The sequence below is a fragment of the Rhipicephalus microplus genome, chromosome 3 (assembly GCF_043290135.1).
Source record: "Rhipicephalus microplus isolate Deutch F79 chromosome 3, USDA_Rmic, whole genome shotgun sequence".
NCBI lineage: Eukaryota > Metazoa > Arthropoda > Arachnida > Ixodida > Ixodidae > Rhipicephalus > Rhipicephalus microplus.
The window spans coordinates 54462954-54534399 of NC_134702.1; the positions used below are offsets into that span (position 1 = coordinate 54462954).

General features: G+C 46.7%; 3 protein-coding genes across 4 annotated transcripts in view; 2 read left to right on the forward strand and 1 right to left on the reverse strand.

The window, feature by feature from the left end:
* LOC119184782 (ATP synthase subunit C lysine N-methyltransferase) overlaps positions 1-872 on the forward strand; it is a 937-nt gene extending 65 nt beyond the window's left edge. The window contains exon 1 of the mRNA XM_037434064.2: positions 1-872. This exon is cut by the window's left edge and continues 65 nt beyond it. Coding sequence (XP_037289961.2) covers positions 82-672 — 591 coding nt within the window. The 5' untranslated portion in view covers positions 1-81 and the 3' untranslated portion in view covers positions 673-872.
* Positions 873-7046: 6174 nt separating this feature from the next.
* LOC119184758 (protein Mo25-like) lies at positions 7047-32417 on the reverse strand. 2 transcript variants are annotated; one of them, XM_037434056.2, is made up of 9 exons: positions 32289-32417; positions 26396-26534; positions 26304-26333; positions 22697-22864; positions 18484-18602; positions 11358-11526; positions 9400-9525; positions 7732-7875; positions 7047-7672 (listed from the first exon to the last, which is right to left on the reverse strand). In XM_037434056.2, the coding sequence occupies exons 2-9, from the start codon at positions 26495-26497 to the stop codon at positions 7463-7465; spliced, it is 1068 nt and encodes a 355-aa protein (XP_037289953.2). In that variant the 5' UTR covers positions 26498-26534; positions 32289-32417; the 3' UTR covers positions 7047-7462. The 2 variants fall into 2 exon arrangements, with proteins under 2 accessions (XP_037289953.2, XP_075745713.1); XM_075889598.1 differs by lacking the exon at positions 26304-26333.
* A 132-nt stretch (positions 32418-32549) lies between these two features.
* On the forward strand, positions 32550-47098 carry LOC142803740 (golgin-45-like). The gene is made up of 6 exons (XM_075889599.1): positions 32550-32704; positions 36959-37317; positions 41602-41801; positions 43576-43704; positions 44821-45034; positions 46824-47098. Exons 1-6 carry the CDS (start codon positions 32692-32694, stop codon positions 46962-46964), a joined length of 1056 nt encoding a protein of 351 aa, XP_075745714.1. The 5' UTR covers positions 32550-32691; the 3' UTR covers positions 46965-47098.
* Positions 47099-71446: the final 24348 nt, after the last annotated feature.

Below are 71446 nucleotides of genomic sequence, written 5' to 3' on the forward strand. Positions count from 1 at the left end.
TGATGCTGCCACAGAACATTTACAATCAACTAAAGCGGAAAGTACAGTTCCAGCTATCGGAAGTGATCTCTGAGCCTTGGAATGGAACCGCCGGCGAAGCGTGAGCTGCTCGGGAAGGTGGCAATCGCAGTTACTGGATGCAGCGCCGTGGGCATCCTCGCAGTCGCTGCGCCTTTTTTGTCGCCTGCGTTGCGCAAAATCTGCCTGCCGTACGTGCCGGCGACCGACACTCAGGTGCGCAACGTGGTGTCTCTGCTGCAGCGACGGCCCCGATGCTCGGCCGTGGTCGACCTGGGAAGCGGCGACGGCCGCATCGTCCTCGCCGCCGCCAGACTGGGCTTCGCACGTTGCGTTGGCGTGGAGCTCAACCCGTGGCTCGTCGCCTACTCGAGGCTGCGAGCGCTGCGAACGACGAGCGCGCGCTTTGTGCGAGCCGACCTGTGGCACTTGGACCTTACGCCGTTCGACAACGTGGTCGTCTTCGGCGTCCAGCAGATGATGGCCCCGCTAGAACGAAAGCTTGTGCATCAGCTCAAGCCTGGTAGTTGGGTGCTGGCATGCAGGTTTCCTTTGCCCACGCTCCCGCCGGATGAAACTTACGGCACTGGTGTCGACACGGTCTGGCTTTACAGCGTGAAGAGTGCAGCAGCACATCTCGTCGACAGATCGTAGTATTCGGCCGTTGCTTGTTTGTGGCTCTGGCACATACCCACTTGGGGAATTGGCCAAGAAAACTTGTAGCCTATGGATATTACTGAACTTGTTCTTTTCTTGTGGTTCACACCCACTGTGGGGGACTGACCAAGGATTGAGTGGTCTCATGAAATCTTATGAAATTTTATAGAGTAAACACATCACAAACTTCATATGAAGTTTTATGTGACAAACAAGAGATGACAGAGACAAGGTGCCCTACTCCACGTTGTCCTTTTCTTTTTGCATTTACCTGCATTTCTACTTTAACATCACTATTGCAGTTGTGAAGATAGGCTGAAAGACAAAGTAAATATTTGTGTTGCCACTCAGCTAAACCTTTGCAATGAGTTAATCATGGGCAACACTACTTAGGACTTCAATATAATCTTGGAATATTAAACCGGCTTATAGTTAACCACAATAATGTCAACTATAGTGCACAAATGTATCAGTGAAAAGCACTTTTCAAAATCCTTGTGAAATTGAGAGTTATAAGAATTTATTCAAGCCAGGTTCCCTGAACATGTTCTGCACACCCACATCAGGGGATTGATTCAATTAATGAGCTACTGTTTTCTTTTTTTTTCATAAGTTTATAGCACAATGATCTTGAGAAGACTGTGTGGTGACATAAGGAATTGTCACTTGGTCTGATGTCCAGTCATATAAAATTCTGCTAATAATAAAAAGCAAAAATTAGGTATTTTTTGCATAATAGCCTTGAAAAAATGACCAAGAAATGGATTGGGGTCGTTTTCAGGGCCACAAAAAGTCAGTTTCGATCAACTTGGCCAAAAGACCGGAGGTGCTCTTCCATGTTCGTGATTGGTCCAAGGGGTTGCTACGACTTCTCCGATTGGCTTAAAATTCAGTCAATACAGACTCTGATAGCGTCTAGTAATAAAGTTTGTGATTCACTTTTGCAACGAACACAGTAACCGAAGGGGCACTTATGAAACTAATCAGTGAACTGAACTGACAACTTATGAAAGTAGTCAGTTCAGCAATGGCCGTTTACATAGTTCAGCAAAACTATTTCTGGACCTTTTTAATGGGTTAAAGTTCTCAAGGATTGCACCTCATGTAAAAGCTTTTTATTAAAGCATCAGATAAGTCTGTGGCGAGCATTTCTCTAGAGTCTTTGCCTTGTGATCTAAATGAACTAAGCTTCTTTTCATCTATGGTGGTAAAACTTTATTGCCAAAAGAAAAGTCCTGAAAGAGACACTCAAGAGAAATGAATCGATTTAGACTAATAAATTGTGTGCTAAGAACTCCAATGTTGTTAATTCCACCATCATAGGTTTATTTATGGAGGAGAAAATCAACTTCAAGGTTTCAATTCGAAATTTCTGCGCCAAAATCATCACAAATTTCAAAGTATATTTGTCGTATTTTGGCATCATCGGCTCAACAGAATTTCTTCAATCTTGGTATGTTGAGCCCATGGCTCCCTTGGAGGACACCATACTTCATTTTTACTTATTCGGAGCTACGTAGCATAGAGTTAACTTAGTGGGCAAGTCAAAATATGCGACGTAACTGAAAATGGTGAGGAAGCTTCAATGTGGCATCACCATCCACGTTATCCTTTGGCGTGTTAATTTTTTTGCTTACTAAGCATCTCGCTGCAAGAGCAGCAATGGAATTGCTGCTCGAAATTGCTCCAAAAGCGAAATGCTGCTCCATGCTACTCCAAAGTGCAATATTTCCTAGTAATGCTCCAAACCTGCTCTGAAAAGATGTTGGCAAACGAAAAAGAATGAAGTTGAACCATGGGACGATCCCATGAGCCTAAGCGAAACCAAAAGCAAGCTACTCAGTGCTGCTCAGTGGCGTAAATCCAGAAAAATCTCAAGGGGTGATACATATCAGACCATGGTGTCCAATTCACATTTTTAATATGGGTTGTATTTTTATTTGTATGAGAATTAAATCATGCTGCCAAATAAAATAAAAAAAAGAGCATAGGGTTTCAGCTCGAGCAATTTCATTGTTTTATAAATCTTTTTTTTTTCACCTTTTTATTTCTATAGTTCACACAGCTGAGGGACGTTTAACAGAGAAAAGATAAAAAGCCTTTTAAACAGTTGATTACGCCATACATAACTCATAACTCAATTATATTACATGCTAAAGCTAAATCTCAAGTAGAACACTTGCAAGGGGTGTCCTCCCCAGCCTAACAACAGAAAAGCCCGAACTCTCTTGACCCCCCCCCCCCCCTCCCAACCCATGATTTACACCAATTATACTGCTTGTACACTAGCTGCTTACTAGTTTAGGGCGTGTTTAATAATAAATATAAATATTTTAAGGCTGCTCCAAAGCACCATTTTTTTTGCTCCAGAATCTGCTCCAAAAAGCAAGATTTCGCTTCCATCACTGCAAGAGTGGTGTTTTTGGTATCATGAAAAAGTAGTTCACTAATACGAGAAAAATCATTTTGCTCATTAGTATTCCTTGAAAGACACTTCAATGGCTACTTTCATAAGTGCCTCATCAATTACTGTGTTAACTGCAAAGGTGAATCATGCAAACTTTCTTAGTAGACGCTATCAGAGTCTGTATTGATGGCATTTTAAGCCAATCAGAGAAGTTGTAGCAGCCCTTTATATTGTTGGGCACCTTTATGCATTTGTCAGCGAGAGGAACAGGTAAAGGAAAGGCAGGTAGGTTAACAAGGTTGTACCTAGTTTGCTACCCTGAAACGAGGGAGAGGAAAAGGGGAGGAAAAGAGAGAAAGCAAGAAAGAAAGGAGTGATACGTGCTCATACATGTCAAGTGTTCTCCATGCATACATATTCACAACTGGGGAGTGTGCGACACCAGCAAGTTCGCAATGCAGTAGAAGCCTGCGCATTTCAATTAGTTTGCCAAATAATAAAAATCTCTATCAGCATAATATACCCGACAAGTTTTTAGTTGGTTAAGAATGCGTGCAACATGGGCACAAATGTGTGTAGTCTATCATGCAGTGGAAGGATCAGTACATAGTTTGTGTGGTACCACAGGAACAGTGAGCTAGCTCTCTGTAAACTGAAACATGGTAGGAATCAGACAGTGCACCAGATCAGTTACAACTGTGGATGTGCCATGAGAAATAAGCATGAAGTATGAAACAGATTTTGAGCAACCTTGATAATGCATTGAATTATGAGCTGATGCCGAATTGTGTGAAGCATTATTTCAGACCTGTTTACATGATTGGTGTTAGATCAAAAAGATACAGAATGTTCAGTTTATTCCAGGCAGATTTAGATCATTAACCACAAGAACTTCATTTTTCCTCATATATGGATATGAACCTTTAACATTAGCAAGTATTTGAGGGTTGATTTGATTGATATGTGGGGTTTAACATCTCAAAACCACTATACGACTATGAGACGCCATAGTGGAGGGCTCCGGAAATTTCAACCACCTGTGGTTCTTTAACGTGCACCCAAATCTGAGCACACGGGCCTACATCATCTCCACCTCCATCAGAGTATTTGAGAGTTGAGTCTGGCGGTCTGTACAATACTTATAAAGTGAGAAAGTTCAAAGTGACTTCGCAAAGTTACTTTAAAAGAATGGTGTTTTCAAGCTTCTGTGTGGCTTGTACGTTCTTTGTTGAAAACGCTTTTTATTGCTACAGGAGGCATTATATACACTCGAAGATGAATGTTATTTTCTCTAAACTTCATGTCACCTAATTTATGCAAACTAGTTTCCATATCTGGGCATGGAGTCGGGTGGCCCGACATCACTGTGAGAGAACATGCGGGTTCACAAAGCTGTGAGCGCGCAGTGCTGCAGTGTCTGTTATGACACACACAAGCAACATCGCAGGTGCCTTCAACACTCATGAAAATTCTCTAAGAGAAAATATTAGCAAGTACGTAATTGTGGTTCACACAGAGACATTTCTTAAGTACTGGGTTATTGGCCAACTGTATCGGCATGTTGTGATGCTTTGTGCAGCCGAACGTGGCTGAAAGATTGCCTTGAAGACAAGTTCACTTCTAGACTTGATGAAGAGTCTACTTGTTGAAACGTTGGTTTGCGCATACAAACACTGTAGACAGGTTTTCCTCATCACAATTATAAGTGTGTTTTTGTTTTCGTGGAGTGACTGTGGCGGAAAAATGTTTTAAAAAGCAACGCTTTCAAGCCTATGCTGCTGCTTAGAATTTACACCAACAGAAAAAAAGAGAATAAGTTTGGTTTCTGCAACAGCAATTCTCTGCTTCTCTTGTTCATTCAAGTGCCACCAGGTGGCCCCTCTTATATGCAGATTCTCACGTTTACGGCTATGGCAACCCGCTATGCCAATGCAAAGAAAGTGTGCAAATGAATTAAACGTCCCGTGTCTTTGCAGGTTTACATGAAGATAATTACATCATGCGAGTGTCGTCTTTAAAGACCAGGAACAGATCACACGTGAAGTTATAGAAGCAGGCTTGATTTATAAGCTTGGTGATTAACACGTTGACACCCCTCAATAAAAAGAATTTCCGCACATGACGTGAGTATCTGTCCCCAGTGATATGTCAGCGCGATAAATCCTGTGTTTCAGAATAAATAAACCAGTTTGAAGTTAGTGCTCATTCGTTTGATGTCCCACAAAAATGACACACCGCTGAGAAGCTGACTCCTTGATTTCAAAACCTAAAAGCTTTCTTTATTCTAGCGGTATTAAAAACAGCCTACGCATTCCCAGACACCAATATACTCTTTTTAGGGTTCTCAACGCAGTATTTCAATCTAAGAGTGCCGATCTAAAACTATTTAGTATTCACGACAGCAACCTGTTATGTTTCTTTTTTCATTGCTATGGGCCAGCCACACCAGCTGGGTGCATGCACGTTATTGCAGTTTCCTTTCCCTTGTTCATCCGGGATATTAACTCTATTTCCTTTGCCCAAACCCACTCAATCATGCATTATATAAAAGTACAAACTTCATTGTACCAAAGTTGCATCCTACAAGAAAATAAGTTCGTTATATCCGAAAATTCACTACAAAAGTTATTCCCACCACTGTATATATTGACTATTTTTCACTTCGTTATAACTGATATTTAATTATATCCATATTTGTTATACTGACGTATGAGTGTACTGCAGCGGTGCTATTAATAAACCTTGTTCCACTACCAGCTAGCGTGCCTTTGATGCTGCAGCCTGTCATAGCAGATTACTAAATTTTGAACATGACCAATGCTGCCACAAAAAGCACTTCCTTGCTTTCACCAAGCAGCTTTCATGAAGCGCGATGCTGGCTGGAACCATATCTGATGCAATGGGAAGAATTTGCATGTTGATGCAAATTGATGGGTGGAACTTTTGAGATGGAGGGCGGCTACCATACGTATGTCTTATAGTGTTGTCCTCATTCCTTAATGTGAAACATTGAATTCCAATGCATGGCTGCCTTATTGCAATGACTGAAAGTACGAGTACGTGACAGGGAAGTCGGTGACTGCAATGGCAAACTGCTTCTTACGCAAGAATATGAAGATACTGGTTGGACAGAAATGGGGAAAATTTATTTCTGGGGCTGCACGCTCCATCTGACTGACGAGAGCCTTACTGAATGAAAGTGGAGATCTTTCTACCAGAACATTCCCCAACACTGTGCGAGGACCGGACCTTTAGATGTTGCAGAAAATAAGCAATTGACTACAATTACAATTACTTCCATTAAAATTTAATCCATTACTGTCATCAATTACAGCCCTAGAAAAATAAATGAGCAGTTACAAAAATTTAATTACTTTTGCATTATGAACAACTACACAAGACACTTTCAACACAAATTGCAAGCAGCCAGAGAGAAGTACTGTCACTGAGTAGAAGTCAGTAAGACTTGAACCCCTCATTCAGGTTGCTCTGCACTCACTCATATTGCAAGACGATCAAAAACGCCAATGGGCAGCGTAGAGATGACTTTACGCAAGGCGACATTTTCAGTAATCACAGAATATGGTGCAATACAGTCGAACCCCTTTATAAGAGACACTGATATAAAAGACAAATGTGTATAAGAGACACTAGTGAGCCTACAATAAAGTACGGGTTAAGAAAATGCATATGAGATACACTGCTTACAAAAGACATCTCACATTAGAGACAAACTGCTGCTCAGAGCATGCCTCTTATAAAGGGGTTCAACTGTATTACTGGAGTAGTGAATTCAAGTTTCTCCCAAGCATGTTTGATTGATATTGGACATATACGAATTCCCTCGTGTATAAGAAAGGCATATGAGCTTATGTCCACTGTTATGTCAAGCGTGTGTGGTGATCGCAGCCGACTGCTATGCAGAGCTTGCAAAAGCGTCTGCACGACATAGAAATGAAGGGTCTCACATTTTTGGTCGTTTATTTTTATATGCACCTATGAATGATATAAATATTACTTGCAGGTTATTCAACACCTGCATTATCTCACTGTCTTCCTTCTGAAAAATGCTGCACGAAATGGTGGCCACAGTCGGCAACGAGAGGTTTTTCTTTTCTGCAGGCACCAAACATTTGTGCCAAGCATGCTGCGAGAGAAACCTTTATTTCTGCCCGCATACATCCTCCACCACGGCTTGCATAAAGGCACCACAAGTCCGAGCACAGCAGCGTCAACAAAAGATACAACACTATCAAGCGGGCCCAGTTGCTGCTGCTGTCAGGTGCACACGGGTGGCTCGACAACATCAACGGCAGCTAGTCTAGTTACAAGCAAATGTTAATTCCTTCCTGGAATGATAGTACGCCCACACAGCCAGCCTCAGTGGCCCCCCTGGGGACACGTGGTGGGGTCGCCTTCGAGGGGCTTCAGCTCTCGAATCTGCTTGATGAGGTAGGCCTTCTCGTCATTGAACTGCTCGTCGTCCGACCTGTCCGTGTGGAACTTGCTCAAGAAGTCCACCAGCTTGTCCTTATTGCGCAGCAGGATGTCCAGAATGGGCTTTGGCTTGTTTGGGTTGGCCACAAACACCTGCACCACCAGCGGCATGCTCTACTAACAGCCTTTCATCTATCCACCACTCCACTCACCTTGAACACGTGGAAAGCTTCAAACTGAATGTTGCGGCTCTTTTCCTTGAGCATGTTCATCATCAGCTTAAGGTTTTCTGGATTGCTGATGTAGCGTGTCATAATGCTGAAGTTGTGCCTATCCAGAAGGAGCTCGCCTAGAAGCTGTAACCAAGCAGAGCACTGGTTTCAGTTCTTATGGTACTTCCATGACAAGGCCCTCAAAGATGGTGCATAGACTTACAGTTAATCAAGCTTTTTCAACTTCGGCTTAGGTCAGAAAAAATATGAAGTTTAAATAGTCGGTTTGTGCGCAGAACTGCATTAAATAGCGATAGAATGGTCACAAAAAAAACCTACTCATTTTGCAAATTTATTATTGCAAAGACATGGCATGCATTTAACATCAGGCAAACGATGAGCAGTCACAGCGTTTACCAACATGTGCACAGGTTGTTGCTTTAGGATATCAACAGTGTTCTTGCGCAAAAAATGTGTAAAGAATATGAGAAAAGCAGAGCTCCATGGCATTTCTGCTACCCTATGGCAAACGAAATTTTTCCACTTGTTAGGATCTCCAGAAATTTAGTACAGTGTAGACAATTGAAAAGTGCACAAATGTTATGTTTCCATCCAATCCTTGCTGCACAGAGTTGTACACTTGCACAGCACTGATACAGGCCAGCAATTCGGAAAGGCTAGCTTTAATGTAACACTTTCATTAGTGAGAGTTGCTTCCATATCATTGAAAAGATTTGTGCTTGAGCTTGAGTGGTTCTATGTTTGCAATTCCAACAGTTAGTTAATTGGTTGCGTGTTCTGCAATAACAATAAACATGTTTCCAGTTACAGTGGTGCAACAGGTGAAATTGTATTTACAGAAATCTTTGAAGCAGCGAAATTTCAGAGCAAAAAAATGTAAGTTTGAAGTAGTATAAAAACAAGGCTGGCTTTTAGAAAAAAAAACATGTAATAACATGTACAAATAATGTTAATGTAGATATACTTTAAATGAATCTATGAACAAACCTGGGGACCTCTTTATTCCAGAGATTTGTAAAGCAGCAGAAAGTGGGGTTAGGAAAAAAAACCCCCCAAAACTGAGGCACGTCTTTGTTTATAGTTTCTCAAGGAAGCAGAAATGTCATACACAGCTCTGAATGACTGCCAATAATTTTTTTTTTTTAAAAACACAAGTCAGCTCTGCTGCAATGCAAAAATATTATGCAGTGAAGCATACCAAAAAAATCAAAGGGTTGTTGTCAGCCTGCCACAGGACATGGCGTGGCCACCTTGGTCCCATGATTCACACCGTTTGTTTGGCTACTATCTTGGATTGTGCTTTTACAAAGCATTGTTCTTGTGTTTGTTGGCAGCTACCAGAGCGACAGGTGGTTTGGGTGTCCAATATCCAGATTGAAATATCTGTAGCTTGCTTACTAGAGTTATAGATTTCACAAGCTGCGCTCATGATGTTCCATGTGTTTCCTTCTTTTGTAATCATCTTTTCATGCTACTTGGGAACACTTCAAAGTTATTGTTAGTGACATTACGAAGATTTTTTATCATGTATGATTAAATTAGCGCATGTAAAAGTACGTTTTATAGGATGGATGCAATAGGTTACTTATTAGAGTCAAGTTTAGGAGCATATGGAGAAAGACCGAAGTAGAAGACTGCTCCACCAACCTTGAGGGATTGTCGCCTTGTGACATAATTCTCAGAGTTGAGGAGGTTCTGGTAGTGAGAGAACACCTTGTCATAGTTCTGCTCCAGGAATTCCGCACAGACCATCTTGTGGCGCGTCAGCAGTTCCTGGGTCACACACAAACATGGAAGCACTTTTTGATAGCTGGGAGAGAAACTGGAAATCTAAACAACGGATCTTTCCAGCTATTGCTGCAATGCGCTCGGAGCTCATGAAGAAAACAGAGTGCCCGATACTCATGGTCTAGGCAATGCCCAGAAAGTGCTGTTCATTGCCAGTGTGATGTGATTGACGCACATTATTCTTTGCACAACATTACTGCAGCTTTGCGTGCATTTTATCCCGCAAAAGTTTCTCTGTCATGATAAAGAAGATTTGCTGCTATGCAACTTGGAGTGAGCTGATTGCAATCGCTCAGCCTTTAGTGCTTGTTTAGCATCTTCGGACTGATATCCTAAAGTGTGAGCTTTTAAAGAGACCTTGTTGATAAAGATGACACCTGCAATAGCAATAACTATCCACTGGAGTACACAGCACTCAATGAACACATCACACGAGATGAGAAAAAAAAAAACATGCGCTCACAGCCAACAGTTGTCTATTGCGCGTGAACACATTTAAGAGGGGACGCGCCCTTTGAAAACCCAAAATCACAAAAAGTCGATTTTTTGAAAACCACATATTCGGGCAGTATGTCTGCTTTGTAAATATCAATGTTTAATTCATCGTGAAAGTATGTAAAAAATATATGACATGCTGCGGCAGCCAGCAAGTAGCCAGCGAGCACTGAAAATACCCCTAATTCGGGCGTTTGTGATTTCCCAACCACGCGCCCAGCGCCGCCGTCTTGGTCTTGTTTTGCTCGTTAATTCTTGCTTTTTTTTTCTTTTTGCCACCCACGGCAGCAACAACAGCGTGGCTGAGGCAGGATTGCTCATGATTGGGGGGGCTCTCGAAGTTTTGAAGTCTCCCGCGGCTCGGATGCGAAGCTGCGATTAGAGGAAGCGCACGCCTGTCAAAAGAGTGGGTGATCACGAAGCTCCTATTGGCTGCTGCTTGCGATGACACGTCTGTTTCCCCGGCTCGCCGTCTGCTCTGGCGTTCACTGCGCGTGCTTTGTGTGTCCCATTTACCATCATTTCACTCGGTTTTCACACGTGCTCTTCAATCTTTCATTGTCTTTACAGGACGATCTTTCGCTGTGTTCACGGGATGCTGATTGTTGTTCTGTCAATAACTATGGGCAGGGCAAAAAGTTTAGAACTATGCATGCATTTTGTTCAAGAAAGCGCCCAATAAAGCTTGTACACATGGTGAGGCTCGTTCATGCACCGACGTGTGTGTGACAGTAACATCGATGCTTATCGCAACGTCGAGATTGCAACACTATCGGCGCAACGCTCTGTCGTCACAAATGAGGCTGGTGTTTGTGTTTCGTGCTCAAGTGCACGTAATGCATTGCGCTCACTAACTGCAGTGATTACGGCCCCAAACAGTGCGACCACGTCATCGACTGTGCATATGCCAACATGATGCTGTGCAACCAAAGCTCGGCTGCTCGGCACTACGCCGGCAACCAAAGCTCAGCACTATGCCGGCAACCAACAGGCCGGCGGAGAAAGACCCTTTGCGTGTGAAAAAGGCTTAAAAACGACTGCAACACAAGTAAAAAAAGCGGAAAAAAAAAAATCCTAGAGAAAATTTCTAGCTACAATTAGAGGATCAAAGCATGCCGGTTGCTATTGTGTTTTATTTGCTCTGTTTGGTTTGCCTGTAAGCAATCCATGAACATGTCAACATCAGGTCTTGGCTGTGAAAGAAGACATTTTCGGTGATTAGCACTGCCGAAAGCCAAAGTGGGTATAGATAAAAAAAAAAATAGGCAGTTATCTGTTGAAACCACTGGCCATGCATTGCAATGTAAGGCAACAAAACTGACCTTGAAGGTGGAGAATGCATCCGAGGCAATGTCGAATGTAGACACCTCGACGTACTTGAAGAAGTTGTAAAATTCATCCGAGTAAAGAATGATTTTCGCTAGGGCCTCGTATCGCGCACACTCCCTCAGCATGGTGCCGCAGTTGAGGGCGATGTCCTGCTTCTCGTATCTGGAAATTAGATGACGCTCACTATAATTATGACAACTTTTCTTACACTACACTGCACTAAACTTTACATGTACACCTGTTTGGAATAAGCTAGATTGTAACCTAACCTGCCTAAAAACGGTTTATGGCAGTATGCTTCAGAAACAAGGAGGATGGAAACAAGGAAAAGATAGATGCAAGTGCTTACATCAATGTCTATCTTTCTATGTCTGTTTCACCCTCCTTTTTGGGAAAATCTTGCAAGAACATTAGCCATGGAGTTAAAATTACAGGACTGTATCAAACCCGAGCAAACAAAATAATCCTTTACATTGAACTATTTTTTAACATGACAGAGCTTTAATGTTAACTCACACGAAGGTTTATGAATAAATAGACAAAAGTAGCCAAAATACCTGGTATTGTTATGTAGAAAACACTTCGCAGGATCATATACAGTTGAGCCCAGATATAACGGCCCCGCTTAAAATGAACTTTCGCTTAAAACGAACAATATCCGCATGACGGCGAAAATATACATTGGTTCAATGGCACAAAATTGCACTTACAACGAACATCTACGAGCGCAACCGATAGGTTACAGGGAACGGGGCCGGCGCTCAGCCGACTTCTCGGGAAACCACTTTCAACCACCCATCAGGCATCTGCAAGGTACCCATACATTCCTATTGTTAACCGCTGACCCTGCCTCCGCGCCCCTCTATAGTTGCCGCTCTCCCTGACCGCTTTTTGTTACGCAGCCCTCCGTTCTTTGTCCCCCCGCTACTCTGAGAGACCCGCATACCCAACGAGGCCCGTGTTTTCACACTGCCACTGATCTTTCAAAGACCGGTTGGCCATCTCTTCTGTTTTTGATCGGTGGTACTGTCGTTGGCTTCGCAGGCCTGGAGTGACCAGATTATTTGCCAACATCGTTGGCCATTCACTGTATCCAATCCTCTGCGTCTAGTGCACGCGCGTACGCTACCCCACCGACTCTGATGATTCGCGATTCACTTTGTGTTTAGGACCTGTTATTGCTCATTTCGCATTCGACTCAGCACGCCCTCCGCACGCATGCGAAAGCGGCTGTTAATTTGCGCGGAACGAATCGCGAAATATGAAAGTCGGTAAAACCACGCAAAACAGCCGGCGCAACAAAGCGATTTTTTGACCACGACCGCCGATTCTTTGAACACCGCCGCATTCCAGGCGTCTGTGCTTTGACTTCTGCACGCGGAGGCACTCTTTCAAGGTTTTTTCTACGCGCGAGTTGCGCGCTTCGCGGACCTTTCAAGCAAGCTACCCGACCTACCTCCTTCTGGAGTGTTTTGGTTTTCAAGGTCGCCCCCCCGCCGTGTCCTCCCCTTTCTTCACTCTATCACAACTCCTAGCCCTTCTCTCGCAAATCTGCTCTCCTCTTTTGATCACAACCCCTTCGCCCATCTTCACCGCTCCGCGGCGCCAGCCACGCTAGCTCGAGTTAGTTTCGTTTTTTGGCTAGAAACGCACCCAGAGCTGTTCTACGCGTTCTGGCATGTGTGACACGTGTGCGCATCTTGCTCGCTCTTGGTGTGCGTGTGATCCGGATGACAGACGAAAGAACTTGCACGTGTTTTCCTTCTGCTCAACAAGATGTAGAAAGTGTGACCGCGTGGCTTGAGCGTAATCCGCACGTTAGGTGCCGCGTTGCAGAGCGCTTGCTTATAGCTGTTGACCACCTGGCAGCCAACTTGCTGCTTTGGGCGTCCCGGTAGTAGGTTGTGGAGATGGTGAATATTTCGCGGGCGGCGGTGACGGCTACATGCGCGCGAAAATGTTTTTGCGAGGCCGAATTCGTCGATGTCGGGCCCAACGTCGAGCCTGAAGTTTCCGAACAGGATCACTTCGTCGGCGATTTGTGGCAGCACGCCGTCGACTCTGATGTGAGAGAGCAGGTGGAACATCTGTTGCGATAGTTTCATTACAACCGATGATGATGCCGACAACGCGGAACCGTGCACAGATCAGGACATTGTGAATAAAGTACGTGGCAAGAGTGATTTGGAGGAATCTAATTGCGAGAACGACGAAACTTTGGAGCCAGTCCCTCATGCAGCTTGTGCCACGAGCCTCCGTGAACAAGCACGCTGCTGTTTGAAATAAACTAGAGACCGCCCTTATCGCCTCTGCTCTTCGAAACACGTGCATCACTGACTTTTTTGGGCATAAGAAAGTTCGTGCTTTCACTCGCAACTTTTTTAAAAGCTGTGTTTCATTTACTACGATCTTCGGGATACAGCGAACGGATGCCGCGTCAGGCTGAGGTTCGTTATAAGCGGGCTCGACTGTACACATGTTCACTCCTATGAGTGAATTTCGCATGAGCAGGCACCATGAGTCGGTGAATATTAGTGCTCGAATTTCATGTTTCAAGATAAATGTTGCTTGCGGCAAGCAATGAAGGAAATAAAATTAAACAAACATGTCTAAACTCACGAGATAAGCTATTAAACACGGGTAGTGTGAAATTCCCCATCATGAGTTGGCATCCTTCGCCCTTTTATGACCGTGACAAAATCTTGTTTTTGGGCAACCAAGAAATTTTTTTTCCTGCCACAGAAATCAACTGATGTGCAAGTGTGGGGTATCAAATTATAGATACTTACGAACCCAACTAGTTCATGAATGCTATAACAAATGGTTCATAAATCCTATAACAAACTCAAAAGTGCTGCGATAAGTATATCAGCACATAGTTCATTGTAAGTGAACTCGCCCATAAACTCATTTACTTTGCAGCCAAACCATTTTCTTTTCAGTATTTTTACCGTATATACTCACATAATAATCGCACTTTCCAAAAAATTGACTCCAACTTCGGGATGCGATCATTACGCAGGGTTAACTTTCCGTGAAAAAATATGCTGAGCACCGCAAACGAAAAAAAGTCGCTAATCAGAATTCTTACGGTAGCTATCATGAACATAACCAAAAATAAAAGTAAATTAAGGCTTACCTTTATAATAAAATGCGCGCATTACACTACTGCCCATAAAAATATAAGCCCTACCCCTTGAGGTGCAGCATCCACTTATGTGGACGCAACTTGTTTTTGTCAGTTCCTCGGACTAATAATAAAAAAAAAAAAAGGTCAAGAAACAGTTCGCATAGGATCAATTGAGCCTTCTCTATAATTAACCCGTCTTGACTTGACCCGAATGTGCTTTTATGACTGCAGTCGTCACTTTGATCAAGGCACCGCTATCTTCGAAGGGTCACTCGACATGATACATTCCAGGACTAACTTCGTAAGTATTATTTTCCTTCGCTCAAAACTAACACAGTAAAAAACAAGCTGTGCATCCATTTTTAGCCCAAGATCTTTTTGTGCAAAAATAGGCTGCAGAACAAAATTTACTAAATAAGATTACTTAGCAAAGCTATCAAAAAGAATTCATTTCTTAATCTTCTTAAAATTAAATAACGAGTGTTTCAGAATTACGGTAGTGAAATGTAACATGTATGGACAGTGCACCATAATTCGCCCCTGAAGGGGATAATGCCACAGTGGGTAGTTTTTCACTGCTGTGAAACAGAGGCACATGACTGCCCTTTCCTCGTAGGAGCTATGTCTTTTTTTTTATATAAAAACCTGCCGATATTATGAGCCACCACACATCAATACATATGGTTCCTGTGCCTATACACAGAGTGTGCTTAGCCTTCAACATAGCAGAAATACACAAAGGTGGCCCCCCGATGGCTACAGATTTTGAATAAGGTCTACAGTCACCGACCGATTTTCTGGACTCCGAAAATTCGGACTTAATGCATATTTCGTACTTCAATAATGCTCTGTTAGGGTTCCCATAGGGCTGATGCATTTTTTCAACCGATTTTTCAGACGAATTCACCCCCGAAAGTTGAATTTTTTCGGACTAAATCGCTTGGTTTGAGCCGCGCCACGAACCTGTGGACGCCGCCATGTTGGATTTTTTGCCGGCTTGACTAAGCTTGGCGACTTATTTTTAAAATGACTTTCCTGCCTCCGAGATTGGAAAGTGAACATCATATTTCAGGTTTCGGAGGCCGAGTCGCACGGGACCATTTTTTCGTCTTCGGTCAGCACAGTGGTCAGCACTGTCGTCATCGCACCGTACAGGGAGGAGACGAAGTAAAGATTCTTTATTTTTCGCAGCAGTTGCTGCTTGCCAGCTTGTTCCTGTTGCCATTTAGTACGTGTTCTGTCGGGTCGTATCGAGACGTTGTGTGTGCTTTGCGGCGGCTACAGTCGCCGACCGATTTTTCGGACCTGGCGGGGACCGAAAAAAAGTACGAAAAATCGAACAGTCCGAAAAATTCGTTTTCGCCAAAAATCTGAAGTTTATTGCATCAGGCAGGTTTAAAAAAGTCCTTGATGCTACCTTGCCTCAAACTACGCTTAGAGGCAATTTGGTTTGCCCGTATTTGCGCCAAGGTGACATCGTCGCCGTAAACGCTCGACAAAATTGTCACCGCGTTGGCGATCTCCGACGGCTGCGGGCGGTCGTCGTTGTCATCCGACGACAACGACGACCGCCATCCGGCGTCGACCGTCATCCAGCGATATCTAGCTGCGAACGTCCACTCTCTATTAGCTTGATTATGGCAGCTTTCTTCTCCATCGTCAGGGTCGTATACTTCCCACGCTTCTTCACACCACCTGGCTCCCGCGATGGCACAGATAGCGGAGCCATGGCACCGAGAACACAAAATTCGATGCCGCAGGTAGCCGCTGCGAAGCACACAACGTCTCGACACTACGCGACACAACACGTGCAGAATGGCGACTGAAAAAAGCTGCAACGACAATAAAAGAATCCTTCTTTCGCCTCCTCCCCGTGCGATGTGATGACGATAGTGCTGACCGAAGACGAAAAAACGGCGTCCATTACCGCGCCTTTTAAAAAGCAAACACGGCCTCCGAAACTTAAAACATGGCGTGCGCATTCCAATCTCGGAGGCAGGAAAGGCATTTGAAGACCAAGCATAGCCAAGCCGACAGAAAATCCAACATGGCGGCGTTCACAATGGCTAGGAGCGTGGATCAAAATGAGCGATTTAGTCCGAAAAATCGAACTTTCAGGGGCAAATTCGCCCGAAAAATCGGTCGAAACAATGCATTAGCTCTATGGAATCCCTGACGGTGCATTTATGAAGTCCGGAATATCCAACAAGTCCGAATTTTTGGAGTCCGGAAAATCGGTCGGCGACTATCTGCGTCATCGAATTTTGTGTGCTCGAGCTCGAAGTCATAGTTCCGCCATCTGTACCATAGCGAGAGCCAGGTGGTGCAAAAAAAGCGTGGGAACCATACGACCATGACGTTGGAGAAGAAAGCTGCAATTATCAAGTTAATAGAGAGTGGATGGTCCCAGCTTGATGTTGCCAAAGAATACCATCTATCAAAGCAAACGGTATCCGGCTATATAAAAACTGAATGAAGATTTTGACAGCATTTCAGAATTCATATAACAAGAGCCAGAAAAACGACAGCAAATGTGTTCATCCAGCCCTTGAAGATGCTCTGCAGTTGTGGTTAAAAAAGTGTTGGCAAAGAACCTGCTCGTGTCAGGAGATTTGTTGGAGAAAAAGACACTCAAAATAGGCATTGAGGATTTTAAATTAACTGACGGATGGCTTCGCGGCTTCAAGATGAGGTATGGAATTCTATTCAAGAAAGTGAGCGGTGAAAGCAGAGCGGTTGACCAGACTTGTGTCCGATTACCGTGTCACGAAGTTGAGATCCTTGCTTAAAGAATACGATCCTTTGGACATTTTCAACTGTGGTGAGGCACGACTGTTCTTTAAGATGCTCCTGGACTGTACGCTAGCATTTCCGGGAGAATCATGCTCCGGCAGGAAGCTTAGCAAGAAGCACTTAACAGTGATGGTAGGTGCCAACGCCACCAGTACAGAAAAACTGTCTCTTTCTGTATTCGGAAAGGCGAGAAATACTAGGTGTTTTAAGGCACTGAAGACTCTCCCTGTGGACTACGACAGTAAGTCCAAGGCGTGGATCCCGCAATCTTTATTTGAAAAATACCTACGCAAACTTGACCGCAAGTTTGTGCAACAAGGCAGGAAAGTCACATTTTTTGTTGACAACTGTGGCGCGCACGGCATTCGGCTGGAATTTTTGCCGCCTAACACCACAAGCGTGCTACAGCCAATAGATCAAGGTGCGATCCGAAACATCAAGGCACACTACCGTGCCCGCCTGCTCAGCCTCACCGTCTTGTGCCTTGACAATGGGAAGGCCTACAAGGTTGACATTCTGGCCGCCAACCACATGTTGGCCGAAGCTTGGAAGCCGGTGAAAGCCGACACCAAAAGCATGCCGGGTTCGTTGCTGCCCAAGAGCCCGAGGCGGATGACCTGAACGTAAGTGATTTGTACGGCATCGATGGCGGGGAGGACCTAATGTGCGACCTGCGCAGTGGTGGAGTGGATGTGCCAGCTACGATGACATTTAAGGACTTCGCTCGTGCGGACGATACCATTGTTTTGTGCGTGGAGCCTACATGAAAAAATTGTTTGCTAGGTTGTGCCGCAGCCGGAGAGCGGCTCAGATGATGAAGATTATTGCCCGCAGCCGTCGGCGACGCAGATCGCCACCGAGATGTCGCTTTTGTCAAGCATTTACAGTGATGATGTCACCTTGGCGCAAATACGGGCGAACCAAATTGCTTCCAAGCATAGTATGAGGCAAGGCAGAATCATGGACTTTTTTTAAGCCTGCCTGATGCAATAAAGTTCATACTTTTGACAAAAACGAATTTTTCTGACTTTTTTTCGGTCCCCACCAGGTCCAAAAATCGGTTAGCGACTGTATAGCCCAATCTCACGGTGAAATATGAAAGCTGTACCTGAATGCTCACAAGTTTTTTTTTTTTGTGTGTGTGGAAATGTATACAATTGAGCTGCACCACCAAAATGCATAATTAATGTACTTACCCTTGAATTAGTGTAAACAGGATGTCAGGCTTGGTACAGATGTAGTCTACCGTAGGTGAACGTGTGCCTATTTGCCGTCGCAGGATGTTGTTGAAGATCTGAGCGACGTCTTTCTTGCCCTAAGAAGGCAAAAAATCAGAAGCAAGCATTAGCCTTCTTGCTGCACTACCAGCACAACCCCTAAGAAAGTCAAGATGTTATTTAAGATGCTGGATGATAATCCACACCATTTTACAAACTCACGTCCTCAAAAACATGTTGCACTGCATGCTCAATTAACGTGAAATACATTAGTGCACACGAGCAATCTGCACAGCGGAATACAGTTGAAGCCTGCTACAACAAACTCCGCTTCAACCAAAAATTCATGGTTATCCATCAGCAGTCCATAGGAGTCAATGCATGAATATTGTCGCCACAACGAAGACTTTTTCTCCTGCCGTACCACTTCAACAAAATTTCTCGATGCAATTCCAGGCTCAGATATTTATTGCTATACAGGAAACCCAATCTTTTAACACTTTGATGCATTTTGAGAACCTGGAAATACGTCGACGAAGTCTAAAACACGTGTTGGCACCACTAGAAACCGCCGCTGTTCAGCAAGCATAGGCGTCACCATTGCTCTATAGCGATGGCAATGAGACTGCCCTGCTTTTGCTTTGCCACTGGCTTGGTTTCAAGCAGCAGACGATCCAAAGCTGAAGCTCAGTCGCTCAGTTCATGGTTTCCTTCTCGCAGCTGCTGGGTGCAACCGCAGCACGATGCCTTTTCCTATTCCGATGCTTATTATTTTCGCGCTTGGCCGGTGTGGTAACTAATCAGAGCGACTGTTTGTCCAGATTATCAACAAAATCAGCTAGCCGCAAGTTATAGATAAGAATGGCATAGAATAATGCAAAAGTTGCCGCTCCACGATACCCCTCCTTTATCTCGGCGTTGTCAGATACTTTTGATGGCGGACAGCTGCTGGTGTTAACGTGTTAATGCAACTGTTTGGTTCGTTCACGAAAGCGGTTTTAGGCCTTGTTTCAATGTGCTTTTCAAAACGGGCTTGCTATGCATGGGTGAGAATCACGTCGTGACGCTGCTGAGAAAGAATAGAAAGCAGCGAACATTTTTTGAATTTTGAGAATAAACATTCCTTTCTTTTACTAGCTCATATCAGCGATATTTTTTTGCGATTTGACTACAATAAAATTTTGGCATCAACGAAATTTTTTCCGTGCACCGTCAGTTTCATTGTAGCGGGGTTCGACTGTACGAGCATCTGGGCGGAAGTGAAATGGGCAGAGCTAATGGGGGTCTTCCCCCATTCGCTGTCGGCACAGGGCCGCCAGGTCTGTGTCCGAGTGCTGGCTTAGCGGGGCTGGTTTTAAAGCCTTCCTCGTGGTGGCCATCCTCTCAGCGGCCGCCTTTGTTCTGCGCCACGTGCCGTGAGATCGTGCACTTTCAGTGCCACTATAAGGGTGCCATGCACGTGGTGCTGAAAAAGGCGGCCGCTGAGGGGATGGCCACCATGAGGAAGGCTTCAAAACCAGCCCTGCTAAACCAGCGCTCGGACACGGACCTGGCGGCCCTGTACCGACAGCGAATAGGGGAGGACCCCCATTTCGCGGCACTGCTGTCAGGGCTGCCACCGATGGACGGCGTCGCCACAATGGACGTGGAACGTCTTTTACAACTATAATACCCCTGTCACACGGCCACCACTAAACTCCGTTGAACACCGTCAACGTAAATCTCCCCTAGGTGGTTCGACGGAGAAGGAGTTGTGGCAGTGCCACACGGCAATGAAAAGGTTGTAACAGTTGGCGCGAGGGGGCTCAGCTGGCGCTGTTTGATTTTCGGAAAAGTATTCTAATTTCATCTCTATTGATTTTTTTTGTGAATCCTCGTTCAGGGGTTTTTACAAAAAAACACTATTAAAGAGGTAAGAGGCTAACAAACCATAAAAATATTTTCAAACAAAAACGAATTCGCTAAATGTAGCGATGCTGCTCGTGACGCTGGCCACATTGTGCTTTTAGTTGTTTTGTTGCCTGTGTTTATGTTTGTGTACGAAAGTTCTTGTGCTTCCTTGCCTCGTGAGCGCACATTTTGTGTTCTTCAGCCATGATTGACACAGCAACGACCACAACCACACGCATGGACGAAATATTTTTCAATGGCGTCGGCCGGCCCGACTTATGGTGGCTAGATGGCTCTAGCCACCATACCCGACTTGCGACTCGCGAGGCACCACGTGTGACTCGGTGTGAGGCACGGAGTGTAGAGCATCGGTGTTGAGAGTAAGTGAACTCTTGCGGGCGTAAATATATGTAAACAAACACGCGTTTTGAATGAATACTACAACGAAAGAACGTTTAAGATTGCCAAATTGTATTATTCTTTTACTGCGGCCACTTAGTGATCAAAATTTTTCTCTGACCTCTAGACTGCTGGGGACGAGAGTACCTCGTTTCGCTGCGAAGGGAGATCGTTGAACGTCCTTTGCGAAACGCTCCGTTTACCTTCGTTTGGGTAAGGGTGGCCGTGTGAAACGGACCGCATCTTCGTTGTCGTAAGGACGAGGGAGTTAAACGGTTTTCGCGGGTGCCCGTGTGACAGGGGTATAAGGCCACGCGGAGCCTACCCGCTTGTGTGTTGTTTCATTTTTTTTCTTCAGCAGCAGTTGCAGAGTGAGGCTGAGGCTAGCTGTTGCCCATTGCATGACGTCTTTGTATGCATGGGCGACGGCCGGCTGCCTTTGCAGACCGGTATATAGGGTGAATTAAGGAGACAAGGATGTAGGGATCTGAAGCGCGCCCGCGACCATTTCGCGGGCATCCCGCCGCACGGACACACCCTTTTGCTTTTTCTGCTCTGATAACGGCACGTGGCAATAGATGGCAACACGTGCGGGCGCAACACCCGGTATGCGCGCGCCGAGTGAGCGGTCTCTCCTCCGTGGTCGGCGCCGGGTAAGCACGTGTTTTCCTTTGTCCGCGTCCCCTTTGGGAATCGCCGGACTGTAGCCTGCCTGGGGTGGCCTCTGACACCTCGGCAGGCGTGTTTACTCGAGTGCAGCTTCGGTACCGTACACTAAGCCCACAGCGGTGCCTACTGCTTGAAGTGGTCGTACCACACTGAGCCGCACTTGCCGTAAGCCTACGCGTACGAGGTTTGCCCTAACACTCGCGACCAGGCCCAGTGGCCATCGTGAGAGTGCGCAGCCTAGCCACGAGGGACCTTTTCCCGACCGGCGTGTCAAAGCTCGCCATTGCCTGCTGCAACGTGCTCACCCTTTCCCCTTACTGTGAACGTCCGCGTGCGGGCGCCTTGGCTCCCCGCGTCCCGGGAGCGGACGTTGTACTGTTGTTCGGGGTGCCCGCAAGGGCAATAATGTGTTGTGTATTTTTGTATTGAAACACTGTCTGTTTTGCCGCGCGGCCCTAAACGCCTTATTAGTTGAGCGCGCGCGGAGCGGTGCGCTACACGCGAGTAGATGGCGGAGTCGCGGCCCTGTCGCTCGCTAAGTGTGAACCCGCGGTGATCATTCGCAGCAGTTAGTAGCGGGGTCACCATAGTGGCAAGCCTTCAAAATACACAGAGGTTATGTTGCGCAGCTCTCCACATTCCACCAACTGATTTGCTACCTGTATCAGAATAGCATAGGGCACAATGAACAACTCCTGCCCCTACATTGCCATGTAAATGTAGAATGTCTTCCTCCAAGAAGTCCCGTTCTTTGGCCTCGTCTCTGTTGTTTCGCGATACACTGGCTCTGTTCACATCATGGTAGAGTTAGAGCGTGTGAAAAGGTTAGCTGCCCGATCAATAAACTCTGCTGCAACAACCTCATCTGTGGCCGTGGAGGAAGAATAACATGACAGGGGAAGCTCAGCTGCTTTTCAGGTAGTCACCCAGAAGAGCAGCAATACACATGACAGTGCCACTGAACGAACTGCCACCAAACTTAGAATAACAGACCTGAACTAGTTGGTAAGTCTAAATAGACATATGCCGACTAACAACTGAAGAGTTGCGCTTATAGCCATAGCATGTAAAGCTTCTGTAGCACGCAAAAATAACAGGCATGACAAAAGCTATTACGGCAAATGCGTGTACACAGCAGGTTATGTGCTGCATTTTAATGAAGGAGCAGATATTTGATGTTTACGTTCAGCAGCATACTGTTAAAGATGGCACAAGGATCCAAGAATAAGTGTACCTCGAAGTCGATCTTAGAGAGGTTCTGCACCAGCAGGAGAAGAAGGTTGGTGTTGTACAGCTCCTGTGCCAATTGGGCCACCACAATGTCCGTCTGGGGCTCGGTATCACACGTGCCGTACAGCATGTTCTTCATCATCACAAGGTGCTTGGAGACATCTTCCTGGGCCTGCATGAACCACCAATAGAGGCACTGGCAGCAAACTGGTATACACTCAACTTTAATCAATTTACGTTGCCTCTTCACTAAGACACCAAATTTTGAGGCTATGGAAAACCTGCTGCAAGGTTCCCCTGAAGACAAACACAATCCACACAATGTGTTGGACACAGCAACCACATAGAATAATATTTTAATTTGGTTTCCAATGTGTGCTTAAGTTCTCGTTATCAAGATATATGTAGATTTTCAGAAAAAAAATTGCATTAGAAAGCAGTACCTCACAAAGGGTAGAAGAGAGCCCGCAAAATATGACAAAAAATGAAGAAACTACACTCGTGCACTGCCGTTAACCCACTGGGTGCGAGGCCCACCACTGCAGACGAAGGTGCTCCAATTGCTGCATCCTGCATGATAGAATAACGTGACCTCTAGTTGCTCTAGCGAAGTAAAGCGGATGATTGAATTTGCTGCTTCTAACCACAATTTCTGGCATTTTCCTCTTTGAACAGCATTGTTTTGCTTTTACTTCATGCGTGTGGGTCTCTAGAGACAACAGAATCATAGTCAAAATTTTTGGTCGCATATCTGCTCTGAGCCACAGTGCACGACGTACGCGAAAGATCCAAGTGCAAGCTTTTAAATTCATTACTACCCTGCTTTGCAAGAGTGCTGCCGGCTTTACTGCTGTCACCTGACATATTCCTTCATTATTTCCAGCTTTTGAGGTTTCCTGCTTGTAGGGGACGTCTGTAGAATAAGACCATTCTGTGCGACTTCTTTATGATGCTTTAAACTACTAGCTTATCATTGAAGTTGTAAATGCCATGCACTGGTATTTTCCCCAGATAGCCAACACAGCTATTTTACCAGATTTGAATTGGTTCATGCTTATGAAGTGTGAAAAAATGGGGACGAGGCAGAGATGCGTAACGGACAGGTGCTTGTCTTGAGTGTATGTCTACTTCGTCCCTGAGTTTTTCCAGCTAAATAAACATAAAACTGCTATCTGGACCACTGCCCTTCTAGCCTGCTGAGCCATTAAGTGTGGAAAGCAAAATGGCCAGCTACACACAGCATTTACTATCACAATCACATTCTATCCAGTCGCAATCACACCCCATTTTCCAGTCATGACTGGCTTCTTTGTGCCAACTGCAAAATGGGTACATCATTACACATTTCCACCTGATGTGGCTTGATGGATATCTAAAATACCGTACACTGTCTGACAAGTGTAGAAAACACGTGCAGTAAGACGCAACAGATGAACCCACCAATATCGTGATGCAGACATACTTGTACTCATGCAAAATGTCATTTTAGCTAAAACTCTGAATCAGGCATGCATGTGCATACATGTGGCTTTTGTGCGTTTGCTTCCAATCATATGTAAGAAAATGTTGTGGTTGTATGCAGCTCCAAGCATGTTGGTTGCTCCGCACAAAGTGGAAGAACCACACTTGTGCTTTGTAGGGTTATGTGTACTAAAGAGGAATGTAAATTCGCTCATGCCAATTGTTTATCATGTCAACAGCAGCCAGTTCCAGAGATGAAAACCTACAATGAACGAAGTTAAGCGATGGTGATGCATCTTTTGCAGTAAAAATGTATTTATCTGCTTGAAGCCCTTGCTCAAATCACACTGCAGTAGACTCGCAATGATTCAAACTCTGATAATTCATACTTTTGGTTAATTAAACAAATTTCAACTTTTCGGTTGGCCCTCTATACTTTCAATGTATTTAAAAGCTTGTTAATTCAAGCTTCATCATTTGGCTAATTCATACTTTTTGCAGTCCCACACCAGAAAATAGTTTTTTGCTTTCCCACTACTATTTCAAAATTTGTGTGCTTATATAATTCTAACAGTCTCAAATGGAAAAATAAGCACTTCAGGCCTTCAAGGAACAAGGCTTTGCTTGTAAACAAATGTTTGAGACAAATCGCACATATGGCAAATTATGATGTTTCTCAACTGGTATAGAGAGCTTTGTGTTGAAGGCACGGACCTATAGCAAAGAAGCAGTAGGCAACTCACAATTTTTTTAAAAGGTCTGATCAGCAGTAAATGGCCAATAAACTTGTTGACCTTACACCTTTGCTTTCTGCTCGTTGCGTGCAGTTGGGGTTTAAAGATACTTGAAAAATTTTTAAATGTGATAAAATCTCTGCCTGATGATAATATGTAATGTCACCTTAACCAGAGTCATCTATCTGAAAACTTTTGATAATTTAAACTTCTTCATAATTCAAACAAAATTCAGAGGTCCCTTAGAGTTTGCAGAAGCAAGAGTCGTCTGTAGATGCACTACTTCGATTCGACGCAAACTGGTTGGTTGGTCAAACATTATTGGTAGTACTGGAAGATGTGACAAGCGCGCAATGATTCTTTAGCTTTAACAAAATCACTGCACTTGATTTCCATGGCTTCGATATCATAGACCTTATAATACCACACTGGTAGTCAAGGTGATGTTTAAGTCACTTTGAGGAATGTAAACCTTTTTTGGAACAGCTATTTAGCAATTCACACATCTCAGTGACGAAGTCACAGTGGCACTTGAGTGATTTTATCAGAGCGAAGCCCCACAGTAATAATAAAAAAGACTGCGACAAAATGGCTACGGGCTGAGCGGGGCAGGCTGGAAGAGCAATGTAACCTAGCACTTTCGAGGACAGCTCTACATGGTGGCGTTACAGTATGTTTTCGTGCCCCATTGCTCTATCGGACAGAGAGAGTGTGGTGTGCCCTAGTCAGCTGCTAACAGGAATGGTTCTCTCCAATTTTGAGGTGCTTCTATATCACACGCTGAGAAATGTGCCAGCAAAAAAACCTTTTCAACTGAAACACTCAGCCACTGGCATCGACACAAGTATCACTTTATTACCTCGGGGCTACCTTTGGAGCCGAAATGAAATTTCATGGACTTGAAGTGACTAAAGAAACACACTTCATGTCCTTTCGGCAGGACGCCACCAGAAGCGATATAATTTGTTATACTGAAAATTGTGTCGTATTGACTGTGAAGGTTTAACTGAAACTGGACGGAGTTTTATCCACGACTACTGTGCGACTGGCTCATGAGAAGCTTCAATCTTGCAGTGGCTGGGACCCTTTAAGTGGTGTCCCATAGCTCACTCATGCTGCATTATTTCCTCTTCAAAACTCCTACACAGATTCATTAGCTCAAATTTCGCCAGTGTTATAAAAAGAAGAAACTCGTGTTCGCATGAAAGACAAACAGTGGGGTCAGCAAAACTTGAAGGATAGCACAATGCGAAAAAGGAACACCACTTAATACACAAAACAAGACATGTTAATTTTATATATAAGGACACACTAAGCATTGTGGACACTGCTGGATAAAGCCATGGTTCATAAATCCTGTTGATTGGAGAATCCACTGCATGGGAAACATAGTTTTACACCAAGAGGTATACTCACGCGCAGTGCCTTTCCCAAAGTGGTGGGCAGCTTGCAGAGAAGGAAAAGCATGTTATCATGGGCACACGAGAGTGGATGGTGCAGGTGCATACCTTTTCAGCCTTCTTGTCACCCCGCTCCAGTGCCAGGACGGCCTCCCGAAGGACCTTGACCAGCTCGTACGGGCTCTTCTGGGACTTGCCAAACAGCGGCATGGCAGCACCGGGCACCACGTGTGCCGGCTCCGCCCACCTGCACCAACAAAAAAACGCATGTGCTCATTAACTTTACATACTATCACTGCATCAACAAAATTGATATTGGTATACGCACCCATGAACATAGTAATATCTTATATTACACATCCAGGCACTAGCCCTATCAGCAGCTTGCAGTGCATTAGACTGCAGCATAATAATCGGGACTGTGTAAGGAACTCCAAGTCACCACTCGCTGGAAAACCAGCCCAGTGGACACACGTGACAAAAGTTATTTTGCAGGTAAAATGGCTGGCAACCGATAGCCCCTTGATCGCGATGTAGCCAAAGAGTTTTATGCCAGCATGCCGACTGTGGCTGAAAGCACTTGATCTTCAACAGCTTCCTCCATCTTTGAGTTTTGTGACGATGCATGCATACCGCATCTAGTTAAAGCGACGCTACTGAGTGCCAGATCCACACGCGGACAAATATGTGGTCCTTAAGTAATGAAGATAGTGATATGAACAGCACCATACCGTTTCGATTGTCTGCAAATGCAGTTTTGTGCTCTGCGTGCTCTACGGGTAGTCCAAATAGACTGGGTTGCGACCAGATGTAACTGAATTAACAAAAGATTGATGCCATTAAAAATGCATGAGCTCGCTGGCACAAAGGAATACATCCAAATTTACCAAATTTCTGAACAACAGAGCTTTTATTCAATAGGTAAAGACTAAATCATCGAAAAAGTTAAAGACCCCAAAGCCGACAGGCTGCCTAATCACTCTAAATATTTTGCTTTGTCAACAATCTTCTGGTCTTTATCATGGGGCCCACCAAAAACACCACACACAAAACAGAAGATCTGTTCTTGAGATTCTGCAAGGTGTTCCGAGGACTGATGCTTACCAAGGAACTTTCTGACAATAATCGCATTTCCTTCATCGAAAGCTGCACCTTACCCCAGAACATGTTTGATAGATGTACGCCCCTGTTAAAGGAAACTTTTACTTCCTTACAGCTTCAACTGCTCGAAGTTGGCCAAACGTGTTGTTTCTCTTTCCACCATGAATAACGCACCGATAAAGTCGCGTCCTTACCTGATTCTGCTAAGTTTTACTTTGAAAATTGACAGACTAAGAGCAGCTGGATTTTTCTAGTTTCTTTTGTGTGATCGTGTGCAGACCTTATTGCACATACTTCAGAAAAGTGGTGACGTGCCCACAAAAACAGACACAATAAAGAAGTGTTGTTATATCATATGACTGCCAAGTGTATGACAAGATTAAGGGGAGATTCAACTCGAAAAATGCAAGTTTTTTTTTTAATACTACATTATTACTGTTTCTACTTTTTTCACAAGTTTAGTTTCTCTATATTCATGAAAAAAAATTTCAGTAGGTTCCAAGTAAGTGCAAATCTTCTTTAAAGGGCCACTCACCAGGCCCCACACCAAATTTTAGATAGTGGAAGTTGCTCGGTGTCCGATGAGGAACATTTTGCCACAATAAATGTTTTAATCGGTTCATCACGAGCGGAGAGAACGGACTTTTTGAACTGTTTTTTTTATCGGTTCATCACGAGCGGAGAAAACGGGTTTTTTGAAGCAGTGCGAAACAAGGATGAGAGGAGGCGAGCTCGAAACCCTTGCCGCTCCTTCGCGTAGCCTTCGCAAGCTATATCTGTTCCCCACCCTCTCAGGCATCCGACCAAGAGGTCACGTGCGCATGACGTGCCCAAACAAGTCCAACCCCCATGCAAGCGAGCGGCGTTGCTTTGTTGACCAGCATTATTTTGTGGTCTTCTGCCTGTTTCTGCAGGATGGTTTGGAAAAGTTGGCTCAGACGTGGTAGAATAAATGAGCACAATGAGTGCGCAAACACGTAGGAGCATTCTACGGCGGTCGTCTGCTCGATGCGCCGACCGTGGGTACACGCACGCATGCGAAACGCCGACACGTTATCCACACATCTTGTTGCAATGCCCGGGAGAAAAATGGAAAAAAGACCCTCACATTCTTTCGTTGCGTCTCATTATTTATCTAGAGATTTATTAATCTCTTCAAGCAACAAATTACATAAACTACGCATGCCATATTAAATAATTTTCGCCATGTCACGCGCCACTGTTTGCAACGTTAGAGCAGAGTGGTCTAAGTAGAGGGCCAACGTCGCTGCATTGCCGTGTACGTAGGGCCATTCATACGCGTACGCTATGTCCTCATTCTCTAGGCGCGCGCCTGCAGAAGGGAGGGGGAGCAGCGTTCATCTTGAAATTTGACCCATTTCCACAGCACGTAGCGTTGCAAATTTTAGCACACGTGGTCATGAACGCCTCGTCTACCCATTGCGCTTGTCAGCTCGAAATTGTCAAACCTTGTGAGTGGCCCTTTAATGTGCTCACGATGGCTATTGAAAACTACAAAGCCCCGATTGTCTAGAGCCTCCTGGAAATAGCTACTTGACACTCTGTCACTGCATTTCACATGAGGTGTTCACCAAAGTCACATGCTCAAAATAACCACAAATCTCAAGCTTTCAAAACTGAAAAAATAATTTTAAAAAGCTTATGTTTGCCACAGAGGTGAGCTTTCATTTCTATATTTAAAATGCATTTTTTTTTCTCAAAATGTAATTGGAGGCAACTAACTTCTTGCGATTGGACATCACATTTTGGTACTACTGATGGCCAGATCGGGATAAAAATTTTCTCCCATATAACATGAGAACAGTGCAATCATCATATTTGAAACCTGATATCACTTTTGTAATTATTATAAACCTAAAAAAAAGCAGTTAACATGGGCTGAGCATTTGAAAACTTCACATTACTAACTTTTCCTGTACATTGAAATGCCTTATACAAACTTTCTTCTTAGTTGTTTGCACTCTACATTTAACATGGAGCAATATGAGCCATTTATAGCTCACAACCAGAGAAAAGTTTAGTGGCATAAAGTCTGTCTAAAATGAGCTATATTTTATGCATTGTCATAATGCAAAAGAAAAAACTATGCAACTTACTACAAAACTGATTATACATTTGAAATAAGCACAAAAATCTACGTAAACAAAAAAAATTACTGCTCCAGGCAACAGATTACAGAATTTTTTTTTTTTTTCAAGCAACATCTCTTCTTTAAAAGGCTTTGGGGTGTGCGAGTGTCAGCTTAGTGTTATCTGCCCCAAACAAAGCTTATGGAAACATGTAAAATGAGCAGTGAAAGGCCTGAAACATGCAGCAAAACACACGTCAGTCTTGCAAATGCGGTGTTGCGTATAGAATCCCACTTTCCTGTGGGCATGTTTACATAGGCTAAATTGACCAATGTATCAATGGTCGCTTGGGTGAATGTGCCAATTGCAGAAGAATTGCATCAAAGCATGATGTTAAAGTTGTACTGTTCACACCTTGTTCACACCTTGCAAACTCTCAAAGTTATGTGGCATGACAAACAAAGGTAAATGCCTCAGCTGCACAACCAAACACAGAAACAAGTTCACTGAGAGTACTTCCAACATTGTTTGCAAGATTCCTTTAAGTTGCGGGTGCTAGCACAATGGCGAAATTGGCAGGGGTTTCAACGACAGGACGAAGGAACATGATTATAATGCACGTAATACGACTAGCGGTTTTCTGGTGGACAATTGCAGGCGTTGTGGCTACTCTCCTGATTTTCGCAGCACACAGTTTTGAAAGAAGAGGGATAAGACAGAGCGTGAAATCGTCCAAGCTTTTTTCATTCATCAAGCAGGTGACAAATGTGTTAGCAGGCCTTTTGTATCTTTGCCCGATGCTGAAATTATGTATCTCAGTGGTTTAGTTTGATTGCCCTTTTCCTTTGTGCCCTTGTTCCCTCGTCATGCACGCACGGGTTCCTTTAAACATTTTTATCATTTTCAGTATCTTATTTTTCTTTCACTGGTTAAAACCAGCCTTGTTATCATTCATCATGCTTTTCACCTCTTCTCAACCATGCTTTTTCAGCACATATATATGCACAGATGACGGAAATGAAAGGTCAGTTGTTAGTCAGCGCTCCTTGTCTCTAATGTCTTTCGTTGTTTACGTCTTTGCACTGCCCCATCAAAACGAGAACTAAGGTATCTTACAACAAAAGTCAGGCAGCAACATGGCCTTACACTGTGCGACTTGAGGCTGTTCTTCCTCTTTTGACCAGGCTGTCGTTATTACAAAATACCGAGACCGAATTGTATGAGAAATCTACGAGGCATCACGCATAGAACAGCACAGACCCAGTAGCGTCAGCATGCCGTGTTTTCCTCTTGAAAAAAAGAACTTGCATTTTCACAAAACTGACAAACTTTAGTGTAGTCTATACCTTTCTAGTTTTAACCTCCTAAAGAGCTTTTTCAATACCATTAGACATTTAAATTACCTCAACTATTAGACCCTTCAAAGATACTTCTTTAATACTTGTCTACCTTTAGACGACCTCCTTTGCAAAGCTGCACACGGTGTTTCATTCACGTTCACACTCAAGAGTTGGAACGGAGTTTGCGGGTGATCAGAATATAAGACTTTATTGTACTGCCCATGAAAAAACTATTCACTGCCAATTATAAAGGACGCTTTTGTTTTTACGGTGCCTGATTTAACCATAGCACAACTTCTTGTGCATGAAGATTCACAGTTGTTTGCTACTGACACCCACCTTGGCTTGTTCAATTGTCTGCACATGCCATACAATATTTCAGATGGTTCGGCAATGCTTCAGTCCGCTGTGCAAAAGAAAGGAGTGCAAGGTGTACTTGGGTGATGTACTCAGGTGCACCTACCAAGGAATACTGATTGGCTGGAGGTTGTGCTCACCATGTCTTACCTCCAACGAGTTAAAGTGATCAAAACAAAAGGGGGACCGAATTATTAAACATTTTGGTGTGAGCCTTGAAGAAAAACGACTCATGCGGTCAGCATGTTCCCCTTTGTTGGAAGCAGAGATCGTGCCTACCTTAGCAGAGCCACCTTCAATTCTTTAACAGCACCTGAGCTTAGTAGACACGTTCGCAATGAACTTCACATAAAAATAAGCATGCAAAGGCAAGCTTTGAGCTTTCCAGTTCGTAGAAGCTGGAGCGCATTGGCCTGTGCCATCTACATGCTCTCCTTGGGAATAGTCGCCGGGGCTCCCCGCTTTCCAGGGGCCACAGTGAACAAATGATGCGCTGGCAGCACACAACGAGATGGCCGTTGAAGAGACGCCATACAACACAAGTATTCTCCTTGCGTTCTGATCATAGACTGCCTTACGTCCCGAGTAAAGAACATGCGTAAGTGGAGTGCCTTGCATGTCGAACCTTATTTACGCTGACATCCCGTGGGCACAAGTTCATAATGAAAGCATAGAGCAGCTAGTCTTACGGCGCGATTAATAATTCTCCTTAGTCAGACCCATCGACTATTTTCGACTAACACAGTGTCCTTGGTTTGGCCAACAAGAACGATAATTTTTGGAAGACTAGCCGCAACACCCTTTCAGGTTCACATTCTTCGAACTGTGCATAAATAATTGTTCTCTCGTCACCCGACGCTGGGACTCCGCAAAAGCACACTCCCGCCCGTTCGGGAGGCTTTTAGAAAGACAATGCCCAGTGAGCCAGGCCCAAATAGATGAGATGGCGAGCCCTGGCAGCCGTTTTAGAAAGACAACGGTAAATGACATTGGTTGTTCGGCGAGCGTGCACTTGAGGCCTAGTCCCCGTGGTAAGCCTAAGAGTATTTACAAACTGTCGAAAGCCCGATGGACTCGGCCAGGGTGTAAGGACACCCCAGTTAGGCATCTCACCTTTGCAGTCGAGGATGACAGAGGGAAGCGAGCTCGGTTGCACTGGCGGCAGCACAGAAATCAATCACGGCTCTTCGCAAATACACGCTGAGCACCACACCATCATAACCACTGACGTAAACAGCAACGACATAGGAGCACCAACGCCTAGCCCGAGTGCGGCATTCCCAGAAAGCCCCAAAGTGAAAAATTCTACTTCTTTATACTCTAGAATAAAGTAAGTTTGAAGATGTTGGCTTTATTTAGACCAAACAACACTATGTTTTCGGTTGTAAAAAGAGCTAGCTACGGCACTGCGGCCTGCAACCAAGGAATTCCCCGAGTAGTATCAGTGGTTTCGGTTCGGTAGCAGTTTCCAAATTCATGTGCAGCGAGAAAAGTAGGCCGACGAGCACCTTGCTGGATGTCGAAGCCAGGTTCGTATCCCGCTACATATGCTCTCAGCATGGTCCTCCTTATTGTAGGTGCTTATCGTACGAAGACCGTTTTTCTTTTTCTTGCAACGGCATCTTTCGATCGTTAAACAAACCTTCGTGCTATCGTCACTATCGTTCTGCCAGCTGGTTTGTTCTCAAGGAGTAGCTGGTGTGGTGCTTTTTTGCCCGTGCCTTTTTTTTCCCGTTTCCAGTATAAGCAGCGGCTTAGGCCGACGATACTAGTTAAGGTTGTGCTCACTTGTCATCTTGCGAGTCGCGTCTCTTGTTGCCATCATGTTTCTAGCAGGCCAAACCGGTTGCAGCAACTGTGTCGTCGTTGGCATGCAAGTTCTAAGTTTTCTACCCGTTAAGAGCTGAGTGGGTCTGAAAGTATTCGCGTCCGAGGTATAGCGAGATGTTGGTCGCACAGTTTGCCTAGCAGTTCTTTCACCATCCTTTCAACCTGATTGGGGAAAAGGGGACTGCCAGTCACGGGGATGAAACCATTGGCAAACTGCGCTGATGAGGGGAAAACGGTGGACTGATCTCACGCCTGCCGTCATACCATGCCGAGCTAATTCGATGTTGAGTACCTCGATAGCTGCAGATGCTGTTCATATTGCTGGCTGATAACCTCAGGGTGGCGAGTCCACCACGAAAACGTTTGTGGTCTGCTCTGGAAGAACATACATTTATGCCAAGAACCTCGGATGGGCCATACGCTAAATGTGGGGGTATATGATGGGTATATGAGTGGCTTGGCTGGATTTATGCAAGTAGTACTCTGCTCCCATTTGGCTACCATGTCACTTATTCCTCAGCCACCACCCCGAATCTCCGAGTTTTACGTTACGCCGTTTTATATTTTGATGACCTTTGTGCAGCAAACTCAGGACTGCTGCTTTGAAGGAAGTAGGCAACTCTATGCACAGGCTTTTGAGTAAAAGACTTTTGCAGACTCTTATCTCATTAGCTACCCCAGCATACTTCATTGAATGCAGTGGCAGCTTAATTGTTCAACTGAGGCCACATACTTTGAATGAATGAAATAAGGGACATGCACTCACCTTACGTGTGCGATTAGTGCCAACTCGATTCAATGGGAAGCTGAGGGTGCATTCTTGACAACTTCTGTCGCCAACAATTCCACCTTATCAAGGGGAGAAAAAATCTTTGGTGGTTTCCTTGAGAGAGCATTGGCAGTTGCTATTAGTTTTCCCGGAACATACTATTTAGTGAACTGGTAGTGCATGTACTATTTTGGTCAGTGAGGGAGCATAACAAGTTGTATTCTGAAAAGAGTGGCTAGTTGTTAACAGTCCTTTTCCATGACAAAGTTTATGCTGCGTAACCTTTGCATCACCATGTAGCTTCATTCTCTTTCCGACTCTGCTCTGTGGCCAACATGTCGCAAGAACCAAATTATCGGCGTCCTCCTGTAGGTTGCACGTTAGGCTTGAGCACGTGAAGCATGTGTAACAAACAAAAGTTTGTCCCATATACATTCTTTGAGTTTCACACAACCTGAAATAAATAGCATGGTGTTGAAACATGCACATTGTATTCTTGGTGTCGGAAAAGCTGAGCAGTCTGTGCCAAAAGAGCAAATGGGAGCAAATGAAAAAAATGTGTCTGCGATAAGAACCACCAAAACAGGCTTGTAGTGTGCAACACATGTGTAATCTACTGGATCCCATTAACTTGTGCCTGCTATGTGGGACAAAGCAATAGGTGAATCGTTGAGAGGCTCAGATTTGGGTGCAGGTTAAAGAACTCCAGGTGGTCAAAATTCCCGGAGCCCTCCACTATGGCATCTCTCATAATCGTATGGTGGTTTTGGGACGTTAAACCCCGCATATCAATCAATCAATCAATCGTTGAGAGGCTAAAGGAGCACAGGAACAAAGTTGGGAAGATGGAACCCGACCAATTACTCAAGCTCACTGGAAAGAGTGTAGTGCGTATGCCAACCTCTCTTTGATCAAATAAGTATTCTTGGAAAGAACAGTAACGAAATGTCAAGGCTATTAATTGAAGTGAAATCCACAGCCAAGTTTGGTAGCACGTGTATCATTAAAATAGCTATCTCATTATCAGCTAAAGAAATAGAATTTTTGAGAGAGACGTGAAAGTGTGTATTACACCTATGGTTGTTCCTTTGAGCATGTGTCCTGATGTAGGGTATGTGCACTGCTGATGCTGTGAATATATCAATAAAAGTTAGCACTTTGTATGTGTGTTCTTGTGTCTTTAATTTGGCCCTTCTTAGATGCACCATTTGTTTCGACCACGCAGGTATCGTAAACACATGTGAGCTTGCGCTCTCCAAGCAGTAAGGAAAGGCAGTAGGTGTTACTTCAGCCAATATACAGCGTGTTTTTTATTTCTTATAAAAATGCTCCAAAGCTCATGCTCCAGTCATTTTCGCACACATACTCTACATCAAGGCAGGAGTACTTTGCTGCAACTAAAACAACTTTCATGAAACTTAGTTTAACAAATTGTTAACTTTTTATTTATTAGTATGAGAGAAGCTTTGTATATTAGGAGATTGTAGTGTGTGCCAATTTGTGGCACTGCAATTTTGTAGAAGTTGCAGAAATTGCACGTAATTTAAATATGCATTATAGAATGAGTTTTTAGAGGGAAATCGAAACTGATTGCACCCGGTGTTCAGAAATTACGGCCTCTCTGTTCTGCAAACAGAACAATGCATAGATGGGGAAGGAGAAAAGGAAAGAGAGGAAGTGGTAGAAAGCAAGAAGCTTGGCGACAGGCCCCTCTAATGCCTGTGCCTTCCAAGAGATGTATGTTTTCATCATGACTGTCGGCATCTTGTCTGAGAAACGAGCGGTGCTTTGAGCATCCACTGCAATAGACTGGTCGTAGGGGCTCTACGCTTACATAGCGCATGGTATAATGCTAGGTAGTTACTTTTGATCATTGTTGTTTTTTCTTTCTCTTTCATTATCCATTTGCTTGTTTAAGTACCAAGAGACAGGAAACACATTGACGGTGTCTAGGAAGATTCTAGTGTCTCTAGCAGTTTTTACCACTTGTTAAGCTTCTTGTGTGCCTAAGTGACAGAGTAAAGGCAGAGTAGTGCTACTCGATCCAATTTAAAAAGTTTTGTGCATGCATAAAGAGACAGTCAGGGTTTGAATGCAAAGAATCAAACATGGTTATTTGCTGGCTTGTGTGTATTTTCAAAACCAGCGGCACGCTGAGTGCCGTTTCATTGTCTAAGCTGCTCTATGCAGAGCCATCATAGAGGGATCTGGTGAGGATGGTGGCATTTTCGCTTATTTCTGCACTTTTGGGGCATTTGGGCTCCAAAATAATTGGCGATCCGACTTCCCAAAATGGATTGTTGACCCCAACTTAAAAGTGTTTCGGAGAGGTGCTTTGCCAACCACTGGGCTAGAGAGCCACCACACCAACCACTGCATCGCACTTCACCAGAGGGCAGTGGTTGGGGGCACACCTCTCTTAATATAAATTCTTGCATGCACTTCTCCGTTTAATATCTTTGTTTGTATTTAATACACTTTGTTATGCATGTGCATGCAAAGTTTTGTGGTCGTGGCATTTATATGCATTGTTGCGAGAAGAATAAAGCGGTTATCATTTAGTGCCAGTGCTTGTCTCATCTATTCTGTGCGGTCTCTCCCGGTTTATGCTGAAGTTTTCACCTTAATGCTATGTAGCAACTAGGTCTAACAGAAGTCTTATTACAGTGGTGCAAACTTTGAAATATTTAATGGCCTTAGCATATTTCCATGTTTTAGATATGTAGATGACTTCGTCTGTCTCAAATCAGACATAATATGTAACAATGAGGATGTCTTCTACGTATTCAAAAAAGTGCATATAGGTCTTCATTTCACTTGCAAAAACCCAGAGCAATCTAGACTACTGTGCCTTGATGTAGAAATCAAGCTTTAAACTCTCCAGAGGTGCTGGCATTATAACACTAGAGAAAAGAAAGAAGTTCCTAAACTTCGATCATATGCTTCATTCGGGGGCAGCTTAACAATGTTGCATTGCAGCGGGTTATTTGTTATGGCAGTTTTACTGGAGGATCACGCTCCAATGAAGGACATTCAATTTCTGTGCCTAAGGTAAGTGCAGACCTGTGTGCAAGAGCTTTTTTCAATAGATTTGCATTTTAGCCACTGTAGAATGGGACATGCCAACTATATGTGTAATGATTTCGAAACAGGCCTATGCTAATGTTAGTAGTGTGGCTTGCAGAGCTAAGTGTGCGCAGTGACGGCGATGGCATGGAGTCCTTGCCACGAGACATTCCAGTCCCCCTGAGGAGGCGCGAGCCAAAATTTGTGCCCTATGAGCCGTACAAAGCCGCGGTCACTCCCCTATGTGAGACGGACACACGCTGCAGCAGAACCCGGTTGGCGGCGCTGGAGATCCCCTTCCCCTTGCACCACCCACCTGGCAGTGGTGAGGAGCCACCTCTGCTGGCAGTGGTAAGGGAGGTGCCTGAGGGCACCCCGCCCTCTCCTTCCTCCCAGGGGGCTCCACTGGAACAGCGGCTGCAGGAGGCACACCAGTGCACGCAGGACCTGCAGGAACAGCTGCGGGTTCAGGTTGAGGTAGGTAACAGCAGTGTGCTTGTGTGGCAGGGCACTTCTGTTGCGTAAAAATGGCATCGGGCTCGGTCAAAGGAATATTGTGTTTCAGGATGTCCATGCCAGCATGCGAGGCACCATGTTTTCCTCAACAGATGTAAAGGCTATGCTTGACCTCTAGGTAGTCCCAAGATTCCTTCTATTCAGCGATTTCTCACCTGCGCAAACTGTGCCAAAGTGTGCCAAATGAGATTTACTACATCCTGATATTGTTGACATAAATTGTGCCAAACTGTGCCAAAGTTCCAAACTTGGCAGAGTCTATCACCAGCATTTGCAATGCAAGCGTATTATTACATGGGCAGCTTGTTCTTGGGGCTGCCAAAGTAACAATTACAAATTAAGTATTGTTCCACTAAATAAACAGTGCTCGCGCTTCTGTTTCAAGTATGCCATGATGTCATACACAGTACCCGCACAGTTTTTGTTGTGCTAGTCGCCTAGTTAGCAAAATGTGCGGAGGCTTGTGATGTGCAAGCCGATAGGCATGGGAAAGTAGGGTAGCAATTCTTCGGTGAACATTGTCTTTTCCGGAAACACTGCTGATAGTTCATTTTTTAGCATTGCATGGCACGTATTTAAAGCGATGTTCAGCCATAACTGCACGAGGGCCGCTAAAATATCAGTCACTACTGTTTATGGACATCATGAAATTGAATCTGTGAATTCTAGCTAGATATATATGTGTGCGTATGTGCAGCACAATGTTCCCCAGTGCTGCAACCAGCTTATGAGATGAGTATAAATTGAGTCATGCCAATTCTTCAACTGGGTCTTTTTCAAAGGCTGGTGCTGAGAGGCCCACGTCATCGAGCATGGTTCGAAGCATCCTATCATGCAATAGAACTGCTGGGGTGACCTCATGGTGGTGTGCAGAGTACATTTGTAAATGGTCAGGACTCGGGTACTATTATGTGACGGCTTGCTGGGGTAGTAAAGTTTCGAAGAGTAAAACTCGGATAAAGTTTTTCAACGTCCGCTTGTTTATTTGCCCATTTGCCGAGGGATAGGATATTGAAGAATATGAAAGATGAATGCCTCTCCTTTGCAGGAAGATTAATTTATACAAAGTGAACTGGGGCCCACTGTTGCAAATCATCTTTCTAGGTGGCCTTTACAAACAAAAACACTAGGTAAAAAGTCTTCGACGGTGCTCATAGATAGTGTGATGCAAAAATATACTGCTGGCCATTTGAAATAGTAATAAACAAGCTTTACAGCAAATCTGCTGTTGTGAGCCAAAGGCTCTAAAGCACGAACAATATCTAGGCAAAGCTTATGTCACGATTGCTCAGGCCATTCAACAAGCTTCAACAGTGCTGGTGACGTGTGTGTAGTTTTATCTGCCCCTAGACAGACAGGGCAGTTTTTTGCTGCCATTTTAATTTGCTTGTTCGTTGGTGGCCCACAGAACTGCTCACGAAGTCACACCTTCATGCTCGTGGATACCCAGACGTGTGTCGTGCGTGGTGCCAATAACCACAATCCTGAGGGACAGTAGAACAACGAAGTTCTCTGCATGCAGTAGCAGGTGATCACCAAAGTAAAGTTCTTCCTGAATAGGGTGTAATGGCTTCGCCCTATTTAGTACTGACTTGTTTGACAGCCAGGAACATGGCACGGATGACTAGATGGATTTCAGGCAAACATCATTGAGGACAGCCTGCCTGAACTCCTTTGTCACACAGGCTGGCCTAATGATCGAGACAATTTTTTCCTCCTTTGCAAGCTCCCTGATGTAGGTGCTGGCTGTGGATTGATTGATTGATATGTGGGGTTTAACGTCCCAAAACCACGATGTGATTATGAGAGACACCGTAGTGGAGGGCTCCGGAAATTTCGACCACCTGGGGTTCTTTAACATGCACTCAAATCTGAGCACACGGGCCTACAACATTTCCGCCTCCATCGGAGTGCTGGCAGTGGAGAAAGTGCTGCATCTGTGACTGTGTTCTAGGACCCCTTGCGATATTCAACAATGAAATTGTATCTAAAGCATTTGTGTACTCCAGTGTGTGATTCAGAGTGGGCATGTTCCACATCCTTCTGAAAACAGCAAGAACACCAGTGCCTGGTGGTCTGTTCGAAGTGTGAAATGACGACCCCAAATACACGTGTGGCATCGCTCACCTGCCCATATAGTACATGCATGGCAGTGGCTTTCGTTCACCGACAATGTTTTCTATTCATTGGTAGCAGTGTGCATGGCGTGTGGCCATTTTGTTGCTGCAGGGCTGCAGTCGGATTCGTTGATCGACACAATGACTGGGAACGCTATAATGACGTCTTGGGACAAGGCAGCAGAAAGTCCTAGCCTCTGGTAGGCTGTTTGGACCTTTAAGTGTTCTTGTGCCAGTCCTCGACAGGCACAGAGAAGGGGCTTGTAGGTCTTATGTTCTGCACAGAAGATGTGGCGGCCCTTGGCATTTTTTTTGGAATAGCCGTTGGCATGTAGTCATTTCTGCATGAAATGAAGAGGCTCCCAGGCAGAAACACACAGCGGATAGCCCAAAACGTTCGTTTTTCTCGGACACTTCTCGGGCAATTCTCGGGCAGCTCCGAAGCTTTGCCCACCTGCCGGAACGCTGCTGCAAATGCGTTAGTTTTTTCCTCTCCGGCAGCTAGCGGGCTGCCTGCGGACTCGCTCTCCTGCCGGAACGATTTTGCGCTGGCAGCATGCTGGCAGCGAGCAGACGATGTGCTTTTGCATGTGTTTTTTTTTTTCATCGCGTCATCAGTTTTTGAGCATCGTCTCTGCAAAGGTTGGGCGCTCGGTCTGACGACCTTTTTAGGTTTGCCGTTTTCACGTTTGTTAGACTTGCATTTCAGTTTTAGCCTTACCATGTTTAGGATGGTGTCTCCTAACACCACGAAATATATTTTTTTAATGGGATACAGATCAAAGTGTGCCCTGTCTGTAAGAACGAAGGGGCTGCCCAATGGTAGCCCCAGGTATGTGAACAAAGGTAAGACATTTTATTGTCGTGCGAGTAATTTTCCTGTTGTCTACGTTTAATCCTTGCCCTCTCGCTGCGATGAGGCTTGCCTTAGTTGTAGCTCTATTCCAGATCTGATGGTTGGTGTATGTGAATGTGACAGCCGTCAACGTTCCTGAAGACGTCTCGAGGGATGGCTTTCACCCCTTGGCGTTGATACATTGCACGAAATACACGCTTGTTTTGTGCGATGTCGTTACTGTCCGGCCTCGTGATCTCTCACACTGATAGCCAAGAGCACGACGAATTGCGACATACACACTCGGCTCCACTCACATCGAAATTGTCCACAATTCCATGCATTGTAGTTTGAGTGGCGAGATAGCTAGCTCACTTCAATCGGCACGGCCTTCTCAGCTGACTCTTGCATTCGTCCGATGCGAGCATTGTGGATAAAAAACATACCTCTCAATTTCTTCTGCAAGATCCACAGATGTGCTCTTGGACAGTCAAAACATTTTTCTGAACTCCAGGTCTGTATAACGAAACACGGTGCCCTTCCTGGCTCATTATCCCGGCCAATAACAGGCTGATAGCGTGATAGTGTGATGCTCCCCACAATAGCTCGCCACCATCCTCTTCAATCGTGTCGTAAGCATGCAGCATCGCAACGGTCTCGTCTGCCAAAGCCCCTGTGTTTACAGGCGATGATGTAGCATACGACACAGCAAACACAGCTGCGCTTGCGTGACGACGACTGACGACGATGTTGTGATGGGGGCAGCCCGAGGCTGCCTGACGCTTGCCCGAGAATTTTGCCTCTCGTCACGCTAACGCATCCTTGACGTCATTTCCTGTCCAAAAGGAGTCCTCAGGCTGCCGCAGGGCTGCCAGAAAAGCGAAAATCGAAGAGGCTCACTGAGGGCACCGCCAGTTTGTGGCAGTAGACTTTCTGTGACGTGTTCCTGCAGAGAAATGATCGGCATCAGGTATGCACTCACTATAGGTGTAAAGTACTGCAACTAAAGTCAAGTACATGCATGCTCGAACAAAGAAGCCTGCAGATGGGAAGAAAAAAATGTGGGTATCTTGTGAACTGCAGTTGTGCTGATTCCTGCTGCAGCCAAGGTGGTGCGGCACGAACGTTGAAAAAAAAAAAATGGTTTGTGGCTAAAGCTGACAGAACAGCTTGACTTAATCTAGTGCGTGTGAATAGTGAAAAAAAGAAATCTTTGCTTAGCTGGGGTTGTCTTCGATTTTATTACTGCAGTCTTGTCGCGGCAACTGTGCATGTTGATTTTTTCACGTTCAGGTGAACCGTGAGCTGAAAAAGTTGCTTGTGGCTTCTGTGGGTGAAGACCTGGAAGCGCGAGTGCACTTTCTCAGTGAAGACAAGGCACAGCTGGCCGCAGATGTGCGGGCGTATGCACAGCGTTTGAGCCAAGGTCGAGAGGAGATTGACCGGTTGGCCATCCATGCAGATGTCTGGCGCTCAAAGTTCCTTGCTGCCAGGTACGGGAAGTTATTCCGCACTTAGCTGCTGCGCGGGTGCACAATAGATAAGCATTCTGCTCGCAGTACAACAAAGTTATACTCGCCTAGGAAAACTCAGTTAAATCATGAATAAGGTGAATCATCATGGCTAACAGCACAATGAAGGCAGACAAGAGAACACATGATGCAGTGTTCACATTCAACTCAAATTTATTGGAAAAAAGACGGACATATAGTACACGAACTCAGCACCTTGTGGTCAACCTGGCCTTGGTCCCTTGTAGTATGAAGGGTCAATTCCAGGTTGGTCATGAGGCGTTCAGCACGTACATGACCTTCTATGTCAACACAAAAGGTCCTTTGACACTATGACTTCCCTAATGTTGTCACTTCATTGCAGTATAAAGTTGCTGACAGAAAAGGTGTCAAGCTCTGTTATAAGGGGCATTAAGATGGCTCCTTGCAGTTGTAGATGTCGCCACAGTTAAGCCCTTTTGTTAGGCTGCTACCAGAGTGTGGCACCCCCTGTATCTTGTATGTGTGTGCCTACAAACACACATTCAGCCTGGTAAGGAGTGAGCGCACAGCGTCACCAGAAAGTCCGAAGTTCCAACAATCACTAAAGGGCGCAAAAAAATTGACACTGCCCCTAAAGAAAAAACGTAGTACTTTCCCTAAAAATTCTGCCCTCATAAATGCAGAAGTTGATAATAAGTGCTAATAAAAACAAAACAAAACAGAGAACTTATTTGAGCAAGAAACTGCTGTTTCTTACATAAATGAAAGGTGATATTTGATTTATTGTGCATAGTACTTATGTACATTAAATTTGTTGTTTAACGATTGCAATACAGTAACAGTGATTGCACTCCTGCACCACATGTGCCAAAGTGTGCCAAATCGAATGTACTCCGCCATCCTAATGAAATAAAGATAAGTTGCACCAAGCTGCATCACTGCCGGGTGTTCGGAGGTGTCGATTACAGGAAGTCGCATCACTGGCATGTAAAAAAATGTGCAGCTTCATCTTAGGGCTGCCAAAGTCAGCTGCTAAGTGGAGTTGGTGTAAAGGACTCTCAGATCGTAATTTAAGTTTGCGGTTTTAGGTTCAAATAACCATGTCATGGCATCGTGACATGGCTTGCAGCATGAGGTGCAGCGTGACATCGCTTGGCTTATGGTGCTGATGGCATTAGCATTTTACAATTTTACTTCTGTCAAATTCTGCCGTATATACTATTGTTTTGCAAAAACTTCTCGTGAAAGGCTTCGAGGTGTAAGGACAGGCTTTCAGAAACTCGTTTTCTTGTTTGCTTGAGTGGGCTTGCTATGTTTAGCAATGATTTCAGATTGCCTGCTCTAGCTGTCACTGTATTAAAACATAATAGAAGGCTGCGATTACACTGTATAGAGCTGAAACATTGTGTAACGTCGTAGGAGCGCTAAAGCTTTACCTTTACGATGGTAATTTGTACCTAGCATTGTATTTATTAGCTTAGTCAGAGAGGTGATTCGGAGCTTGAAACCACCTAAAATCGTAACATTTTGTACATATGCATGCCAAACAAATCATGCATTAACATACTTAAAAGGAATCTGATTTCCTCTTTTCCTTCCTCCTCATCACAAAAAAAAAAATCTGCAATGCCCCTGATTGAGTTGTTGATGACATTGTCTTACTCTATGGAATCTTATATTAATAAAAGAATGTACAGCGAAGAAAATGGCTGTTCTGCTTTGAGTGTGAAGGCAACGTTTGCGTGTCCTATAAGTAAGTCAATGTTGCGTGCAGCCTGCTGGTGGACGAGCTGGCCAACTGCAAAGCCCGGCTGATGCGCCAGTGCGATGACTTTCAGGAAGCGTTGCAGTGGATGGCCAGTGAGCACAAGCAGCTTGAGGCGAACCTGACAGCCACTTGCCGGTGAGCGTTGATTTTTGCATTACTTACAGTGCCCTACCTCCATTGCATTGGAAAAGACAAGAAAAATAGTATAAGGAACCCTTATATATAACCAAGAGTGCACACTTTTGTTTTACAACTTGTGTGTAAAAAGAAAAGCTTGCTACAAGCGTGATTCTTCTTTAAAAGTGTTGAAAAGTTGAAGAACTTCAGGTGCCTTTTCTCTTCTTTCATCTCGGCAAGTGGACTGGAAGCTACACATGGGGGGATGGCAAAAGACCAGAAAGCTGTCAGTGCAACTTCAGTATATTTTCTTTTTTCTTCGAATGCACTTGCTCACTTGTGGTGTGACCACGAGTGTGCTTGTGTCACTAGTGCTGTGCCGACATGTGGTGGCACACAGCGGAAAGCACTGTGACTGTACCGTGCAAGAATGCTCCATTGTGAGAAATCCTGGCCAAGTTGTGGTAGAAGCTCCAGCACAAGACGAGTGATCGACTTGGGCAAGCAGTGTATGAAACAGCATTGTTGTATTCTACATTGTGTCACCTGTCATGATACATAGAGAAGCATCTAACAGCAAACAGGCAACTTGTTGATCAAGTGCTCAGATAGTTTTTTTTGCTTTTTTTAAAGAGACACATCTATATTATTTTTTTTGTTGAAGCAGCGACAATCAGTGCTATAAATATTGCAGAGATCCGTTTTGCGGCCCTGGGGACTTGGACAGCTAAAAATATTTTTCCAGCAAAATTAAGGGGTCATGCAGAAATGCACAGACATTCTTATTTGAATACACCTGGAACATGCCCAAGTGCAGAATAATTAGATAATCAGCTCTATGCTAATTGCAATCAATTATTAGAGCTCGAACACAACGTATTATTTCACTGAACCACGAGAAAGGACAGCTGTCTTAGCATAACTATAATGGACACTGACTGTAAACTGTTTTTTTTCTCACGTGGTACTCATTACACTTTTTTTTACATGTTTTCAGAGTTGATACATCTTCCTTCTTATTATTATTCAATGTGCATTAGATTGTTTTTTATTCTTTACTGTGGGGTATTTTGGCCAGAAGGTGAAATAAATAGAAATACTAGTTTTGAAGTGCCTTTTTGAATGAATGTGCAGGCTGTTGGCCAAGTTGCAAGGAGAGGTGCCCAGGGGGGATCCAGCACCGTGTGATGTGTTGCAGCTGAGTGCGCAGACACAGCGAGCAGCACGCAGCCTATGTCATCAGGTGGCAGCACGTGGTGGCAGTGCAAACCTGCGACTTGGCCCTTCACCTGCAGTTTGTCCTACCCCAGCTGAAAGCTTTGCCCAACGTACCGATTGCGCCTACGAGGTAAGTCATTACTCACTGTCACATGAAAGTTTGTTGCATTCTTGTCTACCACTCTGCCACTACGTATACAGTCGAACTCTGCAACAACGAACAGTGCTTCAACGAAAAATTCACGATTCCCCGTCAGCGGCTCATGTCAATGCATAAATATTGCCGCCACAATGAATACTTTTTTTTCGATTGTCCCACTCTAATAAAATTTTTTGATGCAATTGTAGGCTCAGATACTTATTGCTATGCAGTAAACCCAATCTTTAACATTTAGATGCTTTTTCATAACCTGAAAATGCGTCAACGAAGTCTAAAGGCGCGTTGGCACCACCAGAAACCGCCGCTGTTCAGCAAGCATGGGCGCCGCCATTACTTGATAGGGATGGCAATGAGACTGCCCCACTTTTGTTTTGCCACTGGCTTGCTTTCGAGCCGCAGACGATCCGAAGCTGAAGCTCAGTCGCTCAGTTCATGGTTTCCTTCTTGCAGCTGCTGGGTGCAACCGCGGCACGATGCCTTTTCAAATTCCGATGCTTATTATTATGTTCGCGCTTGGCCGGTGTGGTAACTAATCAGAGTGGCTGTTCATCCGCATTATCTACAAAATCAGCTAGCCGCGAGTTATAGATGATAAGAATGAGATAGAATAATGCAAAAGTAGCCGCTCCAGGATACCCCTCCTTTATCTCGGCATTGTCAGATACTTTTGACGGCGGACAGCTGCTGGTGTTAATGCAACTGTTTGGTTCATTCACAAAAGCGGTTTAGCCATTGTTTCAGCGTGCTTTTCACTATGGCCTCGCTATGCATGGGCGAGAATCACGTCGTGACGCTGCTGGGAAACAATAGAAAGCAGCGGACATTTTTTCAATGTTCAGAATGAACGTTCCTTTGTTTTGCTAGCTCAAATCAGCGATATTTTTTTTCCGATTTCACTACAAAAATTTTTTTCCATGCCCCGTCAGTTTCGTTGTAGCGGGGTTCGACTGTATAGCATTCAGTTTTATGATTAGAGTATGAGGTAGGGCATGTCGGTAATGCATAACTGTTCATGTGCAAAAATTTGGCACAAGACAAAGTAGGTGATAAAGACGAGCACTAACTTTCATTCAAGTTTATTTTGGAGAGCAAACATGTACTACATCTCGAATAAAAAAGGTGGCACCTTGAACTTGACCCATATTTCACACACAAAAAAAAAAAGGAATTAGTATTTTAGATGCAGCAAGTTGTGTTCTGTCCCATGCTATACCTTTTTTTTCTGACTTGCTGTGTGCTAAAGGTTTTTTTTTTATCTGAAAGATGTCCGAAAGAATTGCGAGTTATGTATAATTGCAATAACACCATCTATAGTATCCCTTAAGTGTTAAATTGAAAAATTTCTGCTTGTACAATCAGTGTTCCTTGAAGGGCCTTTGAAAATATGCATTGTGTCATTTAACATAGCCACACAGCTGGCTACATGAGCTGCAGTGCAGAAACATAAGGAAAGTGCTTTACTAACATCCAGAACAGCGATAATTCTTACTCTTGTTCACTTATAGGGCGTTTGACTGCGACAAAATCGTGTACCACGTGTGTGATCAATACCACATGTTTTTGAGACCACAGGAACAATTGTAGCACTCCTTTTGATGTGATACCGGACTTGAGTATAATTAGATATGCCCCATGTTGGCTAATTTGTGGCTGCAGTCCAGGGTTCTCAGGCACACCAACGAACAACAGTTTGTCATCGACATTCGTGCTTGTTTCCGCAGCACAGAACCTGACTGCTGTGATTGATTTTCTCTTGCAGACGCTGAAGCGCTCGTTCACCTCAAGCAGTGCTCACTCTGCTCTAGAGTCCAGTCTCTCTTCTAGTAGCGAATTAGTGGCCCATCATGGTAGCACGATAGCATGTTGCCGTCACTGCTCTGGTCACCTGGAGACTGTCTGACAACTGGAATGATTGAGCCACATGCTGACTTTTGGGAGTGCACCGAGTACAAGTATTGAACACATTGTGCCAATTATGATGCTGCCAGAGATGTTTTAAACTTTCAAAATTTCATCAATAAATAGTTTTTTATATATGGGTTTTACTAAATTGTCAAAGCTGTAACGTGCCTGTTGCTGTCTAGAACCGGCAGGGACGACTGCAATTTCAAAGTCGCTTTTCCCGAGCCAATTGACGCAGTTCTTCTGTTGCCAAAGCACTCGGTGGCATTGTCAAAGCAGTAATTTGCCGGTTGTTGTCTAGAATCGGTAGCGACTAGTGCCACAAAACGTGTTTGTCGAGGAGCAGTTCATTCAGAATGATGACTCACTGCTGCAAGCTTTATGATTGAGACATCTACTACTCTGAAAGTGTGTTGGTAAATTCGTTAGAAAGGGGGTGATATGTATGCATGTGCTTTTACACTTCCCCCATTGGTGCTGGTGAGTACCGATTTCACTTAAGTAGAATAATGCTATCAAATTGATCCTTTGCTTTTGATCTTCTCCCAGAATTTATTGAAATTAAACCACTGTTATTACTGTTTTGTGTTCTTGTTACATAAGCAACAGGGTGACAAATTGAAGAAAATGTGGTCTCATCTCAGTCTTGATGCACTCAGTTTCACTTTAGGTTCAACACACGGGACCAGTATTACACGACCAGTGTTACAATTCTAAATGCTCCAAAATGGTGTTCAAGTGGCCTTGTTGGCACATACACAGTTTTTCAAACAGTGCAGAAATGTTGCGGCAATATTGGGTGTATGTGCCTCAAAAGCAGCTACAAAAAGAAGATAAGGTCCTGAAAATAGCATTGTAATGTCTAAATTACAAGCAACACTGTTCTGTCAGTCCACGAGCATTAGTACATATGCGAGTGCGGTGCAGGCGTGTGTTGCAGGACTGACATCTTCGTTATCGCGATTACTGCCAGTATAACAGACAGCTAACTTCTGTTCACTCTTTACTCTTTCCACGTACCTGTTCAGGCCAGTAAATTTCATTCATGCGCAAGCCTAGGTGTCATGCTACATCTGCTGAAGCCACCACAACTTGTTCCCCATGTACTCACTAATGTCTCGTAAATGTATGGGTAGCATTGCTTCATCGTGAACAGCACAGAACTGGCAAAGAAGGCGCGCAATCTTCACACTTCCTTGTCCGCATGAGCTAGGCTGCAGACCTCGTGTGTGAAACATGGAACGGGGAAATTCCAAACAGTGCGGACTTTGCCAAGGTCACGTTGACTCTAATAGCGTAAACTAGGTGGCCAAGCAGGTTGATTTGTCGGCGCCTAAACGTGCTCTTCGATGAATCGAACTGGAGGCCAGGACAGCAAAAAACGTCAAGAATGGCCGACATATGAGGTATGTGGGTTTCAAAGGTGGGCGAGAGAACGATGACATCGTCTGTACACCAAAGGCAGGTTGGCAATTTAAAACCGCGTAGGAGAGTATCATGCGTTCAAAATTTGCAGGAGCATTGCTCAGCCCAAATGGCATCGAGTGATCAATGCTGTCTTCTCGTAGAAGATTTAGCGAAAGGAAATACTTGGCACAGTGTGTTACGTCGCGAGTGAACGGCTCAGTGACCAAGCAAGAACAAGGAAGGTTTATTTTGCGCGTCTCGCTTTTATGTGCTCGGCGATGGCGATGACGTCATGACATGATTGGCGACACGCTTGCATGACGTAGCACATTTCCCCCTTTTACCAGTTGAACATTTGAGGTGGTCGCCGTAGCCTGTTGGACCGGCGAAGCGGCGGCGGTGCCTCAGGTTGGCTAGAGGGCGGCGGCCCCACCGGCGTGGGGTCAGCCATGCCGGCTGGCATCGGCGAGGTTTCGTTAGCGGTGGTGGTGGATGTTTTAGCGCCCCCTGGCTGCATCGTGTTCGAGTCCTTCGGAGTGCGCAGCCGCAGTTGGTCCGCATGACGACGTTGCTCGCCGTCCGGCGTAGACAGTCGCCATCCGAGCCCCTTGGGTACTGGTGACCACTCCCGGCAACCATTTTGGCTGGCTGTGGAAACTTCTCAGCCACACCGGCTGTCCTGCACAGAACGGCATGGTGGAGGAGCGCTCTTCAAGACGCGGTTCCCCGCCTGCACTCGGGAGGCAACAGTCTAGCCTGGTCCGTAGCTGATAACCCAGCAGTAGTTCGGACGGAGACTTCCCAGCCTTTACCGGTGCCCTTCGGTATCGGCATAAAAACTGACTGAGACGTTTAATGAATGTGCCACCCCCTTGGCTTTTTAGAAGGCCTTCCTTGATCGTGCGAACCGCGCGTTCCGCCAGGCCATTTGACTGCGGGTGGCAAGGCGCCGTCGTCACGTGGTTGATCCCGTTCATTCTTACGAACTTCTGAAACTCGGCTGAGACGAACTGTGGCCCATTATCTGAAACAAGTGTATGTGGCAGTCCGAACCTGGCAAATATGGGCCTCAACGCTTCCACGGTGGCTTCTGATGTCATACTCCGCCTCGATATGGCCTCCAGCCACTTTGTTTCAGCATCTACGACCACCAGTAGCATGTGTCCTTCGACGGGGCCTGCGTAGTCGATGTGCACTCGAGACCATTTCCGGCCCGTTTCTGGCCATGGCGCCGGAACCTGCGCAGGAGGCATTGCACTGGTTTGAGCACATCTCTCACATTCGCGTACCATCCTTTCGATGTCGGTATCCAGCCCTGGATACCAAAAAATGGTTCGAGCAAGGTTTTTCATTGCCGCCATCCCTGGATGTGTTTCATGTAGGAGCCTCAAAAGACTCCCAGCAGCCGCTGATGGCACTACTATTCTATGTCCCCAATAAATGAGGCCCTGATTCACCGTCAGCTCATCCTTTTTCTGGAAGAACGGCCGGAATCGCTCCTCGGACTCTGTCAGGTACTGCGGCCAGCCCTGCAGGATCCACTTTCGCACCTGCTGTAACATAGCATCACGGATGGTTAGAACCGCCAACTCTTTGGCACTGATGGGTGCCGCGTTCACAGCTTCAGCGTATAATACATACTCGGGAGCGTCGTCTTTTAGGTTATCGGGCTGCCCCCGGAGAATAGGGAGTCGGCTGAAGGCATCTGCGTTTACGTTTTCAGATCCTTTACGATAGATTAGGCTGTACCGATATCCACCCAACAGCAGGGCCCAACGCTGAATGCGGGCAGCGGCCATCGGCGGAATTCCCTTGTCTGGACTGAACAGTCCAGTTAACGGTTTGTGGTCGGTTACTAGTTCGAAGTGGGTCCCATACAGATAGTCTCTGAACCTGGTCACGCCAAATACGAGGGCGAGGGCCTCCTTTTCCAACTGGGAATAATTTTTCTCGGCTTTTGTTAATGTTCGTGACCTGAATCCGATAGGGTAGTCAATTCCTCCAACTCGATGCGACAACACTGCTCCCAGGCCTACTGCTGACGCGTCGCTCTCTAGGCGAATGGGCTTGCTTGGGTCAAAATACACCAAAAGTTTTGCATTCTTCACTGCTTGTTTAGCTGCCTCGAAAGCATTCTGCTGTTGTCTACCCCAGACCCATTTTACGCCATTTGCCAATAATGCGTATAAGGGCGCTAGTAAGGTCGACACATTGGACAAAAACTTGCTGTAGTAATTCAAATTCAGGCAGTCGAGCACATTGTCGATTCAAGGTGAAAGATAGACGTCCTTCTTGGTGATTCTGTTGAGATGGCGATAGCTGGTGCAAAAGCGCCAACTGTTCTTTTTAACTAGCACCACAGGTAACCCCAAAGACTGGATGAAGGTTCTATGACATCTTTTACGAGCATTTTCTCAACCTCCCCCTGAATAACTTGGCGCTCAGCGTGCAACGCACAGGGCTACAACAGGGTGTTTGTGAAGAGGACTGGCATCCCCTTGATGTCAATACAGTGGGCCGCGATGCTTAGTCTAGGGGACGGTATGAGAACTGCACAGGCTTGGGCCTACCCGAAAACCCGGGACAGGTAAAGTAGTTTTCACAGAGGGCCTGGAAAGCTCCCAGCAAAGAACAAGGTGGCGGCGGGGGCTGTCAAAGGGGCTGCAGTGCAGGCTCTCACTCAAGACCCGGAGGTCAGAGCTTGGGAAGTTGAAGCGAGACGCCAGCGTTGGCAGCAAGCACAAGTCACCGACCCAGAGACGTGCCGCTTCCACTGCATGAGCCCTTGGGCTCATGTAGTGGAAGCGGCACGTACACAGAGAAGGCGATTCTGCACTATGAAACAATACAAACATGCCCTCTTTGCACTCGCCAGAGACATTAAAGTGGACATCACGAACGACGACTGGCTAGTTCAACACATAGTGTCCCATTACACTCTCCGGTGCGTACCACGTGATTAGAAGCGTCCCACCACCATCAAGGGAGCTTGAATCAACTTTGACTTCTCGAACTTGGCTTTCTTAAGTCATATATGATAAAACAAAATCATGGAGCCTCCACCCCCCCCCCTTCTTGTGTTACGTGAAACAATAGAGCTCTTGAACAAACATCATGCCATATATGAAAAATAAAACATTGCGTATCTACTGTATCACACATCATCACCGTGCTTATGTCAGATCTTCCTATGATCAAGGCGGCAAAATGTACAGAGGATTCACGGTTTATCAGATTCACCTCCGGAGCTTTGCCCACTCATCATCCACTTCGTGGAAATGGTGGGATTTTTAGAGAGCAGTTCCGAGCTATGCTGTCTAAGCACTGAGAAACTCATTTGCATGTTTATTACCGAACTTGCCAAGCTACCATTACAATAAATTATTATTCAACTATAGAGGTCTTTCACAAGCAATGCAGAATTTTTTCAAGACGGGGGGGGGGGGGGAGGGGGTGGTTTATTCATACTATGCTCATGCGTGCGTTTGTATGTGCACCTGTAATATACGCAAGCAAAATTGTAAAAAAAAAGCTAGCCTACTAGTCTAATTTCTGGCATGATATACTCGTGATTATAATGACGCTTCGTTTACCAGTCTGATAAAAAGAAGGATGAAAACGACGATTGACGGCGGATGCGAGGTGGCAACCGGCCCGCTGTCTAGAAAAGTCAGTTTTGCCGCGAGGGCGAAGTAATGAATGCGATAGCAACAACTTGGGATGTTACGCTGAGAATGGCTAGCAGATCGAAACGTACAGCGTGCTGCTCACGCGAAATGACGCACGAAAACACACACAGGACGAGAGCTAACTAACAACGTTTACAGCTTGACGCTTAACGCGCTGTTTAAACAGAAAAGACGCACGAAACCTAATCAAAGGCGAGTGCGAACTAACGATATGAGTGCGAACTAACGAGTGTCCCAGTTGTTACTTCGTTTTGTTTGAAAAACGCGCTATTTTCGCAAACGGTGCCTGTCCAGCGAGTAAAGTGATCTTTGTGCGTCTTTCAAATAAACGCAATCTTTACAGTGAAAGCTGAAAGCACGCGATTCTCCCCACCGAAGGATAAGTGCGTGCTCACAAGCACCTAACCCCCCCGCCCCATCCGCGGGACAAAGTACGCTTGGGAAATAAACACACGTTGGCGCATCGTGACGATCTGGTAGCCGAGTGCGGCGGGCGGCTTTTACAGTGCATGACGGCGGCGGTGACAGCAAAACAGACTGTTCATATAATTGATAGACTGTTCATATAATTGCTATCGGAATATAAACCGGCAGAGCCGGTCAAAACCGGACAAGTGACAACCTTCACAAGAAGCACTCGCAATTCGTAAGGCAGTTTCTGGGCGCCCCTGCGGCAAGCGCAAGCAGTTTAAGAAACTCTATAGCATGATAGGATATCTGGTGCAGCAGAACATGACATGCTTACAGACAGGATATCTTGATAATTTGAATTTTCCCACAATAACATGCGAAGGAGTTCACTGTAAAGTATGGAATAAATGCTCCGCGCACGTGCGGTGTCCCCTGTCCGTCGCCACGCTGAAACTCGTCACGCGAGCCTCACCGCGTCCAGTTGCGGCAGGTGCTGTCAGCGAGCTACCGACTCCCTAACGAGGTCACCAGGATGGTCATTCACCAAACTCGTGGTCCTATGTCATGGACCGGGTATGTACCCTTGGAGGCGAAGGCGTGACCATCACTATGCACCAGCAAGTGGTGCACAGTGATGGATCGTGTCCTTCTTGTCTCTGCGTCGTTGTTTTGTTCTCGCGCTATAACTATCCTCATGCCATACCAACTAGCCCAAGCTGCCACACTTCATGGATTGGGGGACTTTCGCCACCACGGGGAGAGAGAGAGGGGGGAGGGGGGCACCGAAATACGGCACACCGAAGAGCGCCGTGCTTGTTCTTTTAGAGTTGATACTGTCAACTCGTCCTCATGACTGCTCCGATCATGACACCCTCACGTGTTCGTACTGGCCACGCAGCACTTATCCAAAAAGTGGTAGCAGGGATGGGATACTGTAACGCCCAGTAGTAACATTAGCAAGATTGCACTCGTGGCATGGAAACCCTGAATGCTTACCCCAAACACTGACATCATCGGCGGTTAGGTGTACAGAACCGTAAGAACTCTACGAACATGTATCATGGTGGCCCGTGCCACTATAGTGTACTAGAGTAGTGCTACGCACCTTTTCAGGTTATTGTAGAGTAGTGGAGCCAAAGGCGCCGAATTCATCCAATAGAATGATGATCATGACGGTGACGACGATGATGATGATGATGGTGGTGCTCCTAGAATTATTGGCACCTACCAATTAAGGGAGTTTTGGCCAAGTGTCGAGCGAATCATACATATTAGGTTTATGGCTAATATTTGGTAAAATTTGTAGCTACACCAATCGCAACCTGAGAACGAAGTTTTTCATCTGCAAGCACATCATAGAATTCTTTTTTTTCAACAGCGAGGCTGTTCTAGCTTGGCGTAATGTTTCGTGACCCAAAATTATCATCATGATACGGCATACGTTCTTTTCGTCCTCTTCTGCTTCGTTCCCAGATCGTGGGCGCCGATTTCTCACGGAGTGAAGGAGAGATGCGAGGGTGAGAAGGAGAGCATAGAAAAAAAACAAAGAACAATATAAAGAAAGAGGAAATCTTGGTGAGAGGGAAAAACAAAACAAAACGTGGTTGACGTCTTCTTCGTAGGAATTGGCCTAACAGGAAAGTAAAACGCGTTTTTACATAAGTAGTAGAACGTTTACTGTACATTGGTAATGAGAACTAACAGACAGGAAGGATAAAAGAGAGCTTGTACAATGTCTCTTGCTGTTTGGCTGCTTTAGCGCCATTTAACATGGATGCACCCACGTTTACGCTTGGCGCCACTTTTTTATCCTGACCGACATATATCATCAATATATCTTTTCGTTCTTTTTTATTTCTTCAGATTCACATTACGTTTACTACTAACAACATGCCCTATACTTTCCTTAACAGTGTTGTCGGCTAGTTGTCATTAACATTATGTCTAACAAAGAAAAAACGAGCCCTGCAAATTCCCACTTCTTTCCTTCACTTCTGCTATAGCAGTACATTGCTGATTATCCTTGTTTCTCGCTGTCTTGGTGTAAACGTTCCGCCGCAATGCCTCTAAAAATAGAGACGCATTATTCAGCTATTCAACTCTTGGTACTCGCTGGTTTCTTACACTATCATAATCGCTTTTCTGTCGTTGAAAGTGGTTGTCTACGATGCGTTCTCGGGAGGGTGCCAGCCTTTCACCTAGCAAACGCTCTAGGAAAAAGCACAAGCACAATGATGTGACTGGTGCCGTGCAAGTGACAGAGTCCAGGATGCTGTCTGGTCTCTCACGTGATCCATTTTCCTTGGCTTCACCTTCTAGCAAGAGTTCAGCACTCGCAGCGCTTGCGAACGCCGAGGGCACCTTCACCAAGGCCGACCGCGAAGCTAAAGATAATGCCAACGCCATTGAAAACGTGAGCAGGAATGCCGTCTGCGAGTGCCGCATACTTTCGTAACAATGGCTCTCCAGAGATGTCTTCTGGAGAACGCATCTGGGAAGCGGAGTTCTTAATAAGGAATCTCATAACATGCTTTTTTTTGCGAAAGTAAATGTTCCCAAACAGAAAGGAAATTACAAACACTAAATATTTTGCTCTAATTGATGACGGTGGTATCAAGTGCCCGATGCTAGAACAATATTGCCGGGTGTTCTGACCGTCGTCAGTAGGCGCCATGCTGTAGCCGGGCAGCGCTCCCACGCCTGGAACCCCAGTTCTCTCGGAACCAGCGTCCAGAGCTGACGGGGGAGCGGCGCTTTTTTATTCCTCAAACAAGTAGCCGACTGGCCGGCTGCCTATGCCCGCCAGGTATTGTCTCTGCTAGCCGGAGGATGAGACGTCGTATTGCCACGACGCCGAAAGCCGTTCCAGAGAGGACAACAAAGACAGCATCTTCCTTGGAAGAAACCGCGGCCGCCGCCACAAATTGCGCTGCTAATTGAGCGGACAGATCGGCGGACCGTTTGATGTATGCTGTCAGGAGCTTGGGACCCCTCGACCAGCAACACACACACGACGAGGAAGAGCCCCCCTGGCGCCACCTTGCAGTGCAGTGGTCACGACTCAATATTGGATGTTCACGTGGGCCGTGCATGCTCGTACCCCTCGCCTGTTGTGTGTGTGTGATTGGTGTTCCACTCAAGAAGGAGGAGCCCGACAGGGCTTATAACGACGCCGCAGAGTGCGGGACGTCGCTCTGAACCATGTAACGGTTCAACCACCACGCTCGTGGTTTGTGAACTCCTAACCTCATGCTGTAAATATTCGTAAATAGTGCCATAAACCTGTTTGTTTTTTCGTATCCCCATCTTGTAAGCGCTCGTTTTCTCAACCCGAAGCTACACCACGCTACCACAAAAGACCGGGCAGACCCCGGTCCGCAACAACTGGTGTTCAGCGCTGGGATCCGAAGCGACTACTGGTGAACAGCGCCGAGAGCCCCAACAACTGGTGGCAGTGGTGGGATCCGCAACAACTGGTGGCAGCGGTGGGATCCACCACAACTGGTGATCAGCGGTGGGATACGACTCATAACTGGGATCCACGACAACTGGTGGCAGCGGTGGGATCCACAACAACTGGTGGCAGCGGTGGGATTCAGCACAACTGGTGATCAGCGGTGGGATACGACTCAGCACTGGGATCCACGACAACTGGTGGCAGCGGTGGGATCCAAAACACGGGCTTCATTATCGTCCGAACCGAGCGTGAAAAATGTGTCCTGTTATGCCACGCTGATTTCTTTTTTTTTTCATTTAACTGTGAAGTATCGGCTTCGTCCAAGACCCTGAGAAAGTATGGAACTAAATCGCATGGCAGTGATTGATCAAGATACCTTGGAAGCGCAAATAAGGCTGGCCTTTAACAGCATTGAAAACAGTGAAATGGTAGAATATTTCCGAGAAAAAAAATGTTTGGTCACGTTTTTGCCTTCGGAACTTCCCGGAATGTCATTTGGGTGTTGTTTTTGGAATAGCTCTTTTAACAGCGCTGCTTTCGGTCGAGGCTTTGATGGGGCAAATCGTGGTCGTGGTAACGTGGCGCATCGATGTGGGCGGAACCAGAGAGAGGTTGAAAGCACGCGCCGAGGGCAACGTTACTTTGGTCGAGGGCAGTAGGTCGGGGTCACGGAAGGGAGGAGCCGTGCCCTTTTTGCGATGTTACGGCGCAGGCGCCATTTACCTTGCGGAAAAGTAGCGAACTGCCTCTTACTCTCGGTGGCTTCTGTTCTGGCGATACCGATAGTCCGAGCCCCCACCGAAACCTCACAGAAATGCCGGAGGGCAGCACAAAAAAAAAAAGAAATGGAAAAGGCGGGTTGGAGAGCGCGCGTGTAATGTGTACCAAGGCCCGCGCGCTTCATACATGACGCCCGCTGTAAGGTTTGGCGTCGCAGGCCATGGGAGCGAGTCTTCTCGGTCTCAAAATGGCGCGCTTCCTAAAAAGCCGATTCTCGGGAGACGATAATCTCGGCGTAAGCGCGCCCATTGTGGCAAGAATACCACGGTCGGTCGCCGCTTCTAGCAACCAGCTAAATGGTGCCCGGACTGCGGATTGCCGGCGGGTGACGTGAGGACAGTGCATAGCCACCCATCCGTCAGGATTAGAGTCCGTGGGACGGCTGTCGTGCTGGACAGCGTAGTCATCTCGCGGTAATGCAGGAGGCCCGCAGCCGAACGGCGCCACCATTGTGTGCGTTCGCACAGTTCGCGGAATGTTGTGTGCAGGCCGGTCCTTTTGTCTCTCTCTTTCCGACCGAGCAGTCGAGTGCGGGAAGAAGAGAGCGAGAGGAGGGGACGGCAACAAGTGTGTTGTCTGTCCAATAAACGAACTAAATTGCTTTGGTTGGCTGTGAGGAGAATCGGGAGGGGCAACCGATGTATTAAAACCTGGCTTCCGAGTCCTCGCGGGGGTTCTGGTCGCAACAAGGAGTGCTCTGCACTATCGGCTCTGCCGAAGCAATATGTGATGGTTCCGACGATGAAGTCTTGTAAATATGTACATAAGTTTCTGTATATAAAGTCGAGTTGTTGTAACGTTTGAAGCGTGCTGGCCTCCATCCCCGAAAAAGCAGCACTAGCCACGACAAGACAAGGCGGACACCGAGAAGCAACCAACCCTCCACTCCCTTCTGTAGCAACAGCCGCTACGCAGCCGGGAAAGCTCTGATCAAGGGAACAGAGGGAGTGGGTAGAAGGTTGAGTTTTACTGGCGCAGTCCGACAGGATCGAGACGACGACGACGAGGAGCGCTCTGCGCAACAAAGAGATCGTCGTGTTGCGGAGAACAAGCAAGACCAAAAGCCAAGACATCGGCTGTTCCAACGAAGAGCCAAGCCACCGAGCTGAGGAGCCGGCAGTGTGGCAGCTATCGACCCGAGTAAGCCAGGGGTCCAGCTACGGTCATCCCAATTCATTCCGGCGTCAACCCCGGCGACATCGAGCAACCAGCGAGCAGAAACTTCAAATGTGGTGAGTCCTTTGGTGTTCTTACATCTCAGGGGTGCCGCTGCCTTTCTTTTTTTTGAGTTTTAAGGCGTCCTATGAACACGAGGTTTGCCCACTTAAACCCGGACAGGCGAGCGCAGGCCATGAGTCGTGAGTCGGGGGACGAGAGCGACGTGGGAAACCCGGGAGAGGGTAGTGCGCGGGAGAGCCAGAAAGATGACCGTTTCGGAAATCTCACGCCGGAGCGTAGACTGCAGGAATTGCGGTTGGAGATGGAGAGGCTGTCGCAGATGATGGGCGGAAGCTCTCGGTGGAGTGGACCCGAGTTCGGCAGGCGGGATCCGTGTAGCGAACTGAGACGCTACTCAAAAGTCCTCACAGGGGTGTTACCCAAATTTCCAGCCGAGGCTGAAGCACAGGTTTGGTTTGAGTCCGTGAAAAATGCCCTAGAAGCGTACAAGGTACCGGGGGAGTTTTGGGGACGTTTAGTTTTCCCGTTGGTAGCGGAGAGAGTCCCATTTTTGTCCACGCGGCTAAGCCCAACAGAGCACAAATATTACCAGGTAATCAAGGAAATGGTGCTTGACGAGCTCAGACTTTCAGCAGGGGAATATCTAAAAAGATTTTCGGGGTCAGGCAAGCGTGCAAACGAGGGGTGGAGACCTTTTTCGACACGTTTAGAGAGCTACCTCCACTTTTACCTTGAGGCAAGAGGGGTGTCGACATTCGAGGGCCTGGTCATGCTTTTGGTGGCCGACCAATTAAAGAAAAATTTGTCGGAGGAGGCCTTGCGATATGTGACACTCCAAGAAGGTAGAACGTGGATGAGCGCCCCAGAGATATCCGCGTTGCTGCGAACGTTTGAAGAAGCACAGGGGACGAACAGCGCCGCGAGGCAGGCGAAGCAAAGCGTGGCGGAGTCGAAAAGTGTGAGCAGGGCTAGATCCGACGAAGAGACAATGAAGGGCCGTGGGGCTGGGAAAAACCGTATCGTGGAGCGGAAACCAAAGCCCAGGGCCTGCTACAGTTGCGGCAGTACAGGGCACCAGAAATGGAACTGCCCGCAGCGTCAGAAACAGCCGACGGAAGTGCTTCTGAACAGTAAAGAAGACGGCTTAGCGGCGCGTGTTTCGATTGAAGGACCCCCAGCCGCACACAGTGATTTAATCCCAGTATCGCTCGACTGCAAAGACAAACATATAAGAGCAGTGTTGGACAGAGGTGCGGAAATTACAGTAGTCCGTGAGAGCGTGGTCCCGCCAGAGTTGGTGCAACCACATGGGATGGTCAACCTGACTTCGGAGTTCGGGGAGAAAGTACAGGCCAAGCTCGCAGTTATTCCACTGACTATGTTGCGCGAGCGTGGAGTTTTTTCCGACGTTAGGAAACCAGTTCCAGTGTTGTGCGCGTTAACGGACCGTCTAACAGCACGAACAGATTGCCTACTTTCCGAAAAAGCATGGAAACTACTACACGAGGGGAGCACCCTCGAAGGGGTAGTGGAGGGTACCTCAGAAGTGGGCGGCGCTCGGCCAGAGTTCGAAAGCGAGCCTCAGCACACCGAGGCCGTATGGCGTCAGGGCGAGGTGGACACTCGTGTAAAATTGGTAGAGCGACACGCGACCGAGGAGGTGTTGATCAGCGAGGTTGCCGTAGCAAGCCTCGATGAAGGGGATCAGCGGGATGACAGCGTGTTGCCTAACGAAGCCCCGAGCGTCGGCATGAAGGAGAGGTCCGCGTCAGACGAATTTCGCGAGAAACAACGGGGAGACCCGAATTTACAGAAAGCGTGGAGAGGAGCGGCGACAGGAAAAGGCAGTATGTTAGTAATCGACGGGTTACTTTATCATAAGGATAAGGTGTTGGGGCAATCGGTAACGCAGCTGGTACTGCCGGAATGCCGCAGAGGAGAAGTTTTGCAACTGGCGCACGAGTCAAGCTGGGCCGGGCATTTTGGTTGCCGTAAAACGTGCTCTAGGATCAAGTACAGTTTTTATTGGCCAGGCGTAGGAGACGACGTACGACGGCACTGCAACAGTTGTCATGGTTGCCAGGCGAGGGCAGACAGGCGTCGCGGGGACAGCGTCCCGATCGAACCCCTTACGAGACCAAGATATCCGTTTCAGCAGGTTAACGGGGACGTTATTGGGCCGCTGGAGCCAGTATCAGGCCGGGGCCATAAGTACTGTTTATGCGTCATCGACTTATGCACGCGCTGGCCCGAGGTGGTGTGTTTGCGTTCATTAAGCGCTGAAGCAACCTGCGAGGCACTACTGGCAGTATTTAGCAGAACAGGCATACCCGAGGTTATAGCGTCCGACTGCGGCACGAACTTTACAGCGGCACTGACAAGAGAGTATTTGTCGAAACTGGGTTGCTCTCCTCGATTTTCCACACCGGGGCACCCTGAGAGCAATGGGGCGGTCGAGCGATGGAACAAGACCTTTAGGAACATGCTATACCACTTAATAGAGAAGGAGGGTAGGAATTGGGATCAATTTGTGCCTTTCTTGCTGTGGGGGTACAGGGAAGTCCCACAAGATACGACCGGAGTAGCGCCTTTTGAGATGCCGTATGGGAGGCAACCAACGGGTCCATTAAGTATACTTAAGAGGGCTTGGACGGGGGAAACTGCAGTGCCGGGAGAGTTGGGGGCGTCGCCAGCGGCGTACATGGAAGAATTACGAGGGCGGCTTAGGCGCGCGGCGCAGGTGGCGGAAATGGTCAGCTCGAAATCGCAAAACACCTGCGCTGCGCAATTCAACAAAAGGGCGAAGGCAAAAGAGTTTAACGTCGGTGATTTGGTACTGGTGTTCGATGATCAACGACCAGGGAAAATGTTTCCGAAATGGGAAGGGCCAGGCAGCGTCACCGAGAGATACCGGGAGCATTCATACTTTGTGCAGATGCCAGCCGGTAACCGGAAACTGGTGCACGCGAATAAGCTGCGCCCATATCATACCAGGGTTATGTCGGAAGGAGTAATGTTCGAGGAGGACGGTGCTTTCGGTGAAGTAGAGTGCGCCCCACAGCCAGGGGCAATGCGCAGTGAAGAAGTTTTTTCATCGCATGATATGGTAGCCCATTTAGTAGAACGGGAACGCGGGGTGATCTGCGAAGTGTTCAAGAGGCATGTGGAGCAGTTTGGCGGGGGGCCGACGGTAGTGGCAGTAAGACCACACGAGATAAGGTTGCAAGACGGGTTTGTCCGCAGAAGCCCGCATCCGTACAGGGTACCCAAAAGCTTACAGGCCGAGGTGGGGAGGCAGGTAGACGAGCTGCTCGAATTGGGGTTGATCTTTCCGTGCGAGAGCCCGTATGCTTATCCGCTGGTATGCGTTCCGAAGAAAGACGGCAGCATGCGACTCTGTGTCGATTTTCGGGCATTAAACGCGAGGACGGTGGTGGACGCATACCCAATGGCCCTTCAGCAAGAACTCATAATGAGCGTAGGAAAAGCGAAGTACATAAAGCTGCTCGACCTGCGAAGAGGTTAATGGCAGGTACCACTCGAGTCTTCTTCGCGCTTGCTGGCGGCGTTTGCGTGTCATCGCGGACAGTTTGCCTGGACGGTAATGCCCTTCAAAATTAAAAACGCTGCTCAAACATTCCGGAGGGTAATGAACGAACTGCTAAGGCCACACAGCGGATACTGCTGTGCATACCTGGATGATATAGCCGTTTTTAGCGAAACGCTCGAAGAGCACGCGGAGCACCTGGGGCAGGTGTTTGAGACCCTAGAGCGGGTTAACCTGAAGGTCAAGAGAGATAAGTGCCAGATAGCTCGTCCATCGATCCGGTATTTGGGACATGTGGTAGGCTCGGGACGGCATGCACCTGACCCTGAGAAGCTTGCAGTGATCAAAGGTTTAAAGGCGCCGGGGAATAAAAGAGAACTACCCAGCGTACTCGGCCTGTGTGGCTACTACCGAAGCTACGTGAAAGATTACGCAGAGCTGGCGAGGCCCCTGACAGAGCTAACGGGGAAGCGAATCCCGAACCGAATTCGGTGGTCCGCGGAAGCTGAAAGGGCGTTTCAGCGGCTTAAGATCACACTGTGTGAGGCAGCAGCATTATCGACCCCAGATCCCGAGAGGCCGTATTGGCTGTTTACAGACGCGTCTGCGGTCGCGGCTGGAGTCTGCCTGTCGCAACGTGCGGACGATGGTACCGAGATGCCGATCGCATTTGCGAGCCACAAGTTCTCTCCAACTCAAACACGCTGGTCGACGATTGAGCGAGAGCCCTTTGTAGTCATCTGGGGTCTGAAAAGGTTTGATTTCTGGCTCTTCGGCGCACAGGTTACCGTGGTTTCAGACCACAACCCACTAGCTTTTCCCACCCAGGGCACCCTTCCTGGGGCTAAGCTTACCCGTTGGGCCTTGGCGCTCCAGCGGTATCATGTAGTGGTGCAGCACAGGAAAGGCGTCGAGCATGGCAACGCAGATGCGCTTTCGAGGGTGCCTAATGAGTACTGGGGAATCGGCAGCGGTGCTCCGGGGGTCGAAACACTAGAGGACTAGGCGCGTGGTGGACACTCAAGAGTGACGTGCGCGAACCTGTGGACAATTGAACAGCACCACGCGTTGAAAGGTCTATGTGCCTCAGCGAAGTGTATTGTTTCTCTTGTGCTAGTGTGTAGCATGCATGAGTTATTGGTATTCTGTTTGAATTTGAACAGCACCATGTGCGGAAGGGTGTGTGTGTGTTTCAGTGAAGTGTTTTACGACTGTAGGCATGTAGAACTTTGTTGTTGTTTGACTTGCCTGCTTTATAGATCGTTCTTGTGTACACAGTGACCTCGTGTCGGTTTTTTATTTTTTTTTTGCTATGTGGTGGCGTCCGTTTGGTGGGGCCCCAAGGGTTAAGCAGAGAAAGTATTGCACGCATTGCAGAAACGCCTCGGGCGTTCAATGAACGGCGAAGTGTGGCCACAGGGGTGGGGACGTGCGGCGCCATACCTTTATGTTGTTATTCGCGTATGGCTCGTCCGCGAGCCGCGCGGACGAGTCGCGGACGAGGGAAATCCAACCTGTTTCTCACATCGGGATTCTGGCGGGAGAAAGCCGATACTTCAGTGGATTAGCTCGGGATTTCTGGCAACCAGTACACTTTTCGTCTGCTCGCGGCATGTCCTCCATGGCTCGCGGACAGCTAGCTGCATGACTGGTCGGCATCATCTACGCTTGAGCATGATTTACTTATATTCCGGGAGCTTTGTTCTCAGGTGATTAAATACGCAGAAATCACTTTTGGTGGTTCGGGAAATGTCGCCGCCGTCGTTTGACATGCGAGATTCTTAGCCATCATGATGGTGAAATATTCTAACTTCTGCAACCGGCTACGTGCCGCTTCTAAAAAAGGATGGGAGACGCGTTCAGAAGTTCTACAAGTAGGGAACAGTGTAGTTGAAAGAACATTCTGCCAGCAACTCCATTTTCTCCTGACAGAATAACACTCCTCGTTCATTTTTCACAACGCGACAGTCATCGCAGTCAAGCGTCGCTTCTTGCGGGCATGCATGTTGAATACTCTCAAACCGGTCTGCTTTCAGCGGGCGCAGGTGAGTGGTGAACCTGTTGTCGAGGGTAATCCGGCTGTTTTCTCCTGGAACACCGCCCGTCGTGTGGATGCGCCTGCAGGCGGATCATCCGCGGATCAGCCGTCCACGTCCACGGCAAATCCGGATTCGGTCCGTCGTCTAAATGCACCAGTAGCTGCATTTGAGCGCTTGCGCGAATCTTGGAAAAGGCGTGTAAGGTTTGGCGTCGCAGGCCATGGGAGCGAGTCTTCTCGGTCTCAAAATGGCGCGCTTCCCAAAAAGCCGATTCTCGGGAGACGATAATCTCGGCGTAAGCGCGCCCATTGTGGCAAGAATACCGCGGTTGGTCGCCGCTTCTAGCAACCAGCTAAATGGTGCCCGGACTGTGGATTGCCGGCGGGTGACGTGAGGACAGTGCATAGCCACCCATCCGTCAGGATTAGAGTCCGTGGGACGGCTGTCGTGCTGGACAGCGTAGTCATCTCGCGGTAATGCAGGAGGCCCGCAGCCGAACGGCGCCACCATTGTGTGCGTTCGCACAGTTCGCGGAATGTTGTGTGCAGGCCGGTCCTTTCGTCTCTCTCTTTCCGACCGAGCAGTCGAGTGCGGGAAGAAGAGAGCGAGAGGAGGGGACGGCAACAAGTGTGTTGTCTGTCCAATAAACGGACTAAATTGCTTTGGTTGGCCGTGAGGAGAATCAGGAGGGGCAACCGAGGTATTAAAACCTGGCTTCCGAGTCCTCGCGGGGGTTCTGGTCGCAACAAAGAGTGCTCTGCACTATTGGCTCTGTCGAGGCAACATGCGACGGTTCCGACGGTGAAGTCTTGTAAATATGTACATAAGTTTCGTTATATAAAGTCGAGTTGTTGTAACGTTCGAAGCGGGCTGGCCTCCATCCCCGAACAAGCAGCACTAGCCACGACAAGACAAGACGGACACCGAGAAGCAACCATCCTTCCACTCCCTTCTGTAGCAACAGCTGCTACGCAGCCGGGAGAGCTCTGCTCAAGGGAACAGAGGGAGTGGGTAGAAGGTTTTTTACTCCCACTATTACACCAAGATGATGCCACAGATCTCCAATAAAGAGGGGCGCTATATCGGTCGTGGCTATAGTGAACTATAGTCGTTGCTGTGGGGGATGGGCGATTGCGCCTGCAGCGAGTGACTGTCAGCTGCGTCTTTGTGTACACTGACGCCACTGCATGAACGCGCAAACTGCGCGACTCGTGATAATGTCCTTTGAATTTCTTACCATAACACATGGAGGAAAATATGGCGCCGCCGTCTGTGCGAATTTCCTAAGGGGCGCTGTGCCGTGGTGGCAACGGCGGCAAATTTGTCGGCGAGGTTTGTGTTGGCTCGCGTTGAGCGAAGCTTCGGCTAAACAGCGAACACGGCTGCGCAGCATACAAAAGGAAAAGCTTCATAAACGGATCTCATTCAGTCGTTTCACTTTTCAAACAAAAATTTCACTCATCAGCCGGCCAAGAGCAAGTGGCCAAAGGATGAAAGAGGCGAGGTGACGCAGTGTGCATGGCCCCTGATCGTGTCGTCTCTCTTCAATGTTTAGCGGTCGTTCCCTACATTTTACCTTTCTTAAAGCTACGCATCCAAACAGAAGTACTCAAAGTTATATAAAACTTGTTTTTGTGTAATGCCATGAAAACAACTCCCAGGCATTTCCCCGAGGGTGAACATGGTTAAGTGCGAATGCACGGGGTGATGCTATGGGGGGGGGGGGGGTAGTAAAGTTAAAATTCGTTGGCATTCGCCAGTGAGTTAACGTAAACTCCCCCGTGTGATCACATCGCGATTCCCAGGAACCATTAGACCCTCTCGAAAAATCTTGGTGAGTTTACGCGTATATGTGATAGTGAATTCGCACTATAATGAGGTTTTATGTCCGCGGCCCGCTTGCGCTCGGCATCACGGGCCCTTCGCCGCGCTGCCTTGTCTTTCACCGGCGCGACATCTTCAACGACGCGTGCAATGCTCGCATTCGATTGCGTTGTATTCGTTGTTGGATGTATCGCAGTCGAGGTTCATGCCTGCGATGGATCCATACCTATGACGACTTGCTGATCTCGAGCAAGTCGTGGCTGCGCGGGCGCGCGCAGCCATGGAGCGAAGGGCGGAGCGTGCGCAATCACGTGGTGTGTGACGTCGCTGCACCGTTGCTACAGACGCTCCTCTCCGCTCCTCGCGCGTTGCTAGGAGAGAGGAAGATGCGCACCGCGGACGGCGGATTCAGGGTCGCTTATGAAGTGCATTCGCACTTAAAATAGTTTTGTTCTCCATTAACGCCAAATTAACGCGAGAAATGCTTCTATCTAGACGCGGCTGAGAGGTGTCCGGACTATTCGGGAACCAAGGCAATCCGAATCTGACGTATACCGGCATTCCATTTCTAGTGCCTAGCATATACTGGCAGTATATTTTAGGCACTATACTGTTGCACACAACAGCTCACATCACCAGTTTTCCCATGGTGATAGTCACAAACTCTATACAGAATTACAGTGTACCCCTTCTAGAACACTGTAGCAGAATCTATGCAGCGTCTCACTCCTTCGCACAAGGCTTGTGACTTCACGAGAGAGGGGCACAAGTCAAGAAAAAAAAGCTGGTTTTTGTCGTCAAAGGACCATCCTCCAGCCATGTCATTGTGACGTCGTGGTCGACCACACTTGCACTGCACTCACAAAATGAATCGGAAGGCCTGTTCTTCCACGCTTACGCACCTGAACCAAAATGGCCGCCTCCGTGGTTCGCGACAGTCCATCAGCGTCGTCAGAAAAATCGCGCTCTCGCAGGTCGATTTTAGTGCCGTCCATCCGAATTGGAAATACAAGAAAAGCCTAGTGGTGAGTGCATTGTTCGGGAACGAGGATCCTCGTGGTGCATGTTTCTTCGGCTGCGTAGAAGCTCGGCGCTGCCTGAAAATAGTCGCCGGTATTTGCACCGTTGATCGGCGAGAATATTCAACAACTTGCGTGATACAAAGAGGTTCTTATAATCCTCTGCTGATGTCTTGAGCGTGAAATATGACGCGTCCTGCTGTTCTGTCTTTCCTGCATCTGTGATGTATACGCTGCTTCACACGCCTGTTGTCAGACCAGCGGCTCTGACAGGTGGCGATAACCACTTGTTTATTTATTACGCCTGTGAGTTATTACAGTTATACATAGCGCATGACGTTACCAGGTGCTTCCTTATCGAAACCGCAAAACTGATGGCTGTCTTTGTTCAGAATCTTTCAAAGGGTGACCGCTTTGTTGCTCTCTCGTTTATTGCTTTCCTTGCGTGATAACGCCTGTTTCTGTCAGGAATGAAGTGGTTGGGGGAAAACCTGGAATAGCAGAAATTCATCGTCAGTACTGAAGCTGCAAGTCATTACTCTGTCTTGACAGTAAACATTCACGTGTGTACCCCAACGAAGAAATAAAGGAAATTGAACAAAATTTCAATTTTTGATCGAAATGAAGGCTTTTAGATGAGCTATACTTTACTGCGCGGACGCAGTCATAGGAGTTTCTGTCAAAACGCTACCTGCAGGCGCAAAATGGTCTGCAGCGACGTCACGATGACATGGGACGTCAACGTCTAGAGGGGGCCCTTTGACGACGAGAAGCCACTTTTTTCTTGACTTGTATTCATAAATTTCCGGTCAGACAACTTGCAAAGCGTCCATGCGTTGACGGCAGCTTATTACCGTGCCGTCGAGGTGCGCTCTTTCGCGAGAATCGCAGCATGGGGCTCTATACAGGCGGCTTTTAAAGAAGAGAGTCTTTCTTGAGGACCTTCGACGCAAAAAATTTTGGTCTGTCTGTCTGTCTGTCTGTCTGTCTGTCTGTCTGTCTGTCTGTCTGTCTGTCTGTCTGTCCACCCTTAACAGTACTGGGTACCCGAAACGGCGCAAGATGATGCCCTAAACGGCCGAACCCATCCGCAGGGCCCGCCAATATTGCTCCAGCTTCAGGGTTCATACTTGTCCGATTGTCAATTAAAAAGCAATGATTGCGAATATCTGAGGCAACATAACAACACGCATATACTCTGTACGTACGGCTTTTACTGGAGAATGCATCCGTAAGTAATTATAAGGACCGTAGCGGTTATCACGCTGCGCTGACCATGAAACGCTTGAACGAAAAGGCAAGCGCTTCCAACGCTTTGCTAAATCGACACGGTGGTGGCACCTACCCGTCGACTGGAGTTCCACACCTTATCACCTCTGAGACGGGCATAAGCGCCCGTCTCAGAGCCACGCGCTTCGTCTTTCAAGATAACTGCCAGATGGCGCTCATGTCTCACTTGTGACGTGACTTAATGCGCTCATTCGCCTACGCTGCACACTCGAGGCACTCTAACGCAGCGGCTACAGAATACCATTCACTGATTTTCTTGCGCGGAACACCAAAAAAACGTTTTGTTCACTCTCTCCAGACGCAAGACTATCGTCTTTTGACGACATTTGCAGAGTAACATGCAGATATGGGGCCAAATTTTTTTTTCACTAATCTTGCAGCAAGCGGCATGAAGGTTGTAGTCATAACGAAGCTTCGCTTACAGGGGATTTCTTCACCCAGCTTACACCCATATAAGAATGCGCCGTAACTTTTTTTTTTTCATGTCAGACGCTTGCAGCTTCGATTACGTGCTCACAATAATGCCTCTCGGTTTTTTTCAGCATGTATATTCGCCACCTTGAGGCATCTCCATGGAAGAATCTAGCAAAGCTGGCCGCTGCCGTTCTTTACCATGTCTACCTAGCGGTGGGAGTCGCTCTCAGGTGGAGTAGCTGTTCGGACTTCTCCCACGACATCAACTTCCTTGTTGTCATGACGGGAATCGTCTATTCACTCGGGCTGGTGAACGCCGTGGCCGCACTGATGGGGCGCTTTGATATGTCCAGTATTCGATGCTTCAACTCCGACGCTATACGGAGAAGTCGTGAGTCTCGAAGCAGCCAGTCTATAGTTGGAAAATTTGCATCCAAGCCATTAGCCAGGAATGTTTTTCGAGGGAGGCGGGCCCACTTGCTAAAGACGTCGAAAAACTCGTATTTTTCTATCAATTTTTCTTGGTAAAACAGCCCTTTCTATCCAAATTTCGCGGGGGAGGGAGGCGACCGCATTATAGAGTTTGTGTCGCAGGAAATGCGGCGCAGGCGTCGGCGGCATTGTCGGAGGATGAAATAGAACAGGGACGGAATAAACTGGAAGGGCGCTTGAGAGTCGCCTTCAATAGAATTGCTCTATATGGTATACCTTTAGGTAGCTTAAGGTAGCGTATATATAGTAATTCTAGCCTCCAAGAGTAGCACGCAATAGCGTAGTAGGGTGCCTAGCGCATCGCCTTTCGATTCTCGGTGGATGCTTCAAGCATGCCGCAAAGAAACAATGTGTGTAACGTTGACCGATTGAAACTATTCGTAACACGCAAGCCTACGCAGCTGTTCGCTTCATTGATGCTTTCGCAGCTTATGACCAACTGTCGGGGCTCATCGTAATGGGTGACCCTTCCAAACACCCACTCATTCCTCCATTCCCATGTTTTCACGCCTGACCCGGTGCTACGCTCTTACATTTAAAAGACTCCTCCCACGACAAGGCATCCGCATAGTGTTTTTTTTTTCGAAGGAGTTTAGAACGTTGGCATGTTCCTGTGACAGAACACCTGCTTGCCGCGCAGACGGTATATTGGTTCCACTCTCACTAGAAGTTAAGATTTTTAAAATTTATATTATTTGCATGTTTCGCAATTTTCCGGTTAGAGGTGATTTTTCGCTCACGACCAGTGACCCGAACGCCTCAATGTTTTGCGAAACGAACTTCTTCACGCATTTTCATTAAAATTGAAAATCACAAATTGAACCACAATCGAACCCAGGCATTCTGCCCAAAAAATGTAAGCAAGTTATACGCACTCACCTAAAGCAACACGTTATTAGCTTGAGGCTTTCGGCTGCAAATCCCCGCGTGGTCGGCTTGAGTGACCCTTTTTACAGCTGGGCTGATCTGGGCTGAACTGAGGGTGCTTGAAGCGATGAGTAGTTGAAGCGGTAGGCAGTGGCAGCACCGGTATGATGCTGAATGCCTCAGATGAAATGGCAATCGCAAGTCACGGTGCAAGGTAAAGGAGCAAGCCACGCGTCCGGTGGCAACCCGCAGGACCAAGACAACTCAGCCAGCAGCGTTAATCGAACGCAGCGCGCACCTTAGGACTTCATCAACCGATCTACGTGAGTGCCTGGAACAACTCTCGATAAAAAAATCATATAAGGCCTCATATCGCAGGAACGTCACCTGTAGTTACAGTACTCACTATCGGCATTTGTAACAATGTGATAAAAGTAGGATCGGGCGCAAAAGGTTGGAGGATCTGCAGCGGAGCGACGGAAAACTGCATGCTGCATGCGTCACCTACCTTGATTGATTGATATGTGGGGTTTAACGTCCCAAAACCACCATATGATTATGAGAGACGCCGTAGTGGAGGGCTCCGGAAATTTCGATCACCTGGGGTTCTTTAACGTGCACCCAAATCTGAGCACACGGGCCTACAACATTTCCGCCTCCATAGGAAATGCAGCCGCCGCAGCCGGGATTCGAACCCGCGACCTGCGGGTCAGCAGCCGAGTACCTTAGCCACTAGACCACCGCGGCGGGGCTGCGTCACCTACCTTGACGCGCCGGGTGTTGAGCCATTGACCTGCGCGATTAGATCTGGTAACGGCGCATTTTCTAAACGCCCCGTGGCTGATTGCTGAGGCTGCAGCCAATAGCTTCAGCACCCGCAGCGTCACGCTGCTAACCAGGGTAACAACTCCATCATGATGGTGAAAAGAAGACGTAAGTAGAATGACTGCTCCTCTTGAACACAATAGCCTGTAGTACATAATCCTTAAGCTGAATTCCAGGAATAATGTGGGAAGAGACCTTCGCAAGTTTCTCGCCGACGACTGCCGTCGTGCTACTCCACACAAGAAGAGTTGCTCAGAGGATTTTAAGCTGACCGGTTGTGCCGCCCGCGATCTCCGACGCCATGGAGCGTAGACTGGCTCGCCCTCCACGACCTCCTGACGCCGTCCAGCTCTCGCCGTGTGGTGCCCCGTCCTCGGACTTCTTCGACTGGCTCCCAACTTTCCTATCTCCTCATTTTTCGGGCGCTTGCCTGTCCTATTTCTTTATCTACCTAGATATCCTTCCTATATTCTTTCATATCCCCCTTCCTCCGATTCCCGCTGAATTGTGCTTCCGCATAGGCTGCTGAACATAGTGCCTTCTTTTTCTAAGCAACCATGCATTCATTCATTCACAAGAATACTCGCTCGACTGCCACAACGGCTTAGCGCCTGTGTTGTACAGTTTGTAGAAGATGCGCAGGCCGATTGTGCACTTGACACGTTCCCGCCTGTTCAAGCCTTCTGGCTACCTTCATCACGTTGACGCACCTTTAGTGCGAAAAGGCATTTGTTTCATCCGGATGATTTGCTTTAGCGACCCTAACCGTCCTCTGTCATGCCAAAGATTTGCGGAAGTCTTTTTGACAACAGGCACCCGTGAGTTTTGTTCGTTCTTTATAAAGCGCCACATCGCAGCGATGCCTCATCGCGGGCAGTGAAGCCTCAAACTCGTGTCGCCGTCCGCTATATTGCAGCCAGCGGCTGTAATATACCCCATAGGCATGTCATTGTCTCAGTTGCTGAAGGCCTGCATCGTCAAAGGCCGTCTCAAGTCACAGAGAGCGGAACTTGAGAGAACAGCTGAAGAAAATCTAGCCAGAAAAATAAAGGTGACTGTAATCCTATAAAGGTCACTCACAACGCAGCCAATGGCGTGCGTGCTTCGGAACGACGTAACTTATAACACAACCAATGGAGAGTGCTTTGGACACCGATGCCGCACTGTGTTTTGTTTATCCTATAGCCATATACAGCTTTCACTGTAAAAGCGGTGGCTACCTGACGTGGGCAGCGCTTAC

What these genes read in the sequence shown, in the direction of transcription:
- LOC119184758 (XM_037434056.2), bottom strand. Translation starts at nt 26,497, where the DNA reads ATGCCGCTGTTTGGCAAGTCCCAGAAGAGCCCGTACGAGCTGGTCAAG. An exon ending in TCTCTAAGATCGACTTCGAG is followed by an intron (nt 18,603 to 22,696) that starts GTACACTTATTC and finishes TTGCCTTCTTAG; the next exon opens with GGCAAGAAAGACGTCGCTCA. An exon ending in ATGCATTCTCCACCTTCAAG is followed by an intron (nt 9,526 to 11,357) that starts GTCAGTTTTGTT and finishes TGTGTGACCCAG; the next exon opens with GAACTGCTGACGCGCCACAA.
- LOC142803740 (XM_075889599.1), top strand. An exon ending in TCAAAGTTCCTTGCTGCCAG is followed by an intron (nt 41,802 to 43,575) that starts GTACGGGAAGTT and finishes TGTTGCGTGCAG; the next exon opens with CCTGCTGGTGGACGAGCTGG. An exon ending in AACCTGACAGCCACTTGCCG is followed by an intron (nt 43,705 to 44,820) that starts GTGAGCGTTGAT and finishes ATGAATGTGCAG; the next exon opens with GCTGTTGGCCAAGTTGCAAG.